This window comes from Camellia sinensis, chromosome 4 (genome assembly GCF_055761805.1).
Source record: "Camellia sinensis isolate YWXY chromosome 4, ASM5576180v1, whole genome shotgun sequence".
NCBI lineage: Eukaryota > Viridiplantae > Streptophyta > Magnoliopsida > Ericales > Theaceae > Camellia > Camellia sinensis.
This window is the reverse complement of record NC_138964.1, coordinates 205,773,200-205,845,288: the sequence shown is the minus strand read 5'-3', so window position 1 is coordinate 205,845,288 and position 72,089 is coordinate 205,773,200. Positions and strand designations below refer to the sequence as shown.

Genomic DNA, 72,089 nt, shown 5'->3' with positions numbered 1-72,089 from the left:
GCCTCATGGTAAGCATGCTATCATGGCAGTCACTCACACACATGCAAGGATGCTAAAGCATAAACACTCACCGAGTACTCCAAACCAAAACAGAAACTAGTTAGTAATCAATGCATGATCCTAGTTCATGTTAGATGGCTAATGCAACACATGCAAAATGCAACTAAGATAGGCTCGGCTATTCTAAGATGGCATATGAGATGCTACAGATAACATGTATTTAACTTGGAATTGAAATACAATGCAGTTAGTATGATGCGCCGAGCCCGGTGCATGCAAGACAGATGAATGGATGCAATCATGCTAGCATAAGGATGCTAATTGAAACATGCCCTAAAACTAACCATCATGATCTGGTAAATAAAAGGGAGAAAGACGTGGGGTTGGAAGACATGCATCACACGCACGCACACTTATTACAACAGTTGGCCCTCTCGACGGAGGGTCCGAATAAATAATACAGACCGAATAATTAATCAACTACCCTAGCTAATTAAATATTACAAAACCCTTAATTAATTAAAAAATTAATTACAAAATAATCCAAGTATGAAATAAAAGAGGTCGCCGCAGCTCTGCCTCGAAATGATTGAATGATGTATGCTCGATTCGCCTCGCTCAGAAACCCGTTGCCATGCCAACTGTTGCCTCTGTTTGCACTTTTTCATGCCTCTGAAAGCTGTACAAGTCCCAAGGCTGCTTCTGAACCACTCTCTGAACACTGTGGGAGGTCACCGGCCAAGAGACAGGACTACCGGCCATGAAAGGATGGTCATCGACCAAAGATAGGGCCATCAGCTGGATATTGGTAGTCGGTCGGCACTGAAAGTTGCCGACCGGCCATTTCTTTCTGCAGAACACTGGTTTTGCTGCAACAGAGGACAGACAATGCATGGCATGGAATTTGCAAGCCAAATGTATGCATGACCACCCTCCCTATCATACTATGAACTCAAGGGAGTATGGCCCTCGACCCTCGGGCCACCAATCGTGCATTTCGATGCATGATGGCCAAAGATGTCAAGTGTGCAAATAAATATGAATGAATGCAACAAAACAAATGAATGCTACACACTCTATCATGTTGAATCAAGAGTGTCGGCGACCGAGGATTGAGGTACGTTTCGTCACTTCAAGTACGAACGTCCCTCATTCCTCATGTTTGGTTTGACACCCCAAATCAAACAACAATGCAATGCATGCAAGTATGCCAAATATAGTGCAATGCATGCAAACAATGCAACATGAGCGTGCCGACTCAAAGTAATGCAATGTAACATGAATATGCCAAGTGAAACATGGCTCAAGCATGCACACAAAGGCTAAAGTAGCGAGCATGTCAAATGAAAAGCGAATTACACAAGCATGTGACAAAAGGTAAACTAGCAAGTATGCAACAAGATGTACCATGTTAAGCATGCAGCTATATACAAAGATGGACTTAGACCATAGTGGGAAGACCTCAGCCACGTCCAAAACAGTAGCCAAAGTGATAAATTAAGGCATCGAAAGGGCAAAACACGCATGTTCACACATTGATCTATAAACTATGCAACAATGCACAATCCTCAAATATGAGTGAGATGTGATAAACTTGAGAATACGACAACGCAATAGGCTCTGAAATCATGTTAATAGTGGTGCCAAATCAACTAAACAAGACAAGCATGGCATGCTAATGAACTTAAAGCTCAAAGCTAGCCAAAGGACTTGAACCATGGCCATATCAACCAAGCCCCAAAGGACCAAGGTGACCCAAAACAGTCCCATGGCAGGCCAAAATAATGCTAGAACATGCATGGGATGAGGCCAAAACATGCTAGGAAATGGGCGCAAAAATGAGGGGCATTCAAAGCCACAAAGAGAGCACTTCACTACAACTACCTCAACCACACATGACATGGATTATTCAAAGAAAAACAGAGCTATAATATGCCAAAAGGAGCCCCAAAACCCACTGATATGGCAGCCCAAGGACTTAAACAAAGAGGCATGCACAATGACCTATTTTAAGGCACAAAAGAACAACTCTTCAAAGCTTTGAAAGGATGGTAAATGCAAGCATACAAGCATGGAGCATGGATTGAAATAGCATGATAAATGATTCCAAATCACTGAAATAACCCAAATAAAGCATGCTCATGACTCATACACTCAAAGCTAACAAGATAGGATACATGGTGGCTATACGAAACATGGCAAACATGACCAAATCACACCAAACAGAGCTTAAACATGTCAAAACATGGATAAGAGCTTCATGAAGTCAAGCTAAAACATGCAAGTATGATGGTCTAAATGCATGATATATGTTATGACAATAGAGGGGATTACAAAGCAAGTGCATGATGCAAACAATAGACCATCGAACCAACATGAAATAGTGGTCTAACATGATAGACTAACACCAAATACCCTCTGAAATGGAGCCAAATAAAGCTATGCAAACATGCTACCTTTATGAGCCCTAAATGCAAGCAAATGAGTCACAAGGGGAGAGGGGTATCCCTCCCCTATACAAGACCTCAAAACCACTTCTCCACCATTGAAAATCCTCTGGATTTTAGTGGTGAGAAGGTTAACACACGAAGGGTTCCAAAGCCCAATGAGGAAGGCACAAAAGGGGTCAAACAAGGCTTAAGAGGAGGTAGACAACCCCCAACACCAAAATGACCTTAAGAAACTATAACAAGCATGAAAATACAGAACTTTTATCAGTTATACACTAAGCTCAAAACAATATGAAAATAGGCCTAAAACCTTAAGCAAAAATGGGGAATAAAAAGGTAAGTTCTCACCCTTGAAGAACACTTCAAGAACACCAACTCCAGCACCTCTTTTTGATCAAAAACCAACTCAAAACTCTGAAATCAACCCCTTAAAATCTCAGCAACCAAAGTATAGTGTAACACTAGGTGTCTTAGTGCAAAACTAAGAACAAAAACTCCTTTAGAACACTATTACACACACAACTATATAGAGAGAAGGAGATATAGAGAGTGAGTGATATATATCGTATATCACAGGTTGTTCAAACACTGGAAAGGGAGGGGAGACCCTCCTTTTATAGGAATTCAATTCCTAAGCTTCTTGGAGAAGCCAACACAAATGAGCAAATCCCTACATACACGTGTATGGAGGGGGTGTATTGTGGATGCTAGCTAAAATATCTGCCAAAAGCAGATGGAAAGGGGTCGGCTGGAAAATATGGCCGATTGACCAAAAAAAAATGGCCGACCGACCAAAAACATTGCCGACCAACCAAAATCTTTGGCCTGTAGCAAGAAAACAAGGCCGGTGGCCTCAAGCCAAGGCTGGTGAGGTGTGGGGATGGCCAACAAGCCATTCCCTGCCCTCAGAAGTAAAAACACAAGTGTTTGGTACACAACCAAGCACAAAACAAACAAGTCAAGAGGTCTTGAGGCAAGGCGCGCAACCGAAACCTCCGAGAACTCAAGACGAATACGAACATGGATGATCATCGAGTATTCAAACGATGACATCCAAGTCTTGAGGACGGTCAAAAATGGGGTGTCTACATGTGTAGTTGCATAACATTTTCTTGCAAATATATTGTCATGCCTCTGTTTGTACTCTGCTGCAGCAAAAGAAGCAGTTTGGAGGAAGAGATGGCCGATCGGCTATCTAGTGTGCCAATCGGCTATCAATATTTGGCTGATGGACTCAAAAGTGGTCGATGACCCTTATCCCTTGGCCGATGACCATACCATTTGGCCAATGGCCTCTTAGCATGTCCATGAGGTGAATCAGAAGTGTTTTGGAGATTTGTACAGTTTTCAGAAGTCTAAAACAGTGCAAACAGAGGCAACATGAGGCATGGTAACGGATTTCTGAGCGACGCGATTGAGCATGCATCATTCATCATTCTGAGGCAGAGCTGTGGCAGCTCAATTCAGTTTCTTTCTTTCCTTACTTAGTTAGTTTTGTAACTTAATTAATTTGCTTAATTAGTTAAACGTGTTGTAATAATTAGCTTAGTGTTAGCTAGTTATTCATTTTGATTATGTAATAATTAGTCTAATTAGATTATTAGATTAGTTAGAATAGCTTAGCATAGCTAGCTAGTTGATTCATTCGGACCCTCTGTCGAGAGGGCGAATTTTGTAATAAGTGTGCGTGAGTGTGTGAATGTCTTCCAACCCCATGTTTTTCTCCCTTTTACTTATCAGCTTTTGATAGTTAGTTTTAGGTCATATTTTGATTAGCATCCTTATGCTTTGCATGCGTGCATCCATTCATCTGTCTTGCATGCACCAGGCTCGGCGCATCATACTAACTGTATTGTATTTCAATTCCTACTTGAATACATGATTATCAAGTTACATTTCACATGACATCTTAGACTAGCCAAGCCTATCTTAGTTGCATTTTTGCATGTGTTGCATTAGGCATCCTTGACATAGCTAGGGTCATGCATTGATTTCTAACATAGCTTTTGTTTTGGCTCGGAGTACACTGTGAGTGTTTACGCTTTAGCATACTGCATGAGATGTGTATGTTGCCATGTTTAGCATGCTTGCCATGAGGCTACTTGCTTAAATGATATAACTGCATGAATGCCTGTGGATAAAGGTCGGATTGCTTGAATTGGGACAATTCATCAAATACGAGTTTTAAGCCCACTCGAAGTGGCAAAATCATGTTTTCTAAACCCACTTGAGGGTGGCAAAATCCACGACTTAACCTACTTGCGAGTAGCATCTTCAAACCATTTTCAAACAAACATGAGATGTTTTGTTCCAACTTAGGCGATCTAGTCTATACTTGTATTGTCACGACCCGAACCCACCCCCAAGGGTTAAGGACATAACCGGCCAGTAATCATAAGATTACCTACGGCCTCAAACCATTTCAGACTTAACTCATCAGAGTAAAGGGGCCAAACGGAAGCAAAATTTAAAATTTTGTCCATAGAGCTGTGCTTACATGGCACATCATAACAAACCATACATAGACATATTAATAACTCACAATAGAAAACACAGTAACATAAAGTTCTGTACAAACAGGATCATTTAAGTCTAAGTCAACCCATGAAACTATGTACAATAGATTCAAAGTCTTCACCAACATGACAAAATGTAAATACATAACAAAAGGGCGAAGACGAGTCTCGTGCGTGAGACGCAAGGGCTGACTCTTCAAAACCTTGGTTGTTTCACACAGACTTCACTGAAGCTGGGTCTGGATCTCTCTTGGCTCACCTACAAACACATGAATGAGCGTGAGCGAAAGCCCAGTGAATAATATCAATTAAAGAAGATGCATTGGAACAATATACATCGGACGACCTTAGGCCCAATTCATATTTCTATCTAATATTTAAATAGATATGGATCAAGTAACTTTGGTTCCAAACACTTCGGACGGCCTCGGGCCCAATCCATTCATGTTAAATTGGCCTTTGGCCCATTTGTCTTTCATTCATGTCAGACTGGCCTCTGGCCCATTTGTCTTTCATTCATGTCAGACTGGCCTCTGGCCCATTCATACTTTCATTCAGATCATACTGGCCTCTGGCTCATTCATTCTATCATTCAGATCGTACTGGCCTCTGGCCTATTTATTCATTTATGTCAGACTGGCCTTCGGCCCATTCATTCATTCATGTCAAACTGGCCTTTGGCCCATTCATACTTTCATGTCAAACTGGCCTTTGGCCCATTCATTTGGCATAGTAAACATTGTCCACCAATCAAATCAACAAACTTATAAACTTACATAGAAGTAAGCAATTGGACAACAACATGTTTCAGTTATCTTTGTTAAGATATTACTCACAGTGATCGGTTGGTCGGTTTCCCCTGGAGCTTGACCCTACACATCACATAACACATACGGGTCACAAATGATTCAATCCGTTCTTTAATTCACATATTCCTCTTTAGGCTTTATTCTTATCCCTTTAATTCAATTACAATGCTCAATGCATGCCTAAGAGTACTTAGAAGTGAAAGAGAACGGAAAACGAAACACAGAATGCACTTTAAAAATTTTCAGAAACAGGGTCCCCGCTCGAGCGGACCCATGAGGTCTGCAAAAGTGCTAGATGCATGAAAATTACGCTCACGCGTGAAGTCGGGCGCTCGAGCTGAAGGTCTATCTACATAGTTCCCCGCTCAAGCGTGAACTTCCTCTGCTCGAGCAGACACCTTGTCTGCACAAAAAAATACTGGGAGCTCGTATTTCCCATTCGAGCAGCGGTTCTCCCGCTCGAGCGGACATCAAAATTTCTGGGTTTTCCAGCAATGTTCTTGAGCTCAAATTCAACCTTCAAATCAACACATCTTGCATTTTATGGCTCAATCTTCACATAAACATGTACTAACATGGTACAAACACCAAATTACAACATTATGAAGCTCAATTCCATGAATTACTTACATGCATGACCCAAATTACCCCAACTTGCTTTCATGATAACAATTCCATATATTTCAAACTCATTTCCTCACAAATTGTACATGCATGTGGAATATAACTCCAATTTCAACTCAAATGGTGCAAATGGTGATCACAAGCATGAGTTCTAACCAAAATTCTACATGGATCATATTTTTCATACTCAACTATACAAATTCATGGCAAATTATACACATGCATGCATTCCTTGACTTCAAACTCAACAAAACCAACTCAATTCCATCACAATCAATTTAATTCATGTTCTTGACCATTAATCAAACTTGAATTCACAAAATTGCAATTTAAGGGCCATGAATTCACTTACCTAGAGGCTTAATTCTCACAATTTATGGTAAATTCTTGAGTGTGCCTTCAAGATCACCAAGCTTCTTGAGCAAAATTGCACAATTCTCCCCTCTCTCTCTATAGCCGGCCTTCTCTCCCTCACAAATGTATAACTTAGATTTTGAGCTCAAAAGAAACAAATGAGAGTGTATGTGGCCCTTTAAATAAAAGTCCCACTAACCAAAATTATAAATATTAAATAATTGGGCACTATATCCTTAATTTAATCTAATTAATTTGATCTGAATCAATTTCCAATTAAATTTCACTGTAGGCTCAAAAAATTATGCCAATTACAATGGCGCAATCAATTTCAGTTTCTGTGGCCGATAAGGCATTCAATTTAAATTTCAAAGCAGATAATCACACAGATATTCCTAAGGTGAACAGATAGAAATTCAAAACCACATATTTTCACATAATGGCACAAAAAACCATATCAAACACATAATCATATTCATATTAAAGACCAATTAGCATACTACGGAACAGGGATATCACATGTATGCTGTGCGCATCACGTAGTAAGCTAGCTAATAAACCAGAATAAGAACACATGTGTTTTCAAAAACAAAATATCATGCTTAGTAAAGACCGATCTTTGATCGGGCGAGCAGGGGTGCTCATTGCATGACCTTCCCCTCTCATACCTAAGTTCCCGAGCCGAGGCAACTTTGGTGATGACGGACACGTAGCCTTAGGCACAAGTCAGTGTTTCCTAAATTTTTTCAAAATAAAATATTTAGGTGGCGACTCTATATCTGGCAAAGCAGTCCATGTTTGACACTTCTTTATAAAAATTAGTTTTCCAAAACGATTTGCCAGATTTGGACTCTTTGGTGATTTATCGGTCTTGCATTGCACTTTGCGAGATTAGATTCAGAACCGTGACATTGAGTCCGAACTGTAGTAGCTTAAGAACAAAACGGATTTCACGCCTTCGCGCGCGAAGCAGTGATGTTCGGGCGGTCTACAACTAGACATCTGGAAAAATTTAGTTTATGATTCTTTGTTAAGTAAAAATAGTTTTAGGCTTGTATTTGAGTTTGATAAATTTGTATTAACAAAGAGTGGTATGTATGTTGGTAAGGGATACATGAGTGATGGTCTTTTCAAATTGAATGTAATGACGGTTGTACCAAAACTTGCTATTAATAAGAATAACACATCTTTTGCTTATATTCTTGAGTCACATGTAAATTTTGATGCTTTGCGTAGATTAATTGGTTTGGATTATATACCAAAGTGTGAAATTGATCCTTATTACAAATGTGAGATTTGTGTAGAAGCAAAACTAACTAAGGCTTCATTTAAATCGGTTGAAAGAAAAGTTGAACCTCTAGAATTAATTCATACTGATGTATGTGATCTTAAATTTGTTCAAACTAGAGGAGGCAAAAAGTATTTCATAACATTTATCGATGATTGCACAAGATATTGTTATGTATATTTACTTAGAAGTAAAGATGAAGCCTTGGAAATGTTTAAATTCTACAAAACTAAAGTTGAAAATCAACTTGGTAAAACCATTAAAATGGTTAGAAGTGATAGGGTGGTGAATATGATGTACCTTTTAATGAATTTTGTGCACAACATGGCATTATTCACGAAACTACAGCACCCTATTTTCCACAACAAAATGGAATTGCTAAAAGGAAGCATAGAACCCTTGAAGAAATGATGAATGCCATGTTACTAAGTTCAAATTTATCACAGAACTTGTGCGGGGAAGTAATATTATCTGCTAATTATGTTCTTAACAGAACACCCCACAACAAAACGAACATCACTCCTCATGAATTGTGGAAAGGTCGACCACCTTCCTATAAATACTTAAAAGTGTGAGGGTATTTGGAAAAAATTGATGTTCCTGTTCTGAAAAAGACTAAGATAGGACCAAAAACAATGGATTGTGTGTTTATTGGTTATGCTTAGAATAATAGTGCATATCGGTTTCTGACTTATAAATCAGAAATACCTAATATAAATATGAACACTATTATAGAGTCAAGGAATGCTGTGTTTTTTGAACATGTCTTTCCTTATAAGAAATGACTGGAATTAAGTTCACAGAAAAGAACTTATGATTGTACACAAAGTCAAGAGACTAATGACAATCAAACACAAGAGACTAGTAATGGTCTCAACCAACAGGATTTAATTGATGATGAACCAAGACGAAGTAAGAGAGCAAGAACATTAAAATCCTTTGGTTTAGATTTTCTGACATACCTGTTAGAAAATGAACCTCAAAGCTTTAAAGAAGCAATGATAGGTCTTGAAGCACCTTTGTAGAAAGACGCTGTTAATAATGAAATTGAATCCATTATGCAAAATCATACTTAGGAATTGGTGGATCTTCCACCCGGTTCTAAACCTCTTGGATATAAATGGATATTCAAGAGAAAAATAAAAGAAGATGGTTCAATAGACAAGTATAAAGCAAGACTTGTGGTAAAAGGTTATAGACAAAAGGAAGGTCTGGACTATTTTGACACATATTCCCCTGTGACAAGAATAACATCCATCCGCATGCTTATTGCTATAACAACGTTGTACAATTTAGAAATACATCAAATGGATGTTAAGACAACTTTCTTAAACGATGATCTAAATTAAAAGATTTATATGGAGCAACCCGAAAGGGTTGTAGTGCCACGGTAAGAAAAGAAAGTTTGTTGGCTTGAAAAATCTCTTTATGGATTAAAACAAGCTCCTAAGTAATGACATGAAAAATTTGATCATACTATGCTTACTAACAGGTTTAAAATAAATGAATGTGACAAGTGCGTCTATGTTAAAAACACTGACCAAGGATATGAGATAGTTTGTCTTTATGTGGGTGACATGCTTATCATTGGAAGCAGTCAAAACATGGTCAAATCAACTAAGCAAATGCTGAATAGAAGATTTGATATGAAAGATATGAGAGTCGCAGATGTAATATTATGAATGAAAATTACTAAAACATCTGACGGATATGCATTATCTCAATCACATTAAATTGAGAAAATTTTTGGTAAATTTATCAATGATGATATGAATGTAGCTAGAACACTTATAGAAATCAATATTTATTTATCGAAAAATGAAGGTAATGCGATGTCTCAGTTAAAATACTCCCAAATCATTGGAAGCCTAATGTACTTAATGAATTGTACTCGTCCTGATATACCTAATGCTGTCAGTAAATTAAGTAGGTACACTAATAACCCTAGAGAAGACCATTAGAAAGCGATCATTCGAGTTCTTAGATATCTAAGGTTTACCCGTGATAATAGTTTGAACTTTACTTGATATCCTGCAGTACTGGAAGGTCATTGTGATACCAATTGGATATCGGATACTAAAGATTCAAAATCCACTAGTGGATATGTCTTTACTCTGGGAGACGCTGTTGTTTCTTGGAAATCCACGAAACAAACATGCATCGCACGATCCACAATAGAATATGAGTTCATTGCTTTAGACAAAGCAGGAGAAGAAGCAGAATGGCTTCGGCATTTCTTAGAAGACATTCCAATGTGGCCAAAACTTGTGCCAGCTATCTGCATTCATTGTGATAGTCAATCTACAATAGGCAGAGCACAGAGTTATATGTGCAATGGTAAGTCACTACATATTCTTCGTCAACATAATATCGTAAGGCAATTGCTCTCAATTGGAATAATCTCAATAGATTATATAAAATCTAAAGAGAATATTACGGATCTATTAACAAAAGGTTTGACTAAAGAGCAACTGTATAGTTCATCAAAGGAGATGTGATTAAAGCCTATTATATAAGAGTCATCATAATGGTAACCCTACTTAAATGACTGGAGATCCCAAGAACCAAGTTCAAAGGAACAACTAAGTTATGTGTAGCTCATCAGAAATTACCAAGGGATTAAAATTCCCTACCCATTCCTATGGTGAGAGTGATATCTGCAACATGTGTTGTATATAGGGGTTAAGAATAAGCTTTGCTTTTTATGATTACTTATGTCTTAATTTAGGCATAAAAATCAAGGCGAGTATAAAAGAGATACTCACGATAAGAATCACCTATATGAGTATCGAACTAGGGCCGGTTCTATGAGAGTGAAGAGGCTAAATTCTCTAGAAGTACTCATGAAGAACCAGGAGTGTTCAAGGCCAAAATGAACACAACTGTGAGAACCACGTTGTGTCAGAAGATATTTTGTGTGAAATCTATTGTCTTGACTTACACAAATGTCTGAACAATTCAAGGCATCGCATTCATTGGTTAGCTAGTAAGTCCAATAGGTTATTACTAGGGAAGGTTCAAGGCCGAAAGCTACCTATCCTAATGCAAGATATTTTTGATTTATACTCTTTTGACAAATCTGCATATTGTTGCATTTCCGTTGTCATCAAATTCCATTCATGTGGGGGATTGTTAGAAATGGTTTTGGAAAATCAAATTTTTCCTAAACTTTGGTCTATTTTTAAGGTGGGACCCATATGCCAAAGTTGGCTGGTCAAAGTGATAACGCGTTCTATGTCGCGTTATGATTCACGTAGTATATTTGGTTGCTCAAAACCATTATCGGGTGAATGGAAAATTGAAGCCAAAGTGAGCTCCATGGAAATGGAGTTTTGGTGGAAATTTCTTAAAGGTTTGAATAAAAGTTTGTCCCGCATTGGTTTGGTGGGCAAATTTTTGTGAGTTTATAAGGCATGGGTTTGTAACTTGGGGAAGGCCCCAAGGGGGCACCCCAAGTTTGTAGAAGGGAGATGTTATAGGCAAATTGGGCTAGACCCATTGGACCAAAAAATAAACACACATGCGCACGCCGCCTCCATCCGTTCAATTAGGCTGGGCTTGGGCATGGGTGCGTGGTGTGAGATTGGGTTGGGCTTGTCTAGCAAAAATATTTGAATTTATTTTTTAATTTTTTGGAAAAATTCTGACCGTTTAAATTCAAATTTTGGTTGGAAAATTTGCACTTTTCTGTACAAATTCCGAATCTATCCGAACACACTACAAGAAAAAGCATCTTTGACGACTAAAAAAACAACTTTGGTCGCTGAAAGTATAGGCTTTTCCAACTAAAAATGTTTTGGTAGCCAAAAGTAAGACTTTTGGTGACTAAAAAAATTTAGTAGCCAAAAGTATAGGTTTTGGCGACTAACAATCTGTTTGGTCGCCGATATAAGGCTTTTACCGACTAAAAATATTTTAGTAGCCAAAAGTGAGGCATTGGGTGATTAAAAAGATGTTTAGTAGCCAAATATGATGTTTTTACCGACTAAAAAAATTTTAGTAGTCAAAAGTGAGGCTTTTTGGCGACTAAAAAGAAGTTTAGTCGCCAAAAGTAGTAATTTTAATGTGAGAATTAAATTTTTTAGTGACTAAAAAAATTAGTAGCCAAAAGTATAGAATTGGCGACTAAAAAGAGGTTTAGTCGCCAAAAGTGGTCTCTTTTTTTCTAATAAATAATTTATTTTTACATAAATTATGTTTAATAAAAAATAATTATATATATATATACTTTTATATTAATACGGGTCTATATACTATATAAATAATATATGTTGCATATATAATCATATGGTGTTGTAGAGGAGTAGTGGAAAGAGAGTGTTGTATAAGGTTTATGGTGTGGGAGGTTGATGGTTTGAATCTCCACATGAGTAGATGAGAAGTTAGTGAGTGTAATTTTTTTTTTTCACAAATGACCTTTTGGCGACTAAAAAGTTTGGTCGCCGATTCCTTGAGTAATGGTCGGTAAATGTATAATTTTAAAAAATAAAATTGACAATTGGCAACCAATAATTTAGTAGCCAAAACATTTATTTTTGTCGACCAAATAAAATTTAGTAGCTAAAAGGTAACATTGCCGACTAAAAAAATAGTAGCCAAATGTGCACTTTCAGCGACCAAACATGCATTTAGTCGCTAAAACATTCGCCGGCAGAGTTTAGGCAACTAACTTGGCGACAAAAAAATTTAGTTGCTAAATGGTTTTGGTGACTAAAAATCCGACCTTTGGCGACTAATATTTTAGTTGGCAAAATTGTTATTTCTTGTAGTGACAGATTCAGTTCTCTCCCTTACCAGTTTAATTTAAATTCAAACATATTTGTATCTGTTTAATTTAAATTGAACAAGTACTATACCTATTGAATTCAAATCTGAAAGGCACCATTGCACCTATAAATAGACTAGTCCTTCATTTGTTTTTTCATTCAATATTTTCATTCTAAATTCTGCTTTTGCTCTCTGTATTTTGCTGCATTGTTTTCCTTGTGAGAAAGAGTATAAATACTAAGTATGTTCGTTGTGTGAATAGTTTGTAGTGCTGCCACTATTCACTGTTGATCATTTTATCCTGCGAGATAGACATCCACAATCTGAAAGCACCGTGGAGATGACAAATCTGTCTTAAGGACACAGTGTTAAACACTAGACTTGATCAAAACTTCATTTAAGAAATTAATAAAGTAAGTTGTTAATTTATTTTTTGTTTTATTATTTATTTATATCAGATTTTGATTTTGTTTTTGTAACAAAATAAAAATCTGTTTTTATTTATTTGCTGATTTGATTTTTGTAATCAAACAATCTCTCTCATTTTCTTTATTTCTTCTGTTTATTGTTAAGTACACAAATACTACTTATTCGTAATACAATAAAAATTGTCCAACATTTGAATGTTATGTAATGCTAACTTCTTCTTTCCTTTATTCTCTTCCTAACCAATGTAAAAATGCCATCAGAACTTCATGCCTATTACTGGAGCAATGGAGCAGTCATCCACAAGGAAATTCCTCACTGCAAAAAAGAGGGCTCTTGGCTGGCTAGGCCTAAAAGAAAGAGCATAAAGTATGTATTAACCTTTCCATGATCCTTTGCTATGGGGTATATGATTCCCCTTTCCCTTAATTTTTGTGTTGTAAAAATGTACTTCAATAGATTGCTCCTTAGCCTCGCCTTTGGAGCACATTCTTGTGTTTTTTTTTAATCGAAACTGCGTCTTAGCAGGGTCTTTTGCCCATTTTAAAAGTATAAATTTGATAATCAGACGACAATCATTAATCATATCTACATATTGTTCAATTCAAAAAAAATAAAATACATACATGGTAAGCAATATGTGTAATTTTTGACAGTCAGAATTATGCATTAATTAATTTTAATTATGGTTAAACAATAGGGGCCACTAGAGATCGTGGTATTTGATCAAAAATTAATTATAAACACATGAGGTCAAGTCTTTTCTATGTAAGAAAACAAAACAAAAATTACACTCCACAAAGAGTATCACATTTTTGTTATTATTTTCCTTACATCTCACTGATTTGTAATTTTTTTTTTTTTTCTAAACAATATGCATATAAAGTAATCTCCTACTTCAAATGCAGCCGACTTTATATAACCCTCAAGCTCTATACATCTAAGTAACACGGATACACAAAACACATCTAATAATTTCCAAAATATATAGGATATGATATGTTTGAGACATATTAAAAATTTATTATATGTCAAATATATAAATAATTTATTCAAAAATAATAATAAAAAATATTGTTAATTTTTTTAATTAAAACACGTTAAAAAATGTAATTTTGTTTATATTCAAAAGTGTGCAATAATTGAAAGCAAAAGTGAAAGAATAATAACTTTTTTTTTCTTTTTTCTTTTTTTTTTTGCAGCATATAATTGGAGGAGACCAATCCACCAAATTGTAAATTCTGCTGCTGTGCTGGCCAACAATTGATGGAATGGAATTTATTCTGCTGATCTGGTTATTGCTACCAGTTGGTTTATATGCGCGTGGAATTAACGCTCCTCCATTAAGGAAAATAATAATAATAATTTAACTAATCAGAGAAAAAGTATCTCAAAAAAAAAATTGTATAAATCAGATTTATTTTGTATTTGGCTCACATCACAACAAATCTATACCATACATTTTATTTTGGGATACTTTTGAAGATATTTTTTAATATAAATAGGTTTTTACTTGGTTTTATTACCACTAACTATAAAATTATTAGTTATGCGTATATTTATTAATGTGAATCGGTTAAGAATTTGATTGAATTAGGAGACATGTATAACTTTTGAGGACAAAATTAAATAATTAAAAAAAAAATTGAAAGCTTAAGGTATAAAGAAATTTTTGAAAAGTTGAAGAGAAATGTATACTTTTTTCAGAGCCTATAGTGACTCCGCTACTGATTACTATTTTTGTGTTAAGTGATAAAAATAAGTATGATATTACTTTATTTTTTGAGATTACATGACCATTCCGTAAGTAAATAAAGTTGAATTAGTTGGGTCCTATATATATATATATATATATATATATATTTATAGAAGGGTCCTATATATTTAGGGCATCTACATGCAATTCGCTTTCATGCCCAACTCATATAACCATCATAGAAAGAGGCCTATCATTATACCACACAAAATGCATGTCATTGCCAATGTTACCTACCCAAAACAACTCTGCCTTTAGTAGTACACTCCCCCCATGCCCATGCATCAAAACAATAACACACAACTGATCACCATTCATTTTCTCACAAATCTTCCCTTCTCTCTCTCTCTCTCTCTCTCTCTCTAGAAAATGTGGTCATCAACACATCAATGGTGCCATCAAGCACCTCTTATGATACTTACTCTCCTCATCTCAATTTGGATTCCAGTGAATGCCACATTTTTAAGGAAACTAGATGAAACATTAGTCCCACAGACACTCAATCCTGGCATGAAGTGCACAGTGTGTTCATGTGCAAATCCATGTGATCAGCAGCTCCCGCCCCCTCCCCCACCACCACCACCACCACCACCACCACCTCCGCCTCCAAATTTTCCATCCAGTCAGTATTGCAGTCCACCACCGCCGCCGCCAAGGTTCGTTTACTTTACAGGTCAGCAGGGGAATTTGTACCCAATTGATCCATATGATTCAATCTACTCCACCGCAGTATGGAATGTTATGAATTTGCAGGTTTTGGTTTGGGGTGGATTATTGTTAGTAGTGTTGGTGTTTTGTTGACTGTAATTTTAATTTAATTTGAGAAAAATTGCTTTAGGTTTGGAAGATTAATGTGGAATATTAATTCCTTTTAAAACTCTGTTTTTGATTACTTTTGAGGGGGTCACACACTTTTTTAGTCCTTCAAGGTTCATTTTTTGTGGATGTTGAACTGGTCCTCTCCATTTTTCATATGAGATAGAGAGATCCAATTTTGCTATGTTTTGATTTTGAATTTTTTTGTGATAGGAGAAAAGGAAAAGGAAAATAAATAAATAAATAAATAAAATGAAAAATAAAATTAAGTAAAAGAAATTCCTAGTATTTTTTTGTTAGGCTGCACGGAGCCCATGTGAAGCCTCTAGTTATAGGATTAAGGGTCTTTGTCGCTTCTTTATGCGGATCCATCTCAGATTTATTCTTATGATTCAAACTATTCATCTTCATTATTTTGTTCTTTTAAGTTTTTATCTAATTTAAATTTGATACAGGATTAAATAAATTCTTAATTCGATTAAAAAAAATGGTTTTCCTTTGATTTGATAAATATTTGATGAAAAGATTGGAGATAATTTTTGAACATTTTTTTATCAAATTTATTTTTGATGAAAAAAAAAAAAAAGTTAAGAATTGAAAATGCTTTTACAAGTCTAATTTTGTTCAACCAAAGTAGATGTAGATGAAGTGAAATCCCCTGCTTTGAAAAGAATCTATGAAGAACTAGAGTTTTATCTTCACCTGCAGTTGAAGTGAGTGCAAAAAATTATTTCCACCACTAAACCTTTAACACAAACAAATCTTTGCACAATTTTTGCTTTTTCTTGTTTTCTTGAGAAGTGCAATTGTAATTTAAAATTTATCATCTAGTCGTGGGTTCAGTTCCCATAATAGGAAAGTTTGGCACCTTCATGTCTTTTGATAACGTGTCTTTAGATGGCATCAGTGTGGTGCCGACTAATACCCTCCGAACACTTGAGCCAGTAATTTAGAGGAAGTGAGAGAATGGAAAGAGAGTTTAGGATTGCATATCTTGATTTTTGTTAAAGTGTCTTTTAATAAGTCTTTGTTATGGACCGTTCTCTCCATCCATTGAGTCGTAAACCTTACGAGTTCATCTACCAAACCTAAGCCTTAACTCATTGTGTATACATCAACATCTAATCTAAGAGGAAATGAGTGAGGTAGAGAGCTCACTCATTTCCCCTTAAAGATAGAAATACTTACATAGTTTAATCTTACTTTCTAAACCTTTTCATCAACTTCTGATACCGATTACAAAAAAAAAAAAAAGGAAAAGAGCTTTCACTATGGAATTATGATGGAGTTATGGCGTTAAGAGAAGTTAGAAGTTACAGACGAAATAGGCAACCAAAGATGGAGAGAATTTACCTACTTTATTATGTTGGCTAGAAAGCCAATTTATAGACTACATGTTGTATATACAAACAAAACTCAAAAGTCATCCTAACATTATTATACATCTACTTTGTTGACAAGCACCACACCAATACGGTCAAAACTTTGCCAAGTCTACAAGCCTATGTATAGGCTTTTACAAAATATTTTCATAAAAATAAATACAAAGAGACAAAATAACTTATTCTAAGAAAAAACGAGTGAGGTAGAGAGCTCATGTCGTTAATTAGCTTACAAATTCTCAATCTATTCATCTTCATGACTTTCAACAAGATTTGAACGTTCTCTTATCAAGAGTATTGAAGAAACGGCATTTAATTTGCCGGTAATTAGATTGCCCAATTGTTTGGTTATAGGTGTTGCTTATTGTACTTCTTATTAGTTTTTGAGATCCCCAATTGTACCAAAAAGAAAAAGAAAAAAAAAATTAAAAAATTCTAATTCTTACAAAAAATTTAAATAAAAAATTTTTAGTATAAGAATGATATCACTTGACATTTTGTAAATATAATAGATATTTTTTAAAGATTTTGTTTCAAAGTTTATATTAAAAGTCAACTTATTTTGTACACTTTATATCATCACTCCTAAAAAAAAAATTTAAAACCACTCAAACCAGCATCTTCATTGAGAAAGAGAGGGGGAGGTCCTGGTGAGTAAAAACAAAAAATTAGGTAACATAATTTTAAACTAGGCTTGTTGACAATGAGTCTGTCAAAAGAATTATTCATACTTAATTCTTTAAATGGGTTTGGGATCATTCACAATTATAGGTGTTAAATTAAAGCATTTAAAAGAGTATAACCAAATTGTGTGAGGTATATTTTCACCAATACAATAACATGCAATGCATGTAACTCAAATGATTAAGATACAAAATGAAATTATCAATTAAATAGTTTGGTACCTATGCACCGTTCTCATTTGTAAATTGATCTCCTATGACTCATCACTTGATTTTAGGAGTTTTCAACTGTTACCTCATTTTTTTAGTTGGAATGTCAACGAGCAAAGATGTATAAACTTGGACAAACTAATATAAAAGGAAAGATATACACATAAGTGGAGGAAAAATTAATTTTGATATCTCGATATTAGGTACAGAAATTTTTATCTAATGAGCTAATCTGTTAATTAACTAGAGGTTATCATAGGTGAAATGTTCTATCCTTATGATGGTTGAAAACATCGATAATTTACATTGAAGAAAAAATTATTCAATACTGTGTGCAACATTGATAAATTGCTCATATTGAGCACTATGGGCCAGGTACACCATCCTTAGTTCTTGACCCTTTCAATAGGACACTACCCCAAAAAAGCAGAAGTTTCTATTTTACACTCCCCAATTCAATGCCTAAACAGAAAGTCTACACATAGAGGTTGCTTTCAAAGTTTCTAATAATAATTCAATTATTCCAACCATGTGACTAAAGCTTGCACCTTCCTAAGAGGTCACAGTACACCTCCCCATAACCCACTTCTTTATTTTCTTATAGTCCTCTCCTCTCTCCTCCTCTTCTCACTTCCTAGTCCATTTCTCAAACCATGGCCAAAAATCTCTGCCAAGGCCTCTCTAACCTTTTCTTCATCATAGTATTACTCAATTTTCTGGCAAGTTCAAGGGCAGATGATACGTATCCTTACGTGTGCCCCTACCCTTGTCTCCCTCCACCCATTGCCACTTCTAATTACCCGCCACCACCACTGCCTCCTTCGCCACCAGTGCCAACGGTTTGTCCACCACCACTACCACCCTCAAGCTCAGTGTACTACTATCCCCCTCCCTCCGTGTACTATTCACCGCCAAGTGGTTACTTACCATATTACCCTCCACCGTGGTATTTTAATAATGCACCTCCTCCTCCAGACCCTATATTGCCTTATTTTCCATTTTACTACAGGCAGCCTCCTCCGCCACTGGGCTTTTCATCGGCAACTCGTCTTCTTCAATCAACGGTCTGGATTTCAAGCTTGATTTTGCCATTATTGTTGTCATTGATTTTTAATTTTACATGAGGAGGGAGTGTATGGATTAACTTGGATTTGTTGTCTAAGAAGGAACCAAAAAGCAATGGGGAAATTGAGACACAGAGAAAATTTGTAATGGCTACAAAGTGATACAAAATTATTTTTTATTTTTGGTATTTTCAATAACAACATAAAAGAGAAGTCAACTTCATGTTGCTTCAATGTCTAATGTTTGATACATCATCGCAATTTATCATTTCTGGCTTGTGCGTAATAGGTATGTCTATCTTTGAGTATTAAATTGGTGTTGGTGTAGATAGACTAACACTTTGATTAATTCAATGCCTCTAATGTTTGATAGACACTCGTAATTTATCATCTTGCTTAGATTCTTACTTTTGGTTTCATTGTCATCATTGTTCATTATCCATAAATTTGTTTCAGTATACCTTTTGTTTTTTTGCTAATATTTTTTATATTAGCAAATTAGTAAATTAGATTATTGTTGCGTTTGAAACTCTAATTCTCGTTTTAAAATTTTAGAAATACTATGCCTAAATTCTAAAGTCTTAAAAATTAGAAGTACAACCACACTCAAGCATATCTCCAGTATGTTGTTTAGTGAAGATAGTGACATGTTGCTAGAACGTAAAAGTCCTAATTATCAACCATCGGATGGGTATAGTCCTAATTTGAACTTTGATAGGAGTGTTTTGGGAACTTTGGTAAACAATTAATTTTTTGGTTTTTTAGTTTTTTTAGACAAAATAGTCATAAAAAGTCAGCTTTTTTAATAAAAAAAATTCAAAAAGTCACAAAAAAATTAAAAAATTAGATTTTTACTAATTTTTCAAAACACAACATAATAATTTTAAAATATCAAAAAGCAGGGAAAAAAAAAAGGAAGAAAGAAAGAAAAGCATCCATCGCAATTAGGACTGATATAATTAACTTTTCACCCTTTTGTTAAACAAGATTTTTTGGCTTTTAGTTATAAAAAAATAAATAATAAAAAATAGAGTCAAAACTCTCCCTAGAAAGTGTTTGGTTCATTAGAAAAAATTATTAAAAGAGAAATATTACAAATAAAATCACCATTCACCATTTAAAATTAAGGAATAATTATTCCATTTCCAATGGACCAAACTAGAGGTGTACGAACAATTTTTAAAGTCATTTTTGTTTTAAATTTTTTACATCAATACAAAATAAATTTAAAAAAAAATATTATATTTAAATATTTTACTATTTTAGTATTAGAAAATAAATGACTAATAATGAATATTTTGTAATAAAAACTTGGAATAAAATCAATTACAGAACAATTTTACTATTTTTCTTTATTTATTCATAGTTTGAGATTTTGTAAGTTTTTGTAAAACCTTTATAAAACTTTATGTGAATCCCTCTATTCTAAATTGACAAAACTGATAAAACTGAATCATAACATACAATCTATTTTGGTTGGGTGTTAAACTTTTCCTCAACCCAACCACCAAACCAAACCGCTTGCCATCCTAAATGAAACACCAGTGTTTATGGAAGAAAAGAATCCTGGAAGTAAGGTGAAGAAAGTAATGAAACCTTAGTGTGGGGATGCATTTTCTGAATACCAACACATGGCCAAGGTGACGCCGACGTGTCAGCCGGGGTGCCACGTGTCCTGGTCGTGACGCCGAGGTGATCTCGGCTAGGCCAAGGTTATCTCCGAAGATATCGAAGTCCGGGATAAGCGGATAAGGGACAAGAGTCCTAGAATAAGGAATGATCTCAGCCTGGATAAAGATAAAACTCTTAGGGAGTTTATCTTTATCTATTGGAGAGTCCAAGATAAGCATTGAGCTGAAATCCATTGAAGTTAGGCTTCTATTGGGGCTAAGATTGAGTTGGCTATAAAAGAGAGGCACTTCCAATGGGTCTAAGGTACGCAATTTATATTCTGAACAGTGAGTTAAGCACTTTATCTATCTTTGGGAGATGACTGACTTGATCATTGGAGTGCCCCCGGATGGACGAACCACTGCCGGAATCTCTTCTTTCTATTGCAGGTCACTTAGGCGCCATCTATTCTGCCAGTACTCTCCAATTGAATATTGAGTTGGTAGTGTGGTCAGATATTCACTCACACAATTTGGCGCCGTCTGTGGAAAAGAAAGAAGAATAGATGGCCAACGACGGACAGAAAAAAAAAGCATGGGACAACACTCCTATGGGGAGTGGAAGACCTATTGACCTTGACATCGAAGGAGACAACTGTAACGAAAAGACTCGTGATAAGAATCACGAAGGAAAGGACGTCGCCCAGGAGGGCAACGTACCGAAGAAATCAAACCAAAACGAGTACTATAACGATGATAACCTCCAGGTATGGAAAGAAAGATGCCTACGGAGGGACGAAGAGATGAAGGGGATGGCGAATAAATTGGCAGACCTGCAATCGATCGTCAATTTCATGATGCAAAACAACGTCATGCAGCCACCATTCCCGTTGCAAGACACGCCGATTCCAGCGGCCAACGCCTGGAAGGGAGGGCAGAAAACAATCCCTGTAGCCCCACAGCACACCAGGAGCGAAAAACACTCTCACCAGCCTTCAAGGGAGGTCGGGAGAGGAGAGTCGAGAAAGGAAGAATCTCGAAAGACACACCGCACCAAAGAGGCAGGCCCCAGAGAACATCGACATGTTCAAAGGTAGGAGTTGTGCTTCGACGTAACTAATGGAGAAAGGTCGAAAAAGGCTCACAACGAAGCTGAGAGTAGTGCACCTAAAAGACTAAAATCAGGAGATAGCCGATCTCCTGGGCAAACCAAAGAGGACTTGAGAGATTACCTCAAGAGGAAGCAACAAAATGCTGAGGTAACTTCCCCTATTAAACCGAGAACACCATTCTCGGTGAAGTTGGACAAATTTGAGGCCTCGAAAAGATTCAGTATGTCGAGCTTCCAGATATACGATGGTAAGTCAGACCCCAACTTTCACGTCGATTTATACCTGAACTCGATGGCATTATACACTGGGAACGAGCCGTTGCTTTGCAAGGTGTTCCCCTCATCCTTCGGGGAAATTGCATCGGATTGGTTTCACAAATTGCCAAAAGGAAGTGTGAAGACTTGGGAAGGCTTGGTCGAGATGTTCGTAGCCAGGTTCGTGACAAACAAACTACAGCCATTAAGAGTAGACGCCCTGATGGCTCTGAGGATCAGTGATGATAAAGGCCTTAGGGCCTACGCAAAAAGGTGTTATGAGGTGTTCAATCGAATATCCGAATGCAACCAAGAGGTGGCGGTCATGTCTTTCAAGAATGGCCTAAAAGATGATTATGCATTACGAAAGTCATTGGCAAAGATATTGCCAAAAAGCATGGAGGAGCTCATGGCCAGAATTAAGAAATATGCCAGAGTTGAGGAAGACACGCCAGGGATTAAGGCGACAAAGCAAGAGAAAGGAAATGGCTCGCCGAAACGAGGCCGATATAACAACGGATCCAACAAACAAGAGATAGGACTGAGGACCGCACAGGCATTCACAACTGTATTCCGAATCCCAATTCACAAGGTCCTAGATAAAATCCGAACCCAACCCTATTTCAGAGCACCAGCAAGGGTACCAAGAGAGTTTATGGAAAGAAGCCTTGGAAAACATTGTGCTTACCATAATGAAGATGGGCATCTGACTCAGGGTTGCAGAGCCCTGAAGACACACCTAGAAGACCTGGTAAGGCAAGGCCATTTGAGGGACCTTGTAGATAAGGCCAGGACAAGGGAAGAGCAAGCAAGACTGCGTCAGGCACCAGTGGCTCCACCTCTCCCAGCACAGCAACCGCAGGCAGGCAGACCTCGGGTAATTAGCGTAATTCACTCGAAGGTCAACGAAAACGAAATTCGGGGGGAGACCCAGAAGGTAAAGCACTTGCAGTATGTGTACCAGGTCCGGCAGAAAAGACCTCGGGCTGAGGAGTGCCAAAGACCAGTGGTGTCCTTTACTGAAGCCGACCTGGAGATGGTCCAACATCCGCACAACGATGCCTTGGTAGTATCCCTCCAGGTTGGGGAGTGCCAAGTGAAGCGTACCCTAATCGACCAAGACAGCTCTTGTGACATCATGTATGTCAGGTGTTACGAGGAGCTTGGCCTTCACCCAGACGATATGGAGCAAATCTAATGGCCCAATGGTCGAGTTCAATGGAACGCCGACGTGGCCACTGGGAGCAGCAAGCTTGGAGGTGCAAGCTGGCACCAAGAAGGTAAAGACAGAGTTCACCATAATTGACGCACCCTCCCCTTATAATGTTATCCTGGGAAGGCCATGGTTGTATGCAATGGGGGCTGTTCCCTCAACATTGCATCAGCTATTGTGGTTCCTAACAGAGCATGGGATAGAGGAGGTCAGAGGGGATCAGTTGCAGGCAAAGAACTGCTCCATGGCAGCAATGAAATCCACCTGCAGCATACGAGAACCAGAAAGGGCAGAGATCGAAGACGAGGACGTGGAAGTACTAGAGGACGTCGGTAAGGAGCCAGCCGAGAAGAGTGAAGAAGCCCTAAAGAAAATTCTCGTCCAGCAGGGAGATGAAGAACGCTTCTTTCTTCTCGGTTCGGGCTTAGCCGAAGAAGAGGAAAAAGAGCTGGAGGCTTTCTTGAGAGCAAACATTGAAGTGTTTGCCTGGACACCTTATGAAATGCCAGGAATTGACCCCGAGGTCACTTGCCACAAACTGAACATAAACAGGTCGGCCAAACCCGTAACCAACGGGCAAGAAGACCGACGTTGATGCATGTTGAGGCAGTGGAAGAGGAAGTAAACAGGCTTCTGGAGGCCAGAGCCATTCGAGAGGTAAATTACCCGACATAGCTATCGAATGCAGTGGTGGTGAAGAAAAAGAATGGTATATGGAGGGTCTGCGTGGACTTTACCAGCCTAAACAAGGCCTGTCCCAAAGACAGTTTTCCTTCACCCAAGATTGACCAACTGGTGGATGCCACATCAGGGCATGAGAGGATGAGCTTCTTGGATGCCTACAAGGGGTACCATCAGATAGCCATGTATCCCCTAGACGAAGAAAAGACTGCGTTTATCACCCCAAAAGGACTGTATTGCTACAGAGTGATGCCTTTTGCGTTAAAAAATGCAGGAGCAACTTATCAGAGATTGGTAACCAAGATGTTCAGACACCTAATTAGCCGAACAATAGAGGTATACATCGATGACATGGTCGTGAAGACCAGGGAACCTAAGGACCATCTAGAAGACTTGAAAGCAATCTTTGACATCCTAAAAACATATCGGCTCTGACTCAATGCATCAAAATGCGCATTTAGAGTTGGATCTGGTAAGTTCTTGGGATACTTGGTGACTAGAAGGGGCATTGAGGCTAACCTAGATCAGATCAAGGTCGTCCTAGAACTAAAAAGCCCAACATCGACGAAGCAAGTATAGATGTTGACTGGAAGAGCTGCAGCCCTGAATCGGTTCATAAGCAGAAGTTTTGACAAATGCAAACCCTTCTTCAGCTTAGTGAAGAAGGCCACAGACTTTTTATGAACAGAAGAGTGCGAAGTTGCCCTGGCCGACTTGAAGAAGTATCTAACCACAGCTCCAGTTCTCTCAAATCCAGAACCTGGAGAGGAGTTGTTCCTATACTTAGCAATTTCGGAACATGCGATAAGCGCAGTGGTAATCCGAGAAGAAAAATGGGAACAAAGGGTTGTTTACTATGTAAGTAAAATCCTGACTGATGCAGAAACTAGGTATTTACCCTTGGAGAAGTTAACGCTGGCCTTAGTAATGGCTTCAAAGAAATTGAACCATTACTTTCAAGCCCACAAAATTATGGTGCTAACTGAACATCCTTTGAAGTCCCTGTTGCAGCAGGGAGATCTGACAGACAGAATAACCAGATGGGCAGTGGCCTTCGGCCAGTATGACCTGGAATACAGACCTAGAACAGCAATCAAAGGCCAAGTCTTGGCCGACTTTGTGGTCAAATTCACTCCAGGAGCCATCGTACATTGGGCTTCGTTGAGCCGAGGTAAACGATGTCCAAGCGAGCAAAAAGGAGCCCAGCCGAAGGCACTCAGACCCTACAGCATTTACATCGGCGACTCCTTTCGACTGTTTATTGATGGGAGTTCAAACCAGCAAGGAGCGGGGGCAGGAGTAGTACTGGTATCTCCAGATGGACAGATACTAGAACAATCCATTCGTTTGAGGTTCAAGGCCTCAAACAATGAAGCAGAGTATGAAACACTGATTGCAAGACTGAAACTGGCAGTAGCAGTAGAAGCAAATGAGGTGATAGTCTTCTGTGACTCTTAGCTTATATTCAGCCAGACAATAGGCGAGTTCGCAACCCGAGATGAACGTATGTCAGCATACGCAAAGGAAATAAGCAGGTTGGTGTCCTTATTTCAGAATTTCCGACTATAACAGGTTAGCCGAGATGATAACAGTCACGCCGATACCCTGGCCAATCTGGTTAGTGCAATACAACCTGGAAAGGCAAGGACGATAATGGTCGACTACTTGTCGGGCCCGAGCATCGAACCACTGACCACAGAGCGTGAAGCAATGTGTGTGGACATAAGATCAAGCTGGATGGACGCAATAATAACATTCTTAAAAGAAGGAAAACTTTTAGATGATCACGAAAAGGCACACAAGATCAGATTGAAATCGGCAAGATTCAGTCTGACTATAGCGATCCCGGGTTTACCCTTGTTGTACAGTGATCCGGACATGTGTCCGTGGATGTTGGTAGTTGATTATTATTTTGTTTACATCCTTTTTACTACGTATTTGAGTTATAGGATGTGTTGGGCGGATTTGTTTCAGGTTGGTTGAGTTTAGAAACCAAAACTAGTTGCCCAGATTTTTGGCCTGTACGCTCGAGCGGAGGTGTTGGCGCTCGAGCGGGTAATACACCCATCCAGTATTTGTTGTGCAGTGTTGTACGCTCGAGCGTGGAGTTGGCCGCTCGAGCGGATCTGTGTGAGTGGCCGCTCGAGCGTAGGGTTGGGAGCTCGAGCGGAGGCCTGGTTCTGCAAAAGTGCTGGGCGAGTGCATTCTGCGCTCGAGCGGGCGGTTGGCCGCTCGAGCGGAAGTCTGTGAGTGGCCGCTCGAGCGGGGTGTTTTACGCTCGAGCGGAGACCTGGGTTAAAGTCCCGAATTTGTGACTCTTCAAATCACTTTTTCACTTTCTCTTCTCTCTCTTACTTTTCCAAAATCACCATTGTTGAGCCTCTCACTCTAGACTCTACCTTCTCTCTAGGTTTTGATCTAGTAGGAGTGATTTACTCACCTTTGGCCTTTACAAAAAAGTTGTTGATCGTCGAGGGCTTCATTTTAATCTGAAAATCTCGGGTTTTGGAGCACGTTGGGTTTTGTCGTCTTCTCCTTTGGGACTCCGAATTTGAGGTAGGGATATCCTACTCCTCTCTATGGGTTTTGTCTTTAAATTTTGGTATTTTGAGATGTTGGGCTTGTTTTGGTAATTTTGTGAAAGTTTGGGGCTTTTGTGTAATTTTACAAAAGTTGGGGTTTTATTCATAAGAAACCTAGATGCATGTTTGGCATAGAAAAAATGAAATGATTGTTGAATCATTGATGAAAAAGGGACCTAAGGGTTGAAATAGTAATTATGGAAAAAATGGCCTAATTACATTGTTTAATTAATTGGGATAATTAATTGAGAAGAATGAAGAAATGAAATGTTGATTGAATATCCATTTGTGCATTTATTTTCTGTTTTAGAAATAACTGCTTTAGGCTATCGGTGGAGGATAGTCGAGATTGTTGTAGACAATGCATGATGATTAGGTAAACTGAAACTAATCAATGAAATGTGTCATGGAACTTGACGGTTGATAGAATACATTATTTGTATGTATTGGGTGATTGTATATAGAACCATTGTGTTTGTATACGTTATGTGTAGAGGAGGAGATAGGGGATGTACTCCGCGGTTTAGGGGAAGATAGGGGATGTACCTCTAAACCGGATAGGAATTGGGAGGAGATAGGGGATGAACTCCGTAGACACAGCTCATATGCTTGTCTAGAGAAGTGAAGATAGAGCTCATATGCTTATCTTTGTGAAGTGTGGATACAGCTCATATGCTTATCTTTGTGAAGTGTGGATACAGCTTATATGCTTATCTGTGAATGTGGGATATTGTTGTTATACATATCTGTTGAGAATGTGGATATAGCTTGTATGCTTATCTGAATGTGAGATATAGTTTTTATACATATATGTGGAAATGTTGATAGAGCTAGCATGCTTATCTGTTGAAAAGGGGAAAATGAAAGGTAACTTAGACTCATAAGTTGTAAGACATAAATATGTGATTTATGTGATTGTATCAGTGTTGACCATCTATCAATTGCTAATATTTTAGTCATTGTCCATGGTTGGTTTAGTGTATTTCTACTGGGCTGTGGCTCACCCTATATGGGAATATCATTTTCAGGTGCAGGAAGCATGCCACCTCCAAGGACATAGCTGGGAGGCTAGTGGCGGACATACTTTTGTCGCTTAACTTTTGATGTATTACATGTAACTTCAAGCCAAGGGCTTAATGTGTAAACGAGTTAGTACTCTTTGTTGTAACCAAGTGTTAACTTGGAAAGCTGTAAGCCCGTAGGGCATTTTGTTTTGATGTTAACATGTAATACTTATGTAATGGAACTCTAATGAATGAAAGAAGGTGGTTAGTTTACTTATAAATGTATGTCTTATCTGATGGGTTTATTGTTGTTATTTTGAGGGCGTTACACTGACAGTAGAGGGACATCTCTACAGAAGATCCTTCACTGGACCCCTTTTGAGATGTGTACATCATTTACAAGTTGAAGATTTTTTGTACGAAATACATGAAGGAATATATGAAGGCCACGCTGGGGGCAGATCACTTGCTCATAGGGCCATTACCCAGGGGTATTGGTGGCCCTACATGCAGAAAGATGCAGAAGCCTATGTCAAGAAGTGTGAAAAGTGCCAAAGGTTTGCACCTCTGATACACCAACCAGCAGCAGACCTAAACCTAGTATCCAGTCCTTGGCTGTTTCCCCAATGGGGCATGGATCTCATTGGAAAACTACCCCAAGCAACTGGGCAAAGGAAGTACTTGCTAATAGCAACAGATTACTTCACCAAGTGGATAGAAGCTGAACCCCTTGCCAAAATCCGAGACGTGGATATGAAACTTCATATGGAAGAACATCATCACTAGGTTTGGGATCCCAAGAGCAATATTGCAGACAATGGAACACAATTTGACAGTAAGCTAATCAAAAGTTTCTGTGCAAAATTCAAAATCAAGAATTACTTTTCGACCCCAAGTTTTCCTCAAAGCAATGGACAAACAGAAGCATCCAACAAAGTTATATTGGACAGGATAAAGAAGAGGCTACAAGTGGCAAAGGAAAAGTGGGTGGATGAGTTGCCCAATGTACTCTAGGCATATCAGACCACGCCGAGAAGATCAACGTGGGAATCCCCATTTGCCATGGCTTATGGCACAGAAGCAGTTATTCCGCTGGAGGTCAGCATCCCAGGAATCAGAACCCAGGTAGTGGAGAATGGAACTAATGACGTACTCTTAGCCCGAGATCTGGATCTGCTAGAAGAAAGAAGAGAGAGAGCTGCAATTCAACTGGCGGCATACCAGCAACAGCTTGCCAGGGCTTATAATAAGAAGGTCAACCCAAGAGAGTTTCAAGTCGGTGACCTGGTCTTGAGAAAAGTCGTCGGCAACAAGAAGGATCCCAGAAAAGGCAAGCTTGGCCCAAATTGGGAGAGACCCTATAGAATTACCTTGGTATTGGGCAATGGGACATATCGGCTTGAAGATAGTGAAGGCAAAGAGTTGCCAAGGCCCTGGAATACTTGCAATCTAAATTTTTTTTACCATTAGACTTTCTTGTTCTTTGTTATTAGCCGAAGTAATAAATAAAGTTTTAGCTTGATTTTTCACACTTGTGACTGATAAGATAGTTGATGATGTTTCTGGAACACATGCATAATGAGAACCCAAGTGAAACTTAAGTTCACATTAGGGGGCAGAAAGTTGGAAAATGGTTCCTAGAATATACAAGCTAAATCAGTCTAACACTTGTTGAAATTTGTAAAAAATTTACAAGTTGAAGTTAGACCAAGATCATGCTTAACACTTGTTGAAATTTGTAAAAAATTTACAAGTTGAAGTTAGACCAAGATCATGTTTAACACTTGTTGAAATTTGAGAAAAATTTACAAGTTGAAGTTAAACTAAGGTTATGTTTAACACTTGTTGAGATTTGTAAAAAAATTACAAGTTGAAGTTAGACCGAGATCATGTTTAACATTGTTGAAATTTGAGAAAAATTTACAAGTTGAAGTTAAACTAAGGTTATGTTTAATACTTGTTGAAATTTGTGAAAAATTTACAAGTTGAAGTTAGACCGAGATCATGTTTAACACTTGTTAAAATTTGTGAAAAATTTACAAGTTGAAGTTAAACCGAGATCATGTTTAACACTTGTTGAAATTTGAGAAAAATTTACAAGTTGAAGTTAAACTAAGGTTATGTTTAACACTTGTTGAAATTTGTGAAAAATTTACAAGTTGAAGTTAGACCGAGATCATGTTTAATACTTGTTGAAATTTGTGAAAAATTTACAAGTTGAAGTTAAACCGAGATCATGTTTAACACTTGTTGAAATTTGAGAAAAATTTACAAGTTGAAGTTAAACTAAGCTTATGTTTAACATTTGTTGAAATTTGTGAAAAATTTACAAGTTGAAGTTAGACCGAGATCATATTTAACACTTGTTGAAATTTGTGAAAAATTTACAAGTTGAAGTTAAACTGAGATCACGTTTAAACACTTGTTGAAATTTGAGGAAAATTTACAAGTTGAAGTTAAACCGAGATCACGTTTAAACACTTGTTGAAATTTGCACTTGTTGAAATTTGTGAAAAATTTACAAGTTGAAGTTGAACTGAACACTTGTTAAAATTTACAAGTTAAATATTGTATTAAAATAAATACTTATGTACTTGCTAATGTAAACCGTTGGTGGGTATAACCGAGGTATTTCACCCCGAAAAGATTACACAGTTAAGGTGTACATTGAAGATATGCAAAATATTCTAAGTATAAGAGTCATACAAGAGCAGTAAAGGGAAGACAAACATACAAGGATTCAAAAGAAGAAGTTGTATTTAGATTCAAAAGATGGCATGTCGGCCAAATAAAGCGCTTACATTGTTTCAAAGAAAGAAGGAAAAAAAGTACAAAGTACAGAAAAAAGGAAAAAAGCATCAAAACTAAGACTCTTCAACATCTTTAGGCGGTTGGGTCTGGAGTTCGAAAGACTGCTGAGAAGACATCTTGGCGGCCTTCTAAGCCGCAAGCTCAGCATCTATTTCTTGAAGGGTCTGGTCGAGGCTCTTGTCGGCAATAGGCACGTCCGATGTTGCCTTCTCAGGAGTAGCATCCTTGGAGACCTCCTCACCCTCCTCATCTTGAGTAAAGTTTAGGACTTGCTCATTTTGAGTAGAGGATTTGGCCCCAGCAGCTTCCTTCGACTTCCTTACTAAAGCTTTCTCCTCAAACTCAAAATCGTCTTCGGATTGGCTTGGAGTAGGTGGAAATGGCAGGGGTATGACGTCAGCTTGTTTGAGGGGGGAGTCCTCGGGGACGTCAAGCTTTTTGAGGGTAGCCATCCAACCAAGGGTGAAACCCTTGTTGCATGCCTGCCTTACTTGCTTCTTGTAGTCCTCCTTGACGTCGGCCGCCCCCTCTGCATATGCCCTCTCATCAGCGGCCTTGATCTCGGCCTCCTTTGTGGCTAGGGCATCCTGCAGTTCTTTCTGGGCCTCGGTCGTCTTTTCTTCGGCCTCTTTCTTCTGAGTCTCAAGAACTTTGTTGATGGCCTCAGTGGCATCCGCCTTCTCTTCGGCATCATCCTTAGCTTTGACAGCAGCCTCGGCCTGGTCTGCCAAAGTCTTCATTTTTGCCTTGGCCCTTTTGATGGCCTGCTGCAGACTAGCAACCTCCCTAGTCTTGTCGGCCAACGCCTTCCTTGTCTCAAAAGATTGCATTAAGAAAGAGTGGGCGTGCTGGATAGCTTGAAGAAAAATGGACAAAGTAGAAGTTATTAGAAAAATTCTCTAAGTGTACAAAAGAAAAAGAAAGAAAAGTAAATAGAACTTACTTGAATGGAATGCTGCAGCATCAGAGAAAAATTTTCGTATTCGCTCATCTGAGCATTACGATTAAGATCTTCAGGCAACAACAAGGCGGTGGAAAGGGCAACACTGACCTCAATGTTGTTGGCGCTATCACCAGCCCTAGCCGGCTTGTCGTCGATTGTGATTGGCGGGGCCCAGGGGAAATCATGTTTTAATGACCCCGAGGTGGTCGTAGAGGATGACCTTGGCCTCTTTGATCTAGTAGAATCGGATGGTTGGGCCTCGGCGGGCCTCTTCTCGGCAGCAGACTGGGTCTTATCACTCTCAGCCAATTTTGAAATTGGCAAGGTGTCCTCCGTGTCAATCTGAGTCACCGTTGCCTTGGGCTGAGCCTTCTTTATTCGTTTTGGCTTTGGCTTTGGTTGAGGCTGGGTTTATGCTGGTTGAGCATCAATTGAGTTAGGGATATCGACTAGAAGATCGTCAGCGACAACTTTCTTGCGACCCATCTCGGCGAAAATTGCAGTTCTACGGCGGCGTTGGCGTTGAGATAGTGGGATCAGATATGCAGTCGAGGTTGACGGTTGCTCTACTGGATCAGAGGTCGATCCTTGATCTGGCAGAGATGAGGAGGCTATTTGAGGAGTTGTGGCGGAAGGCGAAGAATGGCTTTTCTTCCTCTTTGGGATGTCGGGAAGAACCGACTTGTAGGTCGGGATGAAATTGAGTAATAGAGGGGCTCTCCGCTTGTGGACTGGCAAATCCAATAACTTCTTCAAGTCCTTGCTGGGGAAGAAAGACTTGCGAAAGCCCTTTAGTGGCTGGGGAAGAACTGCAAAAAAAAAAAGAGCACAAACGTTAGAACAAAATATTGAAAACTTTAAAAAAGAGAGAACAAGAAAAAGTGACACTTGGCCCTTACCATCTCCTTCCCCGAAAACTGTTCGGCTTAAGGGATAAAGGTGGAGTTCATCGTTTGGTTGTAATTTCCAGTTGCTTGAGACAATGAAGTAATCATCTCCAGCACCCTTGTTTGAGTCTGGGAGGTTGGCAATGAGCTTGTACTCAGTGGACCTCGGCTTGAGGTAATAGATGTGGCATTTTTTTCGATTTCAGGCGACACATAGTGTAGTAGTATTGGATGTCGGCTAAGGTAACCCTAGCATTCTCTTGTTTGGCTAAGGCTATTATACCATTGACGACTCGGTAGGAATTGATGGCGAGCTGCATTGGGTTCAACTTATAGTAATGAAGTATCTCACGGAAAAAGGTGTCAAGTGGAAACAGAAGTCCACACTCGATAAAGGCCACTACTGGGAAAGGCATGAGGATCACGTCGGACACAATGGAATCCTCCTCCCCTGCCAACCTGAGGTGGACGTCGGCAGGGATGGAAAACTCCCACCTAAAGTATTCTAACTTGATCGGGGTGTCTACCCTATGCTTCCACATACCCATGACGTCGACTTAATTGGAGGAGTTGGATTTCAGAAGAGAGTGTTTTGGAAGGGTTGGAGAGACCTCGGCAAAACCTAAAGTTCACGCTGGGGTAAGAATTTGTGAAGATCAGAGGGGGATTCGTTTCAGTTTTCCCTAAAATTCGTGTATTCTAGGGAAAAATCTCAAACCTAAGTCTAAGCAAACGAGGATTGAAGGCAAGAATCTAGAGAAAATACAGAAAACACAAACAAGAGCAATGATTCAGAATCAAGAATAGTGGTGAATCACCAGGAACACTGTGACAGAGTGTGTGCAAGGGTACAAGGCCAAGAACAGTGGCAAAAGTGAACAAATTAGTGAGCAGTGTGTGAATATTCAAGAAAGGATTGGGCAAAAACAGAATCACGAAATAAACATTCTCAAACACATGGTGAAAATTAAGGTACAGATTAAAATGATCGAAGACATGAGCAAGTTCGCAAAAAATATCAGAGTTCGAAGTAAATCAAGAACTGAAACCAAGAGGAACAGTGGCTTACCAAAAAAAGTGAGGCCGGTGTAGGGATCACTGAAGTCAGACGACGGTTGCAAAAGCGACAGAGCGGTGAAAATCACGCTGGAAGAGGTGAACGGAGCAAAGTTGCAGAGCTAGAAAAGCTTGAACAATGGCAGATTTTGGGAAAAAGTTAGAAAGAAAAAAAGCTTCAGAAACAATGTGTAAAGTGAAGAGACGGAAAGAGGAAGGGAAGTTTTGTCCAAACACAAAAACGGTGGCAAAAAGGCAATTAATATGCCTAAAACGACGTATGTGTCAAACGGCGTACGCGAGAGCAATTCGACTTAGTGGCGCGTGTCGGGTACAGCCCAAAGAGAGGAAAACGCGTGGCAAGAACGGTTGGGTAGTCATACGTGACAACTCATACGCGTGATAAAGCTCTTGGAATTCTTGATTTCATGGAGCAGTACCTCGGCTTAGAGGATGATCTCGGTTGAGAAACTTGAACAACCCTGGTTAATGGTTCTGAGGCATTGATGGAAGCAGACTATGGGTCTTAGTCATACTAAGCCAACGAATTCTTACTTCGGTAATGGATTAAAGAACAAGCTTAGTCGACGTTCTAGAAGGAAGTAGTGATATAGGTTCCATCAACTCAGGATGCCGAGGTAATAGAACCTAGGGGGTAGTTGTGGAGATGTATTTTCTGAATACCAACACGTGGCCAAGGTGACGCCGACGTGTCAGTCGGGGTGCCACGTGTCTTGGTCGTGACGCCGAGATGATCTCGGCTAGGCCGAGGCAATCTCCGAAGATATCGGAGTCCAAGATAAGCGGATAAGGGACAAGAGTCCTAGAATAAGGAAGGACCTCAGCCTGGATAAAGATAAAACTCTTAGGGAGTTTATCTTTATCTATTAGAGAGTCCAAGATAAGCATTGAGCTGAAGTTCATTGAAGCTAGGCTTCTATTAGGGCTAGGATTGAGTTGGCTATAAAAGAGAGGCACTCCCAATGGGTCTAAGGTACGCAATTTATATTCTGAACAGTGAGTTAAGCACTTTATCTATCTTTGGGAGATAACTGACTTGATCATCGAAGTGCCCCTGGATGGACGAACCACCACCAGAATCTCCTCTTTCTGTTGCAGGTCACTCAGGCGCCATCTATTCTGCCAGTGCTCTCCAGTTGAATACTGAGTTGGTAGTGTGGTCAGAAATCCACTCACACACTTAGCTATAAACAAATCTATGTAAATTATTTCCAAAAACACTTTGGAATAAGACTATATACATTTATATATTGAATATAACGGCATGAAACTCTCCTCATTCGTGCCCCTACGACTGACTGTTGGCACCACCAGCCGCTTTGACTTCATCACCAATTTGTGCCCACCTACCCTTGAGGCTCTTCCTAGGGTTTATACACTACCACCCCCATACAATATAATACACCATATTACCACCCTCCTCCGCCACCTCCATCGAAAAACCCTCCTCTACCACCACAACAACCCACAAACCATCGGTCTCCCCCTCCACCCCCTAACTGTTTGTCACCTTATTTTCCTTGGTATTGCATCCAACCACACTCATGGGCCTACATGGTAAGATGTGGGTTTTATAGATAATTGGGATTTATTTAATATTTTAATTAATAATTTGTAAAATCATGGAATAAATTAAAACAATTAATTGACTTTTTTGAATTTCATCCAAATGATCTCTAAAATGTGATTCTTACTGGAAATTTAATTCAAAATAAAAACTGAAATGAAATGTTTTTAGCTTTTTGCATTTTTAAAAATAATTTAATATCCATATAATATATTGACAATTAATTGAACCCACTGTTAATAAACTCTGATTCCACCGTTGACCACACTGTTCGTCAGCCACAAGTTCAACTCCATGACTTACAGTCCGGTTTTCGTGCTTGATTTTATCAGTGTTTTCATTAAGTTCTATGAATTCTAGGCTGTAAAAGATCTAACAACGTTTAAGACGTGAAGAAGAAAGTTCAATATATATGACGAGTTGTTTATCTGTGTATTCATCAAGTTCTATGGATTCTAAGCTGTAGAAGGATCTAACAACGGTTAAGGTATGAAGAAAAAAGTTCAGTATATATGTCGAGTTGTTTATTATAGTTTTCTGCATAACAAACCCAGCTTTATTTATGCATTTGACCAAAAATTTTAATCTCAAAGACGTGGCCATGGCACCAACTTGGCCAATATAAAATGCTTAACAAACCCATCTTTCTTTATGCATTTGACCAAAAAAATTCTAACCTCAAAGATGTGGCCATGGCACCAACTTAGACAATACAAAATGCTAGTTCAAGAAAAATGTCAAATGGTCTATAGTTCTGAAAAATTCTGAATATTTTATTTTATGCATTTCAATCATTCAAATTTAGGGCTAGTTTGGCATGTACTAAATAAGTCAAAAAGTCAAAAAGTTACTATCTTATTTAAGTCACATCATCTTATTTAAATCACATCACCTCTCTAACATATCACATCAAACCCAAGCCAAACCCAACCCAAACCCACCAATAAGTCAAAAAGTACAATTTTTTAGGGCATCCCAAACCAACCCTTAACTTGTGATATCATTCAAATGTAATTTTTCAAATAATAAATCAATACTCCCTCCCAGACAATCGTCAATTACATTTAAGCAAGTATTGCCTGATACGAGCCTCTCCTGGTATATTTAACATCTACTACAGGCAGCACAAATCCCAATTCTCAAAACAATTTTTTACCCGATATAATCAGAAGAGTATGTATATCATGCAATACCACGGTCTAATGATTTGATTATTTTACGCCGCCACATTGCAGTGTCGGCATCAAACCTCACCTCCCATGTGGGCCAGTAGTGCAAATCCTGCTTCAATGTTAGTACCCGAGGCTTCCCATTTAAGTGGACCGTCCTCACCCGAACAAACTCCCCATCCTCTATTTCCTGTTAATAAAAAGATACAAATTTATGATCTGAAGATTAAATATTTTCCACGTATGATGACCCTACGTTTTATAGTTCTGACATCTTCGCCAAAAAATGACTCTTTAGGAAAATGAACTTTAAATGTGTAGTTGTATGTCCGTGATCATATAAAATTAAAACGGAAAAACCATTCTACATTCGAGTAATTTGGCCCTAGGGCACTTCACACCTAACATTCAAAAATAGACAAAATATTAGCTTCGGACTAAACTGCTACCATTACAAATTCCGTCCGAATTGATGGACATTGTGACACACCCAACCCGGTCTCCCCTCCCCCACTGCATGTGAATTTCTAGTATTTGCAGACAGAAAGCATACATGGCTTGATAATTACAAGATTTAGAAGGCCTCTCAAGTTCAGGCCTAATGAACAACCATGGAAGTCCTTCATGCCTTACAACTAGGAAACACCTCCAATGTGTACCTCGTGCATGAAGTCTCCAAAATACTAAGGGGTGCATGAAGTCTCCAAAATACTAAGGGGCTGTTTGGGATGACCTAAATAAGTGTACTTTTTATCTTTTTATGAAAAGATGTGCAGAAAAGTAGAGAAGTGATGTGATGGAAAAAAGATAAAAAAAAATAAAAAGATGGATTATATTGGAGTTGCCAAACTTGGCCTAAATTCAGATACCGTTCCCATCCTAAAGTAGAAAGCTAAAACCACTTTTTTGGCATAATTTACCATGGTAGTTATCAAAGAGTTTGATGGTTCAAATTTTTTTTTTTTTTTTTGGGAACAAATTGATGGTTCAAATTCAATGGGAACTTCATGTGTCATGAATTTTTATAATAAGTTGCAAGTGACTTCCAGACTAAAAAAAAAAAAAAAAAAGAGAGAGAGAGAAAGAAAAAGAAGAAGGAAAGAAAGGAAAAAGAAAAATGAATATTCTAGTCCACAAGCATGTCTCAGGTAAAGACGGGATGATATACATACCTTTGTCACATCAACAAAAGCATCTAAATCTGGAGTTGGTTTCCCATTGACTTCAACAATCCACTGAAGAGCATACAAACCATATCTATGTACTGGACTCCCATGGCACCATCTGGAAAATTTTATAACTTACCATAAGTTTTAAGAATAGCAAAATATTTGAAAAAGTAGACTCAGTGGTTATAATTAACATAGGAGATGTTGGTTATATAAGCATCTGCTCCTAATTTCACATGAATAAATGTAAAAATTGGTCCAGCTAAAGTTATTGCCTATGCTTCAGCGTTGACATCAAAAAGGGCCACAAAGTGAAAGTTTGAGTTGACCAGTTTGGAAATCTTGGAATGAATAAAAGCCTTCGCATAAAAGTAAGACCAAAACCCTCACCTTGCCACATACACACCATGGCCTTCTTTAGGAAGAAATCCGAGAGCGCGCACTGCCGGGTGAGGATCCTGGACAATGCACCCACACCAATTTATAACTCGTGTTGTGCCATTCCCACCCCTCACATCTGTTCCAACAAGAATTTCGATTTCCCGTCCCTGCCAGACCATAAAGACCATGCATGAAGATGATTTTCTATACAGTTCTCCTTTGATATGAGCAATTGGTGACTAATATGATGTGAGACATGGTTGACCACGCACACACTTTAAAGGAAGCTTTTTTGAATGATAGGTTCACAAAAATGCCATTTGTCCCATTTGACAAACTTTATTTGGGAATTGGGCATGCACTAAAATATAAATTTGAAGGAGGGTAATATTGAAAAAGTGATGATCAAATTTTCTGAATTTTGGAACTTGGATACATAAAATGGGACTTCCAAAAAAAGAAAAACACATAAATTTGAGAGAGAAAAATGAAAACCAAATGCAGCAAAGATAGTCCGCTCACCTGACGGAAAATAGTCATGTTAAGCTTCCCATCAATTTCATCACATTGGTCTAATGCTTGGCAAGCATCTTCAATGTCACGAAAGCATGTGATTGGCTCTTTATTAATTGCCAATACCATGTCACCTTGTTCTAATAGGTTTTCAGCCTTTGATCCAGCAAAACAACCTTTAACACGTAAGACTTGACGTCTAATTGGATCTTTCTTAACAAGAGCCTACATTACAACATCCACAAAGTAATGAGTAACTACAAAAATGCAAACGTGCAAGCATTTTACCATATTTTACAAGCATAAGTGTTTTTAAATACAATCCAAACACAATAAGCAAGTAAGAGAACTACCAAGTGATGATCATATGATTGTTTATGACAGATTTGAGAAGCAACATAAAAACATAGCACTTTTTCCTTCTTTTTTCCCCTTTGGTAGTGGGGAAACACGACCTCATCAAGCTAAGAAGCATGGACACTTTTAACAAGTTGGCGTGTCTGTGCCGTGTCCGTGTCGGAAACCGAACACTTTTCCGACACGTGTCCGACATTTATTCAAACATTTCCTATTTTTTTAAAAATTGTTTAAATCCGGATACTTGGAAGACACATGTGTCCATTGCTTAAATGCACGTGTCCATTGATCAAACACACATGAAACTAATTATAAATTTAAACAAAATAATTTAGAATACAATGATAAAAGAAAATTAATGTCAATTTATAAAAACTAGTGTTATATTGAATTTATTTATTGTCTTAGAATGATATATTTTATATATATGACATATAATAAATATATATAATTATATATTTTGTGTGTCCCCCGCTTGTTGTGACTTGCATTTTTTAAAAAATTGCCGTGCTGGCGTGTTTGTATCGTATTCATTTTTTCTTTTTTGGACAAATTACATATACCTCCCTCGAGGCTTAGCTAAATTACAGATACTCTCTGAGGTTTCAGAAATTACATCCTGCCCCCTAAGGTTTGTATTTTCATAACAATTTGCCCCCTGAGGTTTATATTTCATAACAAATTACCCCCTAATTTCTTATGCAAATATAGTATTCAGGGGGGAATTTGTAATTTTTCAAATCTCATAGGGTATCTGTAATTTAGCCAAACCTCGAGGGGGTATATGTAATTTGCCCTTTTTTTTTTTTTTTTTTGATCAGCAAAGAAAAATTTCATTAACAGCATGAAATTAAAGGTACAGGAAGATGACATGCATCGAGAGAGATTCGGAAAATACAAATTACCCCTACTACTGCTACTCGCATCCACACAACCAACCCCTTGGCCTCACAATTTTTTTTTTAAAAATAAAAAAAGTTCAGAAGGACTTAACTAGAAAATAAAATATATAAATCTCCACAAAAACAACCCACAAAATTTCATGAGTCCGTACTTCTTAGTCGTCGAGGAATCATTATTTCCAATGACCCATTTCCTTAGTATGAAGTAAGCAACACAAATCATATGTGACCATCCAACTCCGTTAAGTAAATTTCAGTTCATAACAAAAATTAGAATACATGGTGTGCAGACACACCCACAGATAGGCAACAAATCCAAACCTTCCTCCATTTTCCAATCTCAGCCACGATGGAACTCTTGAATATAGAGCCATCAGTTACGTTCGTTTCAACGAGTAAATCATAACCAAAATCAGAAATTGTTTAGTGGTTCAATGCATTCCATGTCCTCAAACAAAATCTGCTGTATACATGTCATCCGTTCATAGGTTTCTCTGCCTGAGCCTTTCTTTTTTTTTTTTGGTGCTTCGGAAATGCTTAAAACAACACAAACAGCAGAAAAACAAGAAAAATCAAAGATCTAAGATCTTTGATACTCTCTTCCCAAAAGATCAGTCACCACCAGGCTCCTAACATCATCTGGAGCATCTTCCATCACAAGCAAAGGTTCATCTTGATTAGCACCTAGATTGGCCAGCTTATCAGCACACATGTTGCCCTCCCTCACTATAAGCTGAATTGAACATCGGCACCGACGGATTAGATGTTTCACATCCTCCACAACGCTTCTTAGTGCACCATTTACTGCAGGTTTTGTCTGCGTCAGCTCTACTGCTTTGGTTGAATCCGTTTCTATCATCACATCAACATAACCTTTTTCCAAAATGATTGTAAGGCCTCTGTAAATGCCCCACAGCTCTGCCTCTAGGCTTGTGCATTCCGCCAATTTGCCAAAATAGCCATACAGCCAAATTCCTGTGTCGTCACTGAATATTCCCCTGGGTCTCCTTGAGCACATCCATCTGTATTCTATGTTGTACCTGCTTTTCAGAGGACCCCAGTGTACATGACCGAAACCATCGAAGTTGCCTCTTCCTTCTTTGCATATTATAGCAAACTCCCAAGTTTTCAATACGCAACACTCAATCCCTTATTTGTATCCCAACCACTCATCTAAATATCTGCATATTCCGAGCATGTTCTAGCAAATAATCTCACTTGAACAATAGTCAAGGAAACAGATTTGTGAGTGGATCAGTTGTTCGTAAACTAATAGGAGCATGGTAGACACAGAATTTGAACATCTATAATGGTAAATATCATCACACCCCAGTGTAAATTTTAAATCTCAGATCATATTCAAGCTGTTCTTGGAGAAATTATCAAACAACCAATCTATGGTTGCACACCGCCTCTGCTGGCTTGAGTTACTTTATTTTGCCTGGCAGATTTGTTTTCTTTCATTCATTTACCTCTTTGTTTCTTTTAGTTATTCCTTTATGTTCCTTATATCCCAGCCATATATAATTCCTCAATTGGTGTCGAAAAAATCTTATCCACAATTAATTATAAATACAAATAATGAAAGGAGCTTTTGCACAAATGAGAAATTAATACAAAAGGAAAGTGGTCATAATAATCAAGTCCGGATACAAACACACATGTGACGTGCACACACACAAGGAGTCCCGTGAAAGCAAGTACTGATTATCATAATCTGTCACTGCCTTTCACTCATCGAATACACAATGGACATTGAAAAGATTTCAAGTTTCTCTAGAGTAACTAGTAATTACTAATGTAACCTAAGAAGTATGGACAATTCTAAGAAGATGACATATCGTATCCGACTCTCATTGGACATTTCTAGACACTCAATGGACACTTTTGACAAGTATCATATCTAACACACTCCCAAACATGTCTAACTATTTTTTTTTATATTTTTAGACTTGGGATACTTGGGAACATGTATTAATCGATTAGACATACATAACACACATTACAAGTTTAAACAAAATGACTTAGGATCTAATGTTAAAAAAAAAACTACGTAGATATATAATCTATTCTGCTTTAAACTTTCAAAATCTGTGTTGTGGTGTATATTTTTATTAATTTAAAAAAAAAAATATGCATATATATAACACATGATAAATATATAAAATTATATATTTTACACATGTTCCCCACGTGTCATGTTCAACATTTTTTGAAATTATCATGTCGGAGTGTCTGTGTTGTGTCACTTGTTTGTATCCATGCTTCTTAGCCTACGACATTCCTAGATGGTGTCAATTAGCGAAACTCTAACTCCAAAGCATTTCTAGATACCAAAGCAAAATGCAACCCTCTTGAATGCATAAAAGAGAAAAAAGAAATAGATTTCTGCAAGGAAGAAAGTGTACCTGTACCCATTTGTCACTCAATCCAAAGCTACGGGCCTTGGAAAGCAAAGTAGGATAAAATTCAACCTCTAAGATCCTGACAAGAGGCATTGGCCTTTTGATGCCATTTATGAGAAGATTTGATCCATTTCCACCAGATATGATTTTGTCAAGGACTTGGCTGATTGTATAAACTGGAATACCTCTGACAAATTGATGATCTTCTGATGAACTACAACCATATTTTAGCTGTAATTGGGAATGGAAAAATCAGAACAATTTTTCTCGATGAGACAGGTCACAAGGAAGAGCAAACATGACAAACCTGAGTTGAAAAGCTTCCCCAGATAGCCTGAACCCTTCCATGCTCATCAGTTAGCACACCAGAAAATGTACCACCGAAGTCTGAAACTCGCATGAGATAATGTCATGACAAACTTATTGGGGGGAGACGGAGGGAAAATAAAACAAAAAAAAAAAGAAAAGAAAAAAGAATACAAAATACAATCAACATTTGAACAATTAAGATTCATTTCAAGCAGTAAAAACTCCAAGTTACCAGTATCAAGCTCAATGACTTCCATATTGGTTGCTCTGAAGCGTGGACAATCGGCAGACCCAATATTCAAAGCAGCAAAAGGGTTGGTGACAACAGATTTCCTTGATGTAGCTTGCAGGCTCCTACTTAACCCCACAAGAATGACTGCATCTCCACGTCGCAGCGGAGGTTCTGTCATGCAATCAAATCTTCAATTGAAAGGGATAAATAACTTAAGGAAAATGCTAATGACTGCCCAATGGGTGGTCATTAACCTCCATGTACATGTAAAAAGTGTACAGAATAATAGAAATATAAGAAAGTTAGGAATATGATCAATAACTTAAAGTGTATATGAATAACAAAAGGTGCAGTGAGATTGAAACTAGTTTAGGTATTTTATCCACCTTAACATCCCAGTGGGCTGTCATTAACATGATCAATAACTTAAATATAACATATCATCGCTGCACTTTGAAACATATAAACAAATAAAATTTATTAGTAAAAATAGAATTATTATATCAAAAAAGGCACCAAGGAGGTGCCGAATCCATATACAAAAGGCTTAAATCGTTATGCAAAGAACTCCTACTCCAGAAGTACTTCAACAAAATCCAAAAATAGGTTCACCCCCCCCCCCCCCCCCCCCCAGGACACCACCTATACAAAATAAGACCCCAAAAAAGGCTCTTAATTCTCAAAAACAGTATCTCTTTCCCCTCAAAAGTTCTTCTATTCTGTTCACTCTAACTGAAAAAGAATAAATTCAGGTTTTATCTGTCTTTCTATTACCATTAATACAACAAAGTATCAGCAAACTCTAAATAACTCTCAAGAGAAGGGCGAACCCTCTCTTCAACACAACCAAACAAGAACTTTAAATTTTAATCTTTAAAGCAACTCTAGGGTCTTCTATTCCCCAAATACACCACATCAAGCAACGAGCAACATTACAACAAAATTCGATTTCCAAAACGGGCCTTAGATTTCCAAATCCCTTTCCAAGAAAATTTCACCAAACTGCGCCCTCACTAAGCATTCATAATAAGACTACACCTCAAATTTCCTAGTTTTGGATACAAATCTCATCCTTTCATCTCCCCCTCACCTTACTCATCTTGTATAAGTTCTCTAGGAACTTCATCTCCTCAACAAATTTCACAATCCTCGGCTCAAAATGTACATAGGAGCCATGTTCTCTCCATACGTCCCATCGACAGTTCAGTTAAATTTTGTTTCTTAGTTAAAAGCGCATGCCCATACTTGGGTTTTTCACTTCATGCCTATTTTTATAAAATAACGCTTGCACCCAAAATAAGTATTTTAATGGAATCTGGCCAAAATATGCCATATTCATCAACAGAAATCAAGGGATCAATAAAAAAAAGTACGCCTACCAGGAAGAAGTTCAGCAGCACGAACTGCTGAGGCACCAACAGCTCCCAGAGCAGAAGGGTCATATGCAACAAGAGCAAAATTATGAACAGGATGGAGAAAAACCACCTGCAGTGGAAGTTGCTTTACTTATCAAAAAAGAGGAGGAAAAAAAAAAAAAAACTGTAGGAAAAGTATGTGGCTAAATCACAACAGATGACAACAGTTATTAGTCTTGAACAAAATTTAGAAGTTTACCTCTCCAGGGATTTCAATTGGAAAGGCAGCAAAAGAAAGCATCACATCAGACACGGATATCGCAACAGTGTTTTTGTCAACAGCAACCAATCCCATATTATGAGAATGGTATATAACAACACCAGTTCCAAAAAAATGTTGTGAGTGCACACCATCAAGCATGCATGAAGGAGGTACATGAACCTGCAAGTTTTCACATCAGGTGAGCTAGTACTCATAAGATTATACTAATAAGAGAAAGCAAGACACTCATTCGTTGGTCTTTTTACACAGGTATAGCCAGCTTTTTTTATGCACCCCAAGCGTTTGGGCCTTTAGCTTTTTTTGGCTTTTTGGTCTCTTTAGCCAAAAATCCAACATCCCAAACCACCCTTAAAAAGTGTATTGAAATATGCGAAGTGTATAAATAATGTGTATGGGAATATGTGAAATGTGTAATGAAATTGTAACTTTTTTGCCATTGTGGTTCTTAACGAACACTCATTGGGCAGTTGTTAGCAGGGCCCATAAACAAAACTGGAGATGGCACAAGCAGGAACAAAAGACAACTAAACTAACCAAGGCAACAGATATGACAACAACACATCATATGGATCCTCAATAAAATTACCTCAAACATCACAAGAGTAGGCTCTATAACACGCTCAGCTACTGAAGCATTAGCTGCTACGGCTGCTGCACCTTGATAATCTCCTAAAATAGTATTTTCTAAGTTTGTTGAGTCTTCCAACTTCTCTTCTCTAGGCTCATGTAAGGAACCGTTAGCAACAATGCCATCAGCAGATGAATCCTCTTCTACTCGCCGTTTTTTCGTTCCAACATCAGAGTTGTCTCGAGAATTTGGTCCCTCGGCAACTTGTTCAGAACTAGTTTCCATATTGGAAATACCATCGGTCAATTCCTGACTGATATCTTGATGCATAAGCTCCATTAGATTAGCCCCACCAGTATCTAATGGAACTGTATAGTTTGAAAGACCTTGTTCAACATTATTCATGAGAAAGGACAAGAGTGGAGATTCAGGTGGCAAAGCAGGCTTTACCGTCCATAAACCAGTACTGTCATCACGATTGTAAATCTGAGGAGGGGCATACCATTCATGGCGATCAATTGTGACAAGGACTGACTGCAGAACAAAGAGGTAAGATAAAAATTTCTCCAACTCATAACCACGAAGAAATATACTTGCACACAGAAACAAAGTTGCATAGATACATAAATACACATGTTATTTTTATCAGCAACAACAAAGATATTATTAATAAAAGGAATAGAAAAGTATAATCAAGTGAGGAAGCTGTCCACCAAACAAAAATAAAAGAAATACAAAAACCATAACTAGTGACAAGCAACTATCCAATCCCTAGAAAACAAAAATAAAGGAATCCACTCAAAAGGAGATACCCTAGTCCAAAAAGAAGCTAATAACAAATTTGGTCACATATACCTCCCCAATTTTCACACAACTCCAAAGAGCATAGCTTTGTCATTTGATCCAAAACCTCTAAAATCAATGCACAGCATGTGAACACTAGGAGGGACCCCCCAAATCCGAATTCAACTGTGTTAGCCGAAACACCCACCAGCATAATGACAGAGTAATATGCTTTGTCACTCGATCCAAAACCTCTCAAATCAATGCAAATCATGTGAACACTAGGTACCACCCAAATCCGAATTCAACTCTGTTAGCTGAAACACCCTCCAGCATAATGACAAAGTAATAGGGCAAAAACAGATGAGCACACTACTCAACCCCCTTACACATGACAAACCATTGAGGGAGTAAACAACAATTTTGCCTTCTCTTTTGAACCATATCATTGGTATTAAGTTTCTTATGAACCAAGATCCATGCAAACACTTTCACCCTCAGGAGTACATATGCACTCCAAATGAACTTACGAGGGACAACGATTGGAAAATTAGGTTCATCAATGATCTTATCCCAAAATAAATAAATGATTGGCAAAAGAAAAACCCAAAAGAATGAAGAGTCCACAACCTATTATCATTAGAAGCACTTGACAAAAAGAACATTCTTGAGGATAGCTGATAACGAAACAAATTCGTTGATTTCACGGTCATTTAAGATTTCAAAAAAAAAAAAAAAGGAAAATTCAGGACAATTGATTAGAGCTGAAGGAAGTTTTAAGACGTTGTGGCTAGACTTATCCATGACCATGAACACTCATCAAAGCTAATCAATGGTTTCTTGACCCCAAATGCATCTTTTTCATATCTACCCAGAATAGGGTGTTAACAATGGTTCAAAGAATAGAATTACAGAGTAGAATCTTCAAATTCATCACCAACTTTATAAAATGCTCCTGCAATATAGCCCATTAAGCTCATTCAAAGATGTGGAACCCTCTCACTTAAGGAATTATTATCATTATCGAGAAAATTTTAGATTTTATAGAACCTATGTACATTAACTAAAGGAAATGAGCATAGAAAAATGTAAACGTTGTATCAGGAATTATAGGCATAGAATCTAGATTCAACATCATTTCACAGTTCTATAAACACCACTACATGACCATTTCCCTGATATATGTGTGAATATTATGTTAATTATGGAAATGAATATTAGATTGATTGTATTTTCTATTTCAGATTAGGGTTAGGATTGCTATATATATTGGTTGTAATCTTTGTATTAGCACAATTTGAATATATACAAGTTTATTCAGAAACTTACATGGTATCAGAGCTACGTTCATAACGCTAGCCGTTTGATTTATGAATTCTTCTTTTGGTTTCTGAATCACGAATTGATTGAGTTCTCTCTCTCGATTCACGGTCGGTTGAAGCTTTCTCTCCCTTGTTCCGTCTGGTTTGAAGTTCTGGGTCATCTGGTCAGCATCATTGGCTCACGTGGTTCATAATCGAACTGTGTAGGTGGGATTTCTGGTTCGTCAAACTCACCTGAAGCTTGCATCTCTTTTTCTGGTTCAAATTTCGATCGCGACTCCCTCTCTCTAGGTCTAATCACAATCACGAGTCTCTATCTCTGCCTCAGCGAGGTCGTGACATCATCTTGGTTCAGCTTCGGGGTCTCAGTCTCTGCCTCTGTTGTTCGCAATCTCTCAGGATTGCGTGTCGATTGAAGCTCTGTGCTTCATTGTTGGTATTGACGAAGCTCCTCGTCTTTGGTCTCATCTCTGCTCTGTGGTCACTAAGCTCTCTCTCTTGTATTGGCTCTCTGATCTTAGTCCACCAGATTTTGTCCTTATTACACTTTGACCACATCAATAGTAATAGTGTGTGTAATATATTGTGTGATCTGGTTCTAGTTGTTTGGGATTATTATATTTTGACTCATCAGTTCTTGGTTTATTACACTCAAACCCCTCACCTCTCTGGTTATTACGATGTCTTTGGCTTTTGATGAGTGTGCCTTCTGCCATCAGAGGGGCCATTGGAAGTACCACTGTCTCAAAAAGTGACGTTTGCCTGCCTCATCTTTTTAACAGTCTCAGAACCAATTTTGGGCTCCTCCTACTGCATCTACTTGCTCCGACTCCTGGTCCTGACTTGGCTTCCTTGACTGCTCAGATTAGTCAGCTTCAACATATATTGTCTACCTCCCAAACATCCCCATCTGCCTCTGTTGTTTCTTTTTTTCATTTAGGTTTGCTTGGGTCTTCTTCAGGTATTTCTTCGTCTATCTGACTTTTTGACTCTGATGCCTCGCATCATATGACTCATCATCTCTCCTTACTTCAAAATTGTACTTCTCCTCCCTTTCCTATTACTGTCAATACTACTAATGGGTCTAGTATGTCTGTTATATCTGTTGGGTCTGTCCTACCATCTGCTATGTCTACTGTCTGTGTCTCTATTCCATCTGTCCTTTATGTTCCTCCGTTATCTGTCAGTTTATTATCTATTAGTCAGCTTGATGTCTCTGGCTTTGATGTTATTTTTTCTTCTTCTATGTGTTCTGTGTAGGATCAAATGTCTAAGCAACAGATTGGGACCGGCCATAGAGTTGGAGACCTTCATGTGAAGGAGAGCTTGCATTTGCCCATGACAACCTCTTTGACTGCCTTTTCCTCTTTTCAGTTAGATTCTCTATCTAGTTCTTTCTACTTGTGGCATTCTAGATTAGGGCATTTGTCTGCTGATCGTTTACTGTCTTTAGCTCAGTCTGATATATTGGATAAAGTTTCTCCTAGTAAACTTACTGAATGTTGGGGGTGCAAACTTGCCAAAATGACAGTCTTACCTTTTCATAAAAGTACTTCTATATCTGATACACCATTTTCTTTAGTTCATACTAATGTTTGGGGCCCTTCTCCTGTTCTCACCAAAGAGAGTTCTACATACTATGTGTCATTTGTTAATGACTGCACCCGTTACACTTGGGTTTATCTTATGACTCTTAAGTCTGACTTCTACCAAATAGACCGTATTTTTCAGTCTATGGTTACTACACAGTTTGGGTCTACTATTAAATTGTTGCGGTTTGACTTGGGCGGGAAATACTTTAAAACTGATTTTTGTGAATATTTGGCCAAATTGGATACCATTCACCAAACTTCTTATACTGATACACCTGCCCAAAACGGTCGAGCTAAGCGTAAACACCGTCATTTCCTTGAGATAGCTAGGTCTTTCCTTTTCTTTGCCTCCATTCCGGCTCCGTTTTGGGGTGAGACAGTTCTAACTGCTGCTTTTCTTCTCAACCGTATGCCTACCCCCCTTCTTTCTGGTCGGTCTCCTTATGAGGCTCGGTTTTCTCAACTTCCCAATTACTCCATCCTTCGTGTGTTTCGATATGCTTGTTTTGTCCTTTTATCCTGTAAAGATAAGACCAAACTTAGTGCCTAGTCTGTCTTATGTGTCTTTTTGGATTATAGTCTCACTCAGAAAGGTTATCGCTATTATGGCTTTGTTTCCCGTCACCTTTATGTCTCCCGCCATGTTGCCTTTCTCGAACGTCTACCTTACTTTCAACTTCCTCCTCTCACCGCCCCAATTTTCAAAGAGTATTTGGTTCATATTGATCTGTTTCCTTCTGAGATCCCGTTTGATGAGTACATCTCTACAATTCCTCCTGAGCTTGTTCCATTTTCTCCTCCTGCTTTACCTCTAGCTGCTTCTCTTTCGGTCTCTTCTCCTCCTCCGTTGTTAGTTTATTCTCGTCGCAAGGCTCCTCCTCCACCAGTTGTCTCTGCTCCTGCTGCTGATGCTGATCCTCCTGCTTCTGACGACTCTGATCCTGCTGCACACTAATATCCTACTAGAGCGCGTCATCCTCCAAACAGGTTGGGTTAGTCTAATACAAGTTTTTCTACTTCCTATCGTACTTTTTTGTCTGCTATTCACTCTTTTTCAGAACCTTAGTCTTACAAGAAGGCCTATCAGGATCCTTATTGGGTTCAAGCTATGAAGGATGAGTTGTCTGCTTTATAGAAAACTAGTACTTGGGAGTTGATTCCTTTGCCTGTTGGTAAGAATCTGGTTGGTTGCAAATGGATCTACAAAGTCAAGACTCATTCTAATGGTTCTCTTGAGAGCTACAAAGCTCGTCTAGCTACCAAAGGTTTCTCACAGGAGTATAGTATTGATTATGAGAAGACCTTCGCTTCTGTTGCCAAGATAACTATTGTTCGTACTTTGATCTCTGTTGCTGTTGTTCGTTCTTAGCCTCTTTATCAGATGGATGTTAAAAATGCTTTCCTTAATGGCCATCTCACTGAGGAGGTTTACATGCGTCCTCCCCTTGGCCATCACCATTCCTCTGGATAGGCTTGTCGCCTTCGGCGTGCTCTGTATGGTCTAAAACAGTCTCCCCGTGCTTGGTATGATCGCTTTCAGACAGCTGTTACTGAGCTTGGGTTTCATCCACGCAGGACTCTGCTTCATTTCTTCTCCACACCTCTACTGGATTTGTTACATTATTACTGTGTGTAGATAATATGATCATCACTAGTTTTGACTCTTCTGCTATCTCTGAGGTCAAGCAGCATTTTCCGCACCTTTAAAATAAAGGATCTAGACCCATTGCAGTATTTTCTCAGTGTTGAGGTAGCTTCTTCTCCCAAGGGCTACTTTCTATCTCAGGCCAAGTATGCCAATGAGGTTATTCATCATGCCGGTCTTACTGACACTAAGATTTCTGATACTCCCATGGAGCTTAATGTAAAGCTGAACACTACTGATGGTGTTCTTCTGGATGATCCTACTTTATATCGAGAGCTCATGGGTTGCTTAGTCTATCTGACGGTTACTCGTCGTGATCTTGCCTATGTTGTTCATGTGGTTAGCCAATTTGTCTCTGATCCTCGCTCTATCCATTGGGCTGCTTTGATTCAGATTCTTCGCTATCTCCAGGAAACTACATTTCAGGGTTTACTGTTGTCTTCTATTTCCTTTTTGGACTTGGTAGCTTATGCTGATTCTAATTGAGCTGGTGATGTCACTAATCGCAAGTCCACTTCTGGCATCTGCATGTTTCTTGGTGATTCATTGATCTCTTGAAAGGCCAAGAAACAGACCGTTGTTGCGCGTTCCACTATCGAAGTTGAGTACTGTGTTATGGTTCATGCCACTGCTGAGATTGTTTAGTTTCATTGTCTCTTAACTGGGTTGGGTGTCCCTCAATCTTCTCCGACCTCCTTTTACTATGACAACCGCAATACTATTCAGATTGCATATAACACTGTCTTTCACGAGCGGACGAAGCATATTGAGATTGATTGTCATTTTATATGTCAGCATCTACAGTCTGGCTCCATCTCGCTTCCTTTCGTCTCTTCGGCATTGTAACTTGCTGATTTATTTATGAAGACTACACCACTACTCGCTTTCAGTTTCTTCTTGGCAAACTCTCAGTGTTTTTTGCTAAAACACCTTGAGTTTGAGCGGAGGTGTGAGAATATTATGTTAATTATGGAAATGTATTTTAGATTTGATTGTAAATATTAGATTGATTGTGTTTCCTATTTTAGATTAGGGTTAGGATTGCTATACATATTAATTGTAATCTTTGTATTAGCACAATTTGAGAAACTTTGTATATATTCAAATTGTGCTAATACAAAGATTACAACCAATATATATAGAAATCCTAACCCTAATTTGAAATAGGAAATACAATCAATTTAATATTCACAATCAAATCTAAAATACATTACCATAATTAACATAATATTCTCACAATATGGGAGTATCAAGATCACTTTAGTCCTTTAAGAACTTTAATTATTATATTAATAAATTTCAAAATGCCTGATCCAATAGTATATGAGTTTTGCTTGTCAACCCTCTTCTTCCACACCTCGTTCTTCTCCATTCTGCAACTCGACAGATCACATGGTATCTATCATGGAACTATAGTGACACTTCTACTGCATACAGTAAGCCATAACTTGCTAATTTCTATGGAGGTCTTTGGCCAAAAAGTTATTGTAAGAAAATTTATTAATATACTCACTTTTGACAATAAACGGTAAATCCATACAGTTTATTCAATCAAGTAACCATGCCAATTGAAGTAGACTTATGCAAAGGTAAAGAACAAAAACTGTTTTTAGCCAAGTGATATCCATTGACTGAAAAATACCCAGCAGGAAGGTTTGGAAAAAGATAATAATCAATACCTTTCTTCGATGACGATCCATGTAACTTATATATTCCAATGGCACTCGAGCACCCCTAGCCAGCTTGGAAAGAACAGAAATTAGGTCGGCAAGTCGTGATATTTCCTCACGTCCAAATTTTTTAATAATGGCATGACGGGGAACTCCAGCTCTAAAAAGCATATATCTGCAATTGATATGTACAACTCTTTCCAGTGAGAAATTATAACAGAAATTTCGAGGTGATCTTTCTGCTCTAGATATCAAATAGTGGTGAACAGCTTCCTTGTTTCCTTCAGAAATATGACTAACGATACTCAGAGAAAGAGGCAATTGGACTGATATACGAACAGACAGAACAGTAAATAACAAAATTTAAACATGATCACAATTTAAGCCTTGAAAATGAAAACATGATGAGAGAAGGATAGACATACCCTGGTTCTGCAACATATACAAGGCCACAGTGGAAACGAAAATTTCTAGCCTGTCACCCAAAAAATAAAAAATATATTAAGGAAGAGACATAGAAGAGGACTAGTCAGGGACATTCACAATATTGAACAGAGTTGGTTATCTTAACAGCAGAAAAGCTATAACTAAGTGATAAACATACTGATCAACAGATCAAAATCAAATGAAAGTTAATTTTAATGTCTTTTCCAGCATCAAATCAAAGAATATCAAGATAACTAATGTTGAATGAGATGCCTGGATGAATTAGAAATTAGATCCTCAGAGAACTGGATGGAATGTGCCATCACCATGAAAACTGTGGTGGAATTAAGTAGGACCCTTCCCACTAGTGTAGGGGAATCAACTGTAACAAAAGCTACAAATTTGAGTAGGTCATTATTCCAAAATGAGATGATGTTCTTGTTCGATCATAAATTTATTAATATGACAAATATCAGATCCGTAACACAAATATGCCCAATTTTAAGAGCTTAGAAATCATATACCGGATGCAGTAAATGCATAAAAGGGATGAAATATTTCTTTGCAATGGAAAAAAATAAGAATGAGTAAGTAACATTTTCGTAATTATAGATTATCTGAAGTTAGAAAAAGCATTGAAAAAGATAAGTTCAAAAAACTTCAACAGCAGTAGGCATACAAAAGAGCCTTTAGGGTTTATTTTAAAATCAAGGGCCTTCAACATTTTTGTACCCAGCCAAAGCTACAAGTCTTACAGGGTATGCTTAATCAAAGACCCAAAAAGACAATCAACCAAATGGCAATTAGATTATTTTAAATAGCCAGATCTGGAGTTTTTATTGTATACGATGTACTTATTCTACAGACTTTTACAAATGGAATTTAAGGTCATCAAGAGGAGCAACAAGATAAAAATCAAAGGAACTCTAACTGAAACCATTTAGAGTGAACTAGGAACATGTTGCTCCTTCGTTTCTTAGACGTGCCCATTAGGTGACCATCCAATAGAAAGTGAGCGAAAACCACATCACAAATTCACTTCCATACCCCAATTTCACTTTCATATCCCAACATTCTAGGATGGTTTACTTATACATGTTTTCTAGCTTGTTCATATAATACAGCTGCTAAGAGAAAATGCACATAAGTCACACTACAATGAAATTTATATAACTTGTAGTATCTCTTACCAACTAAGTCATGAACACTGATAGTCTGTGTTAAAATCCACCTACTCTCCACCTACTTCACCCACTTAAACCTACTCCACTAAACCTAACCCACTACACCACTACCACCTCACCTACTCCACTAAACCTAACCCACTACACCACTACCACCTCCACTTCACCTACTCCTTACCTACTACACACTCACCCTCTTCTATATATAGGAATCATGAATCATTGTAATAAATATCAATACATGAATCAATAATACAATTCTTTATTTCTCTTTATACATTAAATTTCTACATGGTATCAGAGCCATAAGATTTAGGCCCGTATTTTGTTTTCTCACCGGCGGGCAGCCGGCCGGCAACCTTGCCTCCGCTGCCCGCTGGAATTTTGTACACATACCTTCACTTTCCTGCCTCTTCCAACTTTCTTACAACTGTTGTCCCATAGATGGGCTTCATATCTACCGGTCCATCTATGCCTTGTGACACCTCTATACTGTGAAGTCCTCTGTCCAAATGCATCAATGGACTTCCTATGGACAACCTGCTTCTGATCAAGCTTCTCAGACCCTCTTTTCTTCCCCTCCTTGAATAGTGTTTGGTACACCTCATGGCCTCTAAATGCATAGTAATCTGAGTATTGCTGGGCTAATAACGAAGGCCTCTCGAGCAACTGAGATGGGGCTTCATATTCCCTTGCCCATCCAGCATCCATAACCATCACTTTGTCACAGTCCATAACTGTGGGTATTCTGTGAGCTATGCTGATTATTGTAAACGACACAAAGTCCTCGCGAATGGTTTTCTGAATGACAACATCGGTCTGGGAGTCGACAGAAGCCGTTGCTTCGTCCATAAACAGAATCTTGCTGTGTTTTAGCATGACTCTCCCCAAGCACAGAAGCTGTCTCTGTCCCACACTCCAATTGTCTCCGCCATCAACCACTGATACATTGAGTTTTTCAGGCTTTGCAGCCACAACATCTTTTAGTGGTACTGTTTTTGTGCGAAGGGACAGAAATCATCACATTTCTCACCTTTTTTTCTTTTATTTTGTCCTCCACTTTACACCTCACATGCCTTCTCTCTGTCTAAACAATAATTTTCCACCATCTCCCTCTTTTTCTACACAATATTTTTGTACCACCGCCCACTCCATGATACCAATATCAAAAAAAAAAAAAAAACAAAAAAAAAAAAAAAAATTTCATTCCAGTTAATTTTTCTGCATTACCACACCTACCATTCAAGTTTGCCAAACACACTTGCTTTATTCATATCGGGACTCACCCCGATCACCATTTTACATCCAAAAAAAAAAAAAAAAAAAAAAAAAAAAAAAAAAAAAAAACAAACAAACAAACAAACAAAAAACAAAACAACCGCACCCACAGTGGGATTTTTCTTCTCTACTCTACTGCGGGTCTCTTCTTCTTGCTTTTCTCTTGATTGTCCCGTGACTGCCCAGCCTCCATGCTTCCTAGACCACCAAGCAAGTTGCCTCCTCCCTGCTCCTCCACTACAGCATATGGCGGCCCTCCAAATCGGAACATAACGGTGGCCTTCCGCTTCAGCTCCTTGTTTTCTGCCTTTAGCACACTTATCTCTGCTCGCGCATCCTTATACATGCGTTGGAGCAGAGCCAGCTGGGAGTTTAAATGCTGCACCTCATTTGTCCTACTCTGCAGCCGGTTCGACAAATTTGTGACCGCCGTCATGGTTTCCACGCATGACTTCAGAGTATACTGATTAGCCTCAATATCAGTTTGCATCGCCATTTTTTGCTCCACCGACCGCATCGGAAAGTTCAATGGAGCAAAACCAGAGGTGTTTGGTTGCGGTTCACTGGCCACCGCACCAGTTATTTCTCTTGTGGGCTCGTTCAGTTCTGGAAAGAGCGTGAGCAGGTTCTGGGTAGCTGGACGGGAAGAAGAGGCCATGTTTTTGGGTTGCTAAGTGTTTCAGAGAAGGGTTGGTTACCGGGTGTTTCAAGATTTGCAGAGACAAGCTCTCCGAGAGTTCAGAGGTTTCAGACTGGTATGCACAGCCTTCGCCTCAACCTTGTTTTAAATAGCCAGGGCCAGCCACGCGCATCGCGCGCCTCTTGCCACCAGCCGACAAACGGGCACGCAAGCCAAGGCGCCCACGTGTCTCGCCATCATGTCCGGCACACCTTTTGATGAATTGGGCACGCCTTTTGATGGCACGCCTTTTGACAAAATTGGGCACACCTTTTGAGGGTGCCACTTTTCCTTTATGGGTCCGACAAGACTCTGTAAACTGTCCCGACATTGATTCCGGTTAGCTCCTTTATGGGTCCGACAAGACTCTGTAAACTGTCCCAACATTGATTCCGGTTAGTTTCTACAAGGGTCCAGCAAGACTCCGTAAACTGTCACAACAACTGTCACAACAGTGTCTGTTACAACGGTCCGACATGACCCCGTAAACTGTCTTCTACATCGGTCCGACATGACCCCATAAACTGTCTTCTACATCGGTCTGACACGACCACACAGTGTCTGCTACAACGGTCCGACATGACCCCATAAACTGTCTTCTACATCGGTCTGACACCACCATCCAGTGTCCTCTACACCGTTATGACACCACCATACAGTGTCCTCTACATGGTTATGACACCCCCATACAGTGTCCTCTACAACGTTATGACACCACCATCCAGTGTCTTCACCAATGGTCTGACACGACCATACAGTGTCTCTTATCCTCTTTTATTTTTATGTATTTTCTTGTTTTGTTACTCTCTCCAAACTCAAGTTGGTTAGTTCCTATCCCCCTTGAGTTTGCGGGGGGCTGTTAAAATCCACCTACTCTCCACCTACTTCACCCACTTAAACCTACTCCACTAAACCTAACCCACTACACCACTACCACCTCACCTACTCCACTAAACCTAACCCACTACACCACTACCACCTCCACTTCACCTACTCCTTACCTACTACACACTCACCCTCTTCTATATATAGGAATCATGAATCATTGTAATAAATATCAATACATGAATCAATAATACAATTCTTTATTTCTCTTTATACATTAAATTTCTACAGTCTGATACTAAGCAAAAGCAGCAAAACCCAACCAACCTGTTGATATGAAAGAGGGTGTATCACAGCACCACTTACTTCCAAGAAGTAATCCGGAGTTATTGAGTGTAGATCCTTAACCTGAACATCAGCAGAACAAATTAAACTTGCACCAATACCGAATGAAAAGCAAAAAAGAAAAACAAGATGGTCAATCCTCAAACGGACCTTGACTAAGAATGGAGTCTAGACTAGCGTGGCACAAAATATTGTTTTAATCATTGTAACAAAATCCAACATGTGTTGGATACGGACACGGCTCCGACACTCTGGGACATGCTTGGGAGTGATCCCATCCTAATTGGAACCACAATTCTATCTCGACAGCAACATGGTTCTAAACCCAATTCGTGCTAACTAAATTACGGTTCTAGAGTGGAAACGTCACCCCAATGAGACATTCATGCATTTAAGAGTAGGATTCAACTCAACCGCGACTGAAAATATATTTACCAAAAAGAACATGACAGAACATATCTCTGGAATCTAGAAGAAAAATGCAAGGTCTTTACAGACTGACTTAAAAACTAACTGGCATCCAATTTTCCACAATATCCATTACCAATCATGCAGAGTATGCCAAAAAAAAATGGGAAGTAGTACATATAATAAGTCAAATCAACATCTCTTAACCATAGGCAATTTCATTATCTACCACAGCAACTTGTCACATCTACACAACAAGTAAACAACTATAGCACTCTGCCATAAATAAGAAAATATATACTGTACTTAACAAAAGCAACACAAAATGTGCAATATTAAATCTCACCGTCAAGTCTACAGTCAATGGTGTGCCACCCCTTTCAATCTGTAATTCAATGTTTCGGTCCACACTGTCATCAAGTAATGTTTCCAATTTTAGGAACTGAGTAATTACCTGCACTAACAATTTTGATATATCAAAAGACAAGTCATGCAGGTCATATTTCAGAAATTCAACATGAAAATTATGACTCGAATTCCACAATCCAGAAATCAGCATGCATTGGTTTCTGGAAAATTGAAACAGGTTACTTGAAACAAAGGCTGTTCAAAAAGTCTAATCCCAAACTTCACTATTATGAAACAAATGTAAAATAAGAAAAGAAATTTTACAAAATTATAAATCTAAATTTCAGCTTTGATAAACTTCCACAAATTAATTTCACCCCCTACTGATAAAGTTCAACATAATTTAGAAGTTTAACTCAAAATTTCATGTTTTAGTTTAAAATTCCTTTAGCATCCACAAAACAAGTCCAACAAGGCAAAATTAAAAAGAAAAAAATAATCATTGCAAGCTGGAGCCTGCAAAGATAGCCACAACTAAATTTTTAAATAAGTAAGAAAACAAAAAAGTTGAAGAAGAAAAAGGCAAGAGGAGCACATAGAGAAAGAACAATAAGTTTATATTTGTTCAAAATTTTCATTAAAAATAGAAAATGCAGCTTGGAAAAAAATAAATGTTCAATATAAAAAACATAATAGGAAGTAAACAAGACACACAAATGGAGTTAATATGTATGTGGTACACAGTTGAAGAAATACTTACATCCCCATTTATCCGAACAAGCACATCACCAGGCTCCAAAAGGCTGTGAGCTGGGCCACCAGGCACCTGAAGAGGCTCAGAAAGATAGCAGACATTAAAGAGAGGACAAAAATCTATTGAATTAATTCTAACACACTGAAGAAAGTATACTCACCACAGAATCAACAACAAGCATTCCAGTTTCCCCAACCGGTGATGCATTGCGCACCATCTAATCCAGTCAAAAACACTCATTAAAGAGTTAATGAATCTCAAATTATTATATTGTTAACCAATGAAACAAAAGAATGCAGGTTTCCACACAGGCCTAAGTACCTGTTCTGTATCACTTTGGAGACCAAGGCGACGTGTCTCATCAAATCCTTTGTGGAGGAACGTCACCTATATCATGAATTACGAGAGCCAATTTATACAGAAGTAAATCTTGAATTGCACACACATGCCAAACAGAAATATGCAGGGGGGTGATCCTATTTGCAAGAATATTTTTTGGTTTACAGACTCTGATCTTATTCTACAAGTATTAAGAAGAAGAAGAAGAAGAAGTCATTTTATCATTGCCATTAACAAAGGTAAGTAATGCACAGTAGTCCAGAAACCACAGGGAGTTAATGTGTTTATATTTGACCAAACCACAATCGGGTAAAGCAAATTTACCCTATGATCTTTGAATTTCTACCATTATATGCACACATTAAATGTATCACAAGAAATATAGTGCTACTAAACTAAACACTAAAGGAATAACCAATTAGACCTACACTACACATAATATTTTAGGATGACAACATATAATAGAATATACCCTTGAGCATGGAATCATCCACAAAAAACCAACAAGAATCAGGTATTGTAGAAAAAGGAGAAATAACTGTTACGATTTAACAACTGCATATTTTATGGACCAGATGCCAAATCTTCATAAAGAATTGTCAAGTAGAAATATAGAATAGAATGATGTTATAAAGAAAAATGAAACCAAACCGAGAGAAGATTCTTAGGTATTTATTTATATGTACAGATGCTGAGGTTAAAGCACTCACAGAGTACAAAAATTGCAAGATGGAAGATTCTCAAAATTTAAAAATCATTGAATTTACAGTAGCACAATCACAAGGAGCAAACCATATTAAATAAAATAAAAAGGAAAAGAGTTGGCAAACTAAATGGGGTATTCTTTTATTCCAAGGAGGTGTCTGGCATGTATCATAACATCAAGCCTAAAAAAGAAATACAATTTGGAAATCTGGCCAAATATCCACAAGAATATGTATTATTCTCTGTTCTATGCAGTTTCAACAGAAACCAAACAAACGGGAGCTCTGATGAAAGTAAAGCTCTACAGTCTGCAAGGATAAGAATTAGCAAACCTGAAGTGTACCACGAGGAATAGTAACAGCCTCCCACTGGTCACAAAATGAATCTCTTCCCTCCTGGAAGAACTTTAAAGCCCTTACAACCTGCAAACAGTATAACCATGAGATGAGTGCTTAGAAACTATGACATTTAAATCATCATGGCATCAACCAATCAATTGGAATTAAGGCTTCAAATCTCTAGAATACAAAGTGGATGGTTTTAGATAATTCAAGCACATATGAGACTGGCATCTCACAATGCCAAGCTTCACATAGAATATTGACAACTAATGTTCCTTAAAATCTAATAGAATAGCAATGAGTGTGTAGAGAAAATTAAAGCAATGAAAAGAACAATAACAGTAAATTTGCATCAAGACAATATGCATGCCAGATGAACCAATAAAAGTAGCACGCATAACAAGACAAAAAATCAAACTATAAAGAAGAAAATAACAAGAATTGTAAAATATTACCAAAAAAGAAGCATGACATAGAAATCACAATAAATAATTGAAAAGATACTCACTCTTTCTAAAGGCAAAAAAAATGCCGAAGCACTTGATGACTTGCTCCCAGCATTCAATGCCACTGCCCTGCCTTGCCAATCAATTACTGGAGAACCACTGGAACCCCCTTTAGTCCCAGATGCCGCCTGTAAGTAAGGAGAAAGGGGAAGAACTATAATAACAAAGACTTAGCTTGAAACAAAATCGACAAGGCTTTCACAAATTGCAAAGAAACAAGTAAAGAATGAATAAAGATTGAGTTAGCAGCAAAATCAAGAGTGTCAACAAAATTGTCACATAAAGTTAGTGGGCTCCTTTTTTCAGACACTTGTTCAGCACCTAGAGCTTCCATAAATGTCTATAGACCATAGCGGAAAAAACATTCATGCTCTTTAAATGCATATACCAAGGAAACTACAGGCATGCAAAGTTAATGACACTGTTACTACAACACAACATTACTCTTGCACATTTACACCACTTGGTATTGCTGGTCACAGCCATCACCTCCACCATTTCCACCAGTTACACCACACACTCATACATGCTTTAACTCTTAGTAGATAACAGCTTAAACTGCATTTCTAGCTTCTCAATGATCCCACAAAAAATTGTGCCCAAAATTTTGCTCTAGGGAAAAAAATAAAATGAAAAAAATAAAAATGTGAACTATCACATAACATATCAAAGATTTAGGGGAAAACAATTTGACTATATTTTACTACTAATGCATATAATTTCATTTTCTGAAAAAACAAATGAATTGGATCTCATTTATTAAACAGTTTTAACTTATGTGCACTTTCGATATCCATGTACAAAAAAACAATAAAGAAAAGTGATCCACAAATTTTATGGTTGTGTCACAACCCTCAGATCAATAAATAAAACTAAAAATATGATGTTTATTGGTATTGACATTTGACAAAATTATAATTCCTAAAATGAGGCCATATATTTAAGCAATAATTAAAATTACATAAACAGAAAGTGAGCCAAGCTGAACATGCTTAAATGAAAGAAAAGCATGTGGTCTGTGGGGGTGCATTAAGGTCAGGAAAAGTCACAGCATTCTGGTCTTAGATCCCATAGACAACACTTTCTATAGTTCCCTCCGTAGAAATTCAATGTTCACAAAAACTGTAACCAAAAAACAATATTTCCAAGTGTTCTTCCTTGTGCAGTAGTTTCGCAGATGAACTGTTCTCCTCAGTCCCTATGTCTTGCTGAGGTTACATTCTTCTTTTTACCAACTAATCTTCACATACAATCAATAAGGCATTGCCTAAACACAAGTCCAAGTAAAAAAAAAGTAGACAAATCAAACTAGTCAAACCAAACCTACAGCAGTCAAAGGTTAAACATTTACTCAAAGGAAAACAAACTTGCTGACATTCAATTCAACAATAAGAGAGAAGGAACAATCACTAGCAATGGTGGTGGTAAATTAATTAGACCAACAAAAAAATGTGTTAATGCTGACACCAACGACCAATCAGCAGCAATGCTAACTGATGAGTCCAACACAAATTTTGCTTTGCAACTTGAATCATCAAAATAACTCCAGCAAAATTGATACTTTGTAATTTATAGAATCCAACAAATAACATCTAATGTCACAATGCTTACTTGCATGTAGAATGTGTTGAAGTCATTGTAGCCATCCCTGCTCCAAAAAAAGGCAACCATTGTAAACATTTATGTAAATAGTGGCGATGGGTAACAATCCGGCTTATGCATATAACGGATGTTAGGCAGAAAAGATTATCTATTTTTCTATTTTGTAAGAGACACAGAAAAGACATTAAGAATATAAAATTTAATAAAACCTAGTGGAAAAAATACATATGATAAACAAAATACAACTTTAAATCTACAACTGTATAATTAAGGACGGCAAAGAAAATAAAATATCAGAACTCAAGAGTAGAAAAGTCATTCACCATGCAACAATCGTGGACTGTGGTGATTGTATCAGTGATAATAAAGGCAAATTGAAAATCTTAGAAAACACTCGAGAGATTCTGAGTTGAATGAATTCATGTGAAAGCAATTGTCAAGATGTTCCATAGGCTTCATAGATGATGTCAAAAACATGTTAAATGCCATTAGATAATGGCAGTCCACAGTTGCTCGCTTACAGCAAAATCAGAGCTGCATAAATGAGCCAGAGCTCAGTTTAAGGCCACTGAAGCCAGAAAATGTAAAGCACTACTATAGAGTGGCAACAACAGGACTTCCACGCTCAAGATCACTTCATGAGAGGAAGTGGAAATGACAGAGGTAAAGCTGTGTGATAATAGTTCTTAGTTACAAAGAGGTAGAGATTGAGGCAAAGATGACTCAAATTCAACTTAACTTTGATGAATCATAGAGACAAAACTACTTCATGTGAGCAACATCTTAGCTAGACTAGAAATTTATCATTAATGATGCAGAAAGGACTTCTTTGCATGAAGTTACAGGAATCATAATCTTAATCAAGATAGGGTTGAAATGATCACCATTGAGAACTAAAAGTTGACATGGTGCATAAAACAAAACCGAAACCAGAGTAATAGGAAGTATATTTATGATAACTATTTACCTATACATGGCCGCCTTTAGCCAATGACTAAAGAAGGTTAGAATTTGGACAAAAAATACCCCAGTCCCTTTCCTTTGTCGACTACAATGAGGGCAATACTGTAACTCTAAAACCTCATCTTTTTCCCCCTACATACCAGATCTGCAACCCACTGTTTTATCATCACTTCCAGCAAAAAAACCCCTATTGTAATTCCTTGTCCGTCACTGTCCATGCTTCTAAGCTTTGGACCATTAGAATTTCTGGTAGGGTTTTGATTTGTGTAAGTAGTGGCATGACAAGTGGACCTATGGAGTCTTGGCAAGAGCAAGAAGATGGTTAGGTTGGACAATAGATAAAAGCCCTATAATTTCCCAAGTCTGAGGCAAGAGAGGGGTTCCTTTTGGCAGAATTATGAACATATGGTGGCTGCCTCTTTCCTTCTCTCTCTCGGCTCCACCCTCACAGCTTCTCTTCTTTTCCTTTCACCTCTTCTCCTCTTCTCATTGTACAGGTTGTCGTCTTCCTTCTTCATCTCTTCCTTGTTCTTGTGGCAAATGATGGTTCAATTCAAAGGCTCCTCGGCACTGTATTGACTGGTAAGATCCAACCCTATTTGAGTTGTCTGCCTTTCACCCACCAAATTTGATCCTTTACTTTCTTCTTCTTTTCTTTAATATTATTTGTTTAAAGATCATAAGTACCAAACTCTGCTCACTCAAAATCTTTCCAGATCATCTTCTTTATGATTTAAATTTTAGTTCGTCGAGTGCTAGCCCTCAAAGACAAACTTTCTATCCCCTTTGCTCATAGTTGTTAGCTAAGTTTCGTTCTTATGCTTTATAGCATTTGTGGATGTCTGAAAACATCTTAAGCTTGCGGTAGAGTTCAGTTTGTTACTATTGCCTTCGCTACATTAAACTTTTGCTTACCTTTTGGTTGGGTATTTTATGCTTCTTAACGGATTGTTAGTGCAAAGTACCTCACTTAAGGTTTGAACTAGTACAATGCTAAATGAAGTAGGATTGCAATTCCATGTGTATACATATTTGTGCGTACGTATTAAGAAGGGACATGCAACTTCCTAACAAATGTACCAAATGGAACAATAGATAATTGAACATCACAATATTTTCATCACCAGGACGCATCACTCGACGATATCAGGTTTGATTTAACTAATATCTGCATTTTAGTTGAGTAAGTGAGACATCAGAAAAATAAAAGCGCTATCCTACTTCAAATGAAGCACGATTGCAATTCCCTAGGTATAAATACAAATACATGTATGTATTAAAAAGGGACATGCGACTTCCTAACAAATATACCAAATGGAATGATAGATAAAAGAACATCACAACACTGTTAAATATAAAAATTAGATTACATACAATCTTTTTATTTTTAGTATTATGTATATAATCTGTAATTGTATCAATCACTGATTTAGTGTCTTATTTATATCATTTCCTTGTTTATATCGTTTCCGAAATTGTATCATAAATCTATTATATATACATGGCCTCTACCTCATTCATGGGTAAGCCAAATCATTCTTTTCACCCTTTTTGGTATCAGAGGCAGAGCACAAAAACCCTAATTCTTTGCCCAGCCACTGTCGGCACCTCTGTCCCACATAACCTGGAGTTGTCCCATCTGTGCTGATTATAAAGCTCCTGTTTTCCTCTCCTTAATACCTGAGTTTTAAAGAGAAGTGTGGGTTGGACTTTTCAATTTGATATCATAGCTTGGTTAGGCCTGTGACTGGTGTGCCGTTTGTCCGACTAGTGTGTGTTGTGGTCCAGGAGGGTGTGTTGGAATGTGTCCCACAATAAGGTTTCAGTTTCCCTCTTCTTAATATCTGGATTTTCAGAAGAAATGTACATTGGGCTTTCAATTAATACTTCCATCACCAGCCGTACCACTCAAGAAGATCTAATTTGGACTAACATTGGCATTCTAGTTGAGCGAGTGAGACATTGGAAAAATAAAATGAAGTGCATATATACACATACTAAAGCTAACACGTACTTTTTGTAATGAGGAGCATCTCTATCCAAACGAGCAAGCGTACCAGCCAAAATGGAGACCTGTTAAGTTCACAGTACAATCAAACAATGAAGCACCCCCACCCGCAAAAAAGATTAATCAAATAAAATGCAAACAAAAAATAATAATAGGCACCATCTAACACAAGTTGGAGGCCAGAGAAGTACATTTAATGACATTTCATCATGAAAATGAGTAAATAGATTGGTAACAATAGCAAAGAGACACTGATACCATTTAAGAACTCTGACAAGTTGTACACCATTTTAATCAACAATCTTGAAGAATTTATAGCTGTGTAGTTTCAAGAAATTATCGCAATCATTAACTACCATCACCGTAGCCCACTCAAACCAAATGGACTTAATTACATTACTGTGCTGTGAGATTGTAACATCAACTTGGTGCTGTCTTGTGGTAGGTGTTAAAACCTATCACCTACTTCACCCACTTAAACCTACTCCACTAAACCTAACCCACTACACCACTACCACCTCACCTACTCCACTAAACCTAACCTACTACACCACTACCACCTCCACTTCACCTACTCCACCTACCACCTACTACCACCTACTCTTCTATATATAGGAATCATTGTAACATTCAACAAATCATTAATCAATAATACAATTCTCTATTTCTTTATACATCAATTCTAACATGGTATCAGAGCGGGTTTAGAACCTAATATTTTTCGCTTCACCGGCGGGCGGCAACCTCACCTTAGCCGTCCGCCGGACCTCCACCTAGTCCGCTAGAATTTTCTACACATACCTTGAAATTTCTTCGAGTCCACCACGTTCACTGCCCCTCCTCTCACTGTTGTCCTCCCATACACCACCGTCTCGGTCGTCTTCATCTACCACCACTGTTGACCTTAACCCTCTCTAAAATCCTGAACCCTGCTATCCTAACCACTCTGTGCTGTGCTCTTTCAAGTGGGATTTTCAAGAACAAATCGATTAAGAAGATGCCTGTGTTGTGCTCTTCCAATGTGCAGGAGAGGTGCGTCGTCCACGCAGCTTGGTCTTCTCCCACAGGACTGCCCGCAAAGACATTGATTGAAAGGTTTGTGACAATTGGTGCTTACAGTCTTTTGCGGTCTTGCACAATTAAGCCAGAGTGCATCATTGGGCAGCATTCAATCCCACATGGGTTGGTTCCTACTTTTCATCCACTTTCTTTTCTTTTCTTTTTTTTATATCACCCACTCCCTCTTTTTTATCACCCACGGGACTACTCCTATGAACCACCTACTATCTCTTTAAATAATTTATCATTTTTTCCACCCCAAACCTCATCATCATATATTCTATCTATATTTTAATATGTCAACATATACATATATATACATTGAATTCAATTTCTTTTCTTTTTTCTCTTTTCTTTTCTTTTCTATCTATACATATATATTATTATTATTATTATTATTATTATTATTATTATTATTATTATTCAACCAAAAAAAAAAAAAAAAACATATAGCTTTGCACACCGAACCATATTTTATTCATCTCAGGGATCAACCCCGATCACAATTTTACACAAACAAAAAAAAAAAAAAAAAAAAAATCAACAACAACCACAACAACAACAACCCAAAACACAACACCCCCAGATTTGTTTTCTTTTCTGCAGACGGCCACCCACCGACCTCACTTCTTCGCCTATTCCGCCGGTCTTTTCTTCTTGCCTCCGTCCTGGGCGGCCCTTGACGGTGATGCCTCCGTGTTTCCCACTCCACTGGGCACGATCACTACTCCCTACTCCTCCACTGCAGCATATGGCGGACCTCCAAATCGGAACATAACGGTAGCCTTCCGCTTCAGCTCCTTATTTTCCGCCTTTAGCACACTTATCTCTGCTCACGCATCCTTATACATGCGTTGGAGCAGAGCCAGCTGGGCGTTTAACTGCTGCACCTCATTTGTCCTACTCTACAGCCGGTGCGACAGATTTGTGACCGCCGTCATGGTCTCCACACATGACTTCAAAGTATACTGATTGGCCTCAATATCAGTTTGCACCGCCATTTTTTGCTCCACCGACCGCATCGGAAAGTTCAATGGAGCAAAAACAGAGGCGCTTGGTTGAGGTTCACTGGCCACCGCACCAGTTATCTCTCTTGTGGACTCGTTGAGGTCGGGAAAGAGAGTGAGCAGACCACGGGAAGAAGAGGCCATGTTTTGGGTAGCTGAACGGGAAGAAGAGGCCATGTTTATGGGTTGCTGAGTGTTTCAGAGAAGGGCTGGTTACAGAGTGTTACAGAGTATCTCTCTCAAGACAACGAAGAGTTTCTCAGAGGTTTTTAGCCAGTTTTTTGTCTTAACCTCTGCCTCAGCCTCAGCATCCGTCTTGGTTAAATAGCCAAGGCAGACACGCGCATCGCGCGCCACTTGACGCCAGACGACAAAACGGGCGCGCAAGCCAATGTGGTGACGCGCCTCGCCATCATGTCTGGCACATCTTTTTATGACTTGGGCTCGCCTTTTGATGGCACGCCTTTTTATGGATTGGGCACGCCTTTTGATGGCACGCCTTTTGAAAGATTGGGCACACCTTTTGAGGGTGCGACTTTTTAAGGGTCCGACAAGACTCTGTAAACTGTCCCGACATTAATTCCGGTTAGCTCCTTCATGGGTCCGACAAGACTTTGTAAACTGTCCCGACATTGATTCCGGTTAGCTCCTTCATGGGTCCGACAAGACTCTGTAAACTGTCCCGACATTGATTTCGGTTAGTTTCTACAAGGGTCCAGCAAGACTCCGTAAACTGTCACAACAACTGTCACAACATTGTCTGCTACAACGGTCCGACATGACCCCATAAACTGTCTTCTACATCGGTCTGACACAACCATCCAGTGTCCTCTACAACGTTATGACACCACCATACAGTGTTTTCACCATCGGTCTGACACGACCATACAGTGTCTCCTATCCTCTTTTCTTTTATGTATTCGTCTATTTTCTTGTTTTGTTACTCTCTCCAAACTCAAGTTGGCTAGTTCCTATCCCCCTTGAGTTTGCGGGGGGCTGTTAAAACCTATCACCTACTTCACCCACTTAAACCTACTCCACTAAACCTAACCCACTACACCACTACCACCTCACCTACTCCACTAAACCTAACCCACTACACCATTACCACCTTCACTTCACCTACTCCACCTACCACCTACTACCACCTACTCTTCTATATATAGGAATCATTGTAACATTCAACAAATCATTAATCAATAATATAATTCTCTATTTCTTTATACATCAATTCTAACAGTAGGTCGTCCAGTATTTTATTTGCACAGATACATAAATCTGATTGGCACATGATATTGTTTGGGTTCATTCACAATCGTCTTTATAGCATAAACAAAACCCTTAGACCCACTTAGATGGATGGAATCAAGAGTTGGAATGGGAATATGTTTCAAATTCTACTTCAATCCACCATTTTGACAGGTTACAGGTTTAGATATGGCAAGTTCATTCCAAACAACTCATAAAGGAAAAAGAATCACCCATTCCTAGTCATCCACTCCTGTCATCGAAACAGGGGAGCCATAAACTTATGATCTGCTTATTCACTTTAAAAAGATGTACAAACCTCCCTTTGCTGCAGAAGATAGCACAAACTCATATACTTTCTCCACTTAACAAAGGCCACCATTTAAAACTTAATATTGAATTTCCATCTGTTGATTAAATTCCCTCTCCAAAACCCTAGCCAACATATCTGTTGGGGCTTGCAATACATCCATATACCACAAACCTCACATAGAGTACTGGCCTAGAAACTATTGGAGAAGAAAATGAAGGATTTCAAGCTACTGAACATTTTTTTTTCCTGGACCCATATTGACTGTAAGAAAATTGATTTTATGCTGTTGAAAGGACAATGAGAATATGTCTTGAAGATTCCACACATGACTGGACATCTGAAGAGGTCAAGACCAGTAATTTTATAATAGCATCATAACCACAATACCATAAGATACAAGTATATTCTATATACCTTCTCTCCACTATCATTACCAACCACCCTGATTTCTAGTCCAACACAAGCAGCCTCTGGAGCAAGAGGAATCTCCTCGTAGCTCAGAAATTGTATGGCACCAGGGTCATAGCGAAAGAAGCCAAAATCATGAACCTATAAGAAAATGCACATATGTTAGTTCACTCCCATATACAGCTGTGTACACAAATAACTTTGGCAACACACAAGAGCATCATGTCAAGCTCAAACTTAAAATGGCAGTAGTGACATTCTATTGGAAGTTAATATTTGGTTTAGTATGAAAATTAACTCATTTCATGTAAGAGATTCCAGGTATCTTTTCTTAAGTCAATCATGTACTTAAGTTATGATTAATAAGAAAATAAGAAAACAATAAGACAAAAAGAAGTAACAATCTCTATTCATTAACCCCAAATATAAACCGCTCACCGGGTCTCTGTATATAGGATGTACAGGAATTTCTTCACGGTTTACAAACATAGCCTCCGCAACTACAGGTCCTATGAGCATAAAATCAGATCAATTAGAACTAAACAAGGAAAACCAGAAAATAGAGAAACTAGGGGTATGTTTGGTTTGCATTTGGGAGATGAGTTTTAGAAAAAAATTTCTAAAAAATTGTTTGGTTTAAGTTTTTTTCAAAAAAATTTCAAAATCACTTTCTCTCTCTTACACATCAATCAATCACTTTTTCTCTCTCCTCTCTCATTCTCAATCATTTTTTCTCTCCCACACATCTACTCAAATTCTCTCAAAATATCAAATCATCCCAAACTCCCAAAAAAATAACTCTCCCAAAATATACAACCAAACAAACCAAAAAAATTTCTAAACTCTCTCCCCAAATTTTTTTTCAAAAATAACTCTCCCAAAAACAAATCAAACAAGCCCTAGGTGCTTCACTAGAATGTACCCATCATAGTGAAAACTAATTTTGAATTTTTCCGTGTTACATTTGGTTTGAGTTTTTTGAATTAAATTTTTTGAAAATTGAATTTTTTGATTTTCGTATTTTTTTTTTATTTTTAGTGAATATTTTTAAAATTTTAAATATTTCTTTTACTTTTTTTAGATACACCTTACTTAGATGTATCTAAAAAGTAAAAAACTTGTAAAAAAATATTTTTAAAAATTAATAAATACATAAAAATATAAAAAAAAATATACTGAATTCTTGTATTTTTTTGTATTTTTGATATTTAGTGAATTTTTAAAAGATTTTTTTCAATTTTTTTTTTACTTTTAGGTATATTTATGTTAGTTATGTCTAAAAATTAAAAAAATTGCTTAAAATATTAAAAAAAATTTAGTAAAAACAAAAAAAATACGAAAAATAAGAAGGTAAAATTTTTTGAAAAGTGGTAACCAAGCATAGTATACTATTGATGTAGTGCATCTCCAATCCTTTATCAAGTCTTTCAAATTTGATGAATAAAGAGCTAAAAGTGATCTCCAATCGGTTCATCAAACTTGTATCAAATCAAGGGAGAGGCAAAATTTTCACCAAATCAAGGTTGAACCAAATCCTTCACCAATTTTCCAACACATATTTTTACTCAAATTTGATAAAATTTTAAAAAGAGCAAGTCTTCAAGACGAATTTCTTGCATAAAATTTTTTAAAACAAGGTTTTTAAGATAAATTTGGAATTTTCAAAAACTTTTGATGAAAAAAAGTAATAATTGGAGTGTTCCATAAGACCATCTCCAACAGTGAACCAAAATTGATATCAGATTTAAATTTTGATGAAAAATATACTTTTCCATGCTCCAACCGTTGCATCAAATGAATATCAAAATGAGAAATCAGCAACAAAAGTATCAAACTGAGAACAAGCTCCGGATTTTACCAAATCACTGTTATTGACCGTTGAAAGAGATACATCGGTTGCCCGGCCGGTTGACCAACCGGTCAACCGGTTCCCTTTGAAATAACTAGGTTCAAACCGGTCAAAAAAGGTTCAAACAGGTAAAAAAAAAAAAATTTGCCCAAACCGGTTGACCAACCGGTTCCCTTTGAAATAACTAGGTTCAAACTGGTCAAAAAAGGTTCAAACAGGTAAAAAAAAAAAAAAAAAAAAAAATTGCCCAAACCGGTCGACCGGTTGGTCAACCGGCCGGTCGACCACCTCCCCAATTCTGCTTTGATGCTCACCGTTGGAGCGCCTCGTATCAAATTGAAAAAATCGTCATTTTTTTCATCAGATTTGATGAAAAAAGAAGTTAAGCGTTGGACATACTCTAAAAAATCAAGTTTTTAACCAAATTTTCACTCAAATTTGATGGGAAAAAAAGGAGCAAGGATTGGAGATTGTGTTCACAAACCTCAAAAACAGAACAAACAAAATCAAAATTAATAATTCTCCTTTTCTTTATTTCTTTTCCCACATTTTCTCAAGTGAAAAAAACACAATGAACTACTACCAGGCTTCACAACATGACGATTCGTCAGTATAATCCCTCGCCGCTTATCAACAACAAACCCCGTTGCGTAGCTCGCACCGGCCGATTCGGTATCGAACGCCCGACAAGCGGTGGTCCGAAGCACCACCACCGCCGGAACCACCTTATTGAGCGCTTTCCTCCAGTCATCGGCGGTGGCAAGGTTTTCTTTGAACGGTGGATCAATCTCCATACACAGCTCCTCCTTCATACTCGCCTCCTCCGGCCCCGCCGCCCCATCCGATCCCAACCTCTCCAACTGATCATCCATTCTCTCTCTGTCTCTAAATCACAGTCCCAAACCCTAATTCAGTGGACAATTCGATTGGGAGTCGAATTGAATGCACTAAATTGAGTGAATTAGGGTTAGTCAAACATATATCGGAATCTGCAAGAAGGATCGAAGATATGAAAGAGACAGTTTGGAGAAAGAGAGAGAGTGCGTTGCGGTGCACATGCAGTGAGTTGGATGCTGACTACGCAATTGGTCAGTTTGATGGTTGTCCCTCCTCTTGTCAGTAGTTCATTTTTTTTCAAAAAATAAATATAATAAAATAAAAATATTATTAAATCTCAAGTTAATTATTTTTAAAAATATTCTTATTGTCCTTTAGTTTCTTATATAAGGTCTGGTTGGGGAAGGATGAGTTCGATAGATTTAGGGTTATTTTAGTCATAAAAATATATAATAAAATTTTTAAGAAGTGTTGTTATTAGCACCTATTAAAATTCTTTGAATTTTTCATTTTATAATTTTTTTTATTACAATTATACCTTAAAGTAAAATTACATTAAAAGACATTATTTAATGGAACACTCACCTATCAATAAGAACTAATACTCTATAATATTGGACACCCACCCCCACCTCCACCTCCAACTCCAACTATACGTATTCTATGTTTGTAAACCCTAAACCTATTACTTTTCATAACCAACTAATATAAACCCTAAATCTATTATTATTCATAATCATCTTAAATCCTGAATGCGTCATCTTCATCACCATCATCAACGCTATTGAACTTGAAAGTTTTACTTCAAGTATAACGTATACTTCATCACTTATTTTACTGTGTAGAGCAATGGAGGTCGATAACAACAATTTTAGTGTGACCGGCGTTCCATTAATAAATTCATCTGTCTTGTATTAACATTCTCGGTCGTTTTCGATCGTTCTTGTTTCGTTCGAGCTATTCGGTACTGGTTTGCTGACTGTTAGAATTATGTTCGGTAATACAGTACTGAACATAATCCTTTCATTCAATACATAGATTTCGAACATTAATGCAGATAGTCAGTTATGCAATTTTATTTATTAAACTAACTTAGAATGGAAAACAGGGAATTTG

General features: G+C 38.0%; 1 protein-coding gene across 1 annotated transcript; it reads right to left on the bottom strand.

Moving 5' to 3' along the window:
- Window positions 1-35,638: 35,638 nt before the first annotated feature.
- On the bottom strand, window positions 35,639-71,257 carry LOC114307183 (protease Do-like 7). The gene is made up of 24 exons (XM_028252578.2): window positions 70,720-71,257; window positions 68,726-68,796; window positions 68,294-68,428; window positions 64,259-64,317; window positions 61,291-61,327; window positions 59,682-59,807; window positions 59,165-59,254; window positions 58,110-58,175; window positions 57,949-58,005; window positions 57,795-57,860; window positions 57,033-57,140; window positions 56,261-56,341; window positions 51,967-52,016; window positions 51,551-51,716; window positions 44,548-45,063; window positions 43,938-44,120; window positions 43,703-43,808; window positions 42,324-42,494; window positions 42,090-42,169; window positions 41,786-42,013; window positions 38,128-38,343; window positions 37,615-37,772; window positions 37,228-37,339; window positions 35,639-36,245 (listed from the first exon to the last, which is right to left on the bottom strand). The coding sequence occupies exons 1-24, from the start codon at window positions 71,006-71,008 to the stop codon at window positions 36,069-36,071; spliced, it is 3,348 nt and encodes a 1,115-aa protein (XP_028108379.2). The 5' UTR covers window positions 71,009-71,257; the 3' UTR covers window positions 35,639-36,068.
- Window positions 71,258-72,089: the final 832 nt, after the last annotated feature.

Bases quoted from the DNA above. Each gene is read 5' to 3' on its own strand.
- LOC114307183 (XM_028252578.2), bottom strand. From the start codon at position 71,008: ATGGATGATCAGTTGGAGAGGTTGGGATCGGATGGGGCGGCGGGGCCG. The intron at 59,808-61,290 runs GTAAGCATTGTG...CCTTACTTACAG, and splicing joins TCAACACATTCTACATGCAA to GCGGCATCTGGGACTAAAGG. The intron at 45,064-51,550 runs GTATTGATTATT...TTTGTTCTGCAG, and splicing joins TGGATCGTCATCGAAGAAAG to TCAGTCCTTGTCACAATTGA.